The sequence below is a fragment of the Artemia sp. Qi Xiang Cuo genome, chromosome 17, assembly GCF_049724085.1.
Source record: "Artemia sp. Qi Xiang Cuo chromosome 17, ASM4972408v1, whole genome shotgun sequence".
Taxonomy (NCBI): Eukaryota; Metazoa; Arthropoda; class Branchiopoda; order Anostraca; family Artemiidae; genus Artemia; species Artemia sp. Qi Xiang Cuo.
Window position 1 is genome coordinate 38,180,633 of NC_142810.1, and position 72,089 is coordinate 38,252,721.

Genomic DNA, 72,089 nt, shown 5'->3' on the forward strand with positions numbered 1-72,089 from the left:
GGCAAACGGCATTTTAGACAGCACCGAGGTGCAGACAGATATTCTTTCACAGATAAATAATCATATCCAAATTTAACATCATTTTGCATAGCCTTGGCTTTTGACAGGGAGTTATACAACTCAAGCTTAATCGTGCCAGTGTCACCGAGCCGCATAGCTTCCACCACACCTGGATATCCTTGAAAGAATGAGAGGTCTAAGCCCTTTAATATTCCTCTGACTACCCCGAAAAACTACTTAGTGATCACCTTGGATAGAGATTCTGCTAAAATCACTTAAACGGAGTCTTTGCAATCTTCAGCAGCTTAGTTTTTAACATTGATTAGCAATTTATCATCTTCCAAACTCAGCTTGGTAACTGAGTCATGACAGATTCGTTTATTTAGCACTTCTTTGCGTTGTATCGGGTAATTTAGTGTTTGCGGCACTTTAGAGACAACAGCAGGGGTGTGAGAGTCAGTTGACGGCGTCGCACAGGCAGGTAGTAGTGGAAAGTGATTATCATACGAATCGAACTTACTTGAAATAGTCTTTAGGAAGTGTTCCATTCTATTCAATTTCGCGTTCAAACTCGAATAAACCAAAGTAGAGATGAATGGTACATCATTTAAAGAACGAATTACAAACATCGGTAGGTCTATGTTTTCATTGTCACATTTATCAAATATACCTAACATATCTTTCAGATAGCTTTCCAAAGCCTTCGGCCCCTGTCTTCTCGGAAGCTCAGTCCTAGGTACAGCCGCATCGTTGAGGAGTTTTTTTTCTTTAGCTTCGATTACACTCGGCAAGTCCAGAAAAAACTCCTTTCCAAATTTCAGTATATTGGACGGATAAGAATATCTTTTTTTGCAGACAACTGCTTTTTAATCACAGTAAAAAAAAAAAAACAGATTTTCCGTTTTTCCACTAATGTAAAATATGTGCTGCGGTATGGAATATCTTTTGAAATTACCACAGCTGCAACATTCTTGAGGACATAATTTGACTGAAAAAGTCAACTGACAAAATTAATAGAGTTTCTCCCAGATCCAACAAAAAAAAAGTTGCTGCGACAGGCAATTCTTGTCAATTCTGTAAATGATCATTTTAATTGATGCTATTTTGACATAAGATTGTTTCTGGTGCAATTAAAGTATCTAAAGAGGCAACAATGATTAACGCATACATTACACAAGGGAAGAACCATTGGTTTTTACTTAGCTAGAATAGTAATTTTTCTTAATAAATGGAGATCTTTATTACATAACTAATATATACAAAAAAAGCACGAAGCCCAGTATTCTGGGCTTGTATGGCTACTCCTAGAATGCTCTACATTACAAATATGCATAGGGTTACCCAACCTTCCAACTACCAAAATATCAACACAGCATTATAATTATAATTCTACTCGAGAAAAAAAAAAAAAAAAAAAAAAATCAAAACTCATAGTCATACAGGCAATGATGTCTTAACTAGCAACAGAAATTAGTCCTATCTGACTCATTTTTCAACAAAGAAGGCAACCCATTCCACAGCGCTGGAAGAGCATGGCGACTGGAAAATACCGACCTTGTCGACACCCTCAGTGGTCTCCTATACTGGATTACCTGTCTAGTTCCAGAACTGTGAAAATCCGCAGCAGTAGAAAACATATTCCAAAAGCAAACCAGGACAACATGATTAATAATATCAACCATAAACAAAACTTTATAAAACTTACTTAATCCAGAGACCGGCAGTATTTGGAAGCGAAAATAAATGGATCTTATAGAAGTTCGGCTCTTAATCCCATATATCACTCTTATCGCTTGGTTTTGTACTGACCGCAATTGCTTAAGATGGGTCGAAAAGGTATTAGACCATATCGAACAACAATATACATTAAATATGGTTGCATTAGTGAAAAATAAAGCAGCCGTAACACTTTTTGAGGAAACTGGTATTTAGGGTTTCTTAACAATCCTACATTTCTTGCAATCTTCGAGGATATGCACTGAATGTGTTCTGAAAAACACATTGCTTCATCAATCAGAATGCCCAAATATTTCACAATTTTTTTTCGTAATATGACCGATTCACCAATATCATGTTCTTTCAGCCACGGGTAATAGTTTGCAGATCTCCCAAAAACAATAAAGGTAGACTTGTTGTAATTAATTTTGAGCTTGTTAAGTCTCATAAATCTCTCTATGTGGATCAGATGTTCCTTCATTAAGAACAAAAGTTGACTCTCAGTGAGAGCCATAACTGAATGGCTGGTGTCGTCTGCAAAAAGAACAAGGGATTTTCTTGGTTTCGAATTTGCAGTCTCTTCACTCAAATCCGTCACCAACTCAGAGAGTGCGCAATGAAGAACATTTATATAAATCGCGAACAGCAAGGGGCCTTGGGGTACTCCGCAGTAGACAATGAACCGCTGGGAGTCAGGCAACGAAGTCACTCAAATATGACATAATACCCCCAGAGAAGCAACTTTGCAAACGACACTTGTGTTAGAGCTATCTTGTCTAAATATACATGTGTTGCATTATCAACATGTATATGATTGTTCAACTTTTTCGGAAACTGATTTTATTTTAATATTTCAGTTACTATAAGCTAGAAATCGTTCTTTACTATAAATAAATTATAAACTTTAACTGTTAAGCTGACTTGACCAGTTAACCTTTTATATTGGTATTAACGTCATTGCAACTGATCATCATACTGCCATTATAGTTTTGTGATAACGTCACTTATGGTTGTAATCTGCGAGTATTACGACGTTCACCATCTTGTATATATATATATATATATGAAGTATTTTTGTCAGAAAAAGGCTTTAATTTCTTACATTCAATTTTATTAGTTCAAATGGCAATTTCTTTAATATGAGCCCTTAAACTGCTCTCTATAATTTTCCAGTACCCCGCTATATATGGAGAAAAATAAAATGAAAAAAAGAGAACACGAAAGTGCTACCCATTCAAAAAAGTTATTTTCCTTGTTGTTCAAGCCAAGGGACTGTAAGTCTCCTGTATAAAGTTTTCAGCCACGGAGACTCCAATGATTTACTTTTTGTTTCGATCCTATGCCATTTTCAGGGGTTTTAACCTATTTTTTGAAATTCCAATGAATTTGTTTTCAAAATAACATTTTACAATTAAGACTAATCGAGATGATAGTTACCATTCCTGAATCGGCTACAAATGAAAAATTTTCCTTAACAGCCAGTTCTATTAGACTGGCTACAATGGAACATCGTTTGTATTTTACCAGGTGAACCTTGACCTGCGAAACACCCTACTTGATCTTGAGGGCCCAAATGCTGAACACTGGCTGGCAATGATGTCACAGAAAGAACAAGGAGGAAAGTCCTGAGGCCTGAGTTTCGGTCGATTAAGGAGAGAATTGAAAGTCCAAGCTTTTACCTGAGCAGAAAAAGGTCTGAAACCCCGAGGAATACACAATTTCAGCAGAGCAATTCATCCCTAAGCTCTTCAGAGTAAAAAATCACTAGTTTTACTAAAAACTTGTATTTTTGCTTACAACTAATACAAAAAACTAAAGAAAAAGATAAATCCAAACATTGCTGGATATGGAAAAATAAACTAATAAATATTATATTAGTGCCGATACTACAGAGATTTTCACGAATCCAATGTATTGAATTTCATGACAAAAAAAAACCTTCTTTAGCTGAATTAAATCCTTGATTAAAATCGTAATATTAATAACCACATCATAGTGCTTGATAAAACAAAAGGATATCAACTAAAAAAAGACAATATGATTATACATTAATGAATATAAATATGAGAACATAATCGAATAAATGTTGCAAAATGATTTTCTTGCCACTGAATCAGGTAATGGTCTCCAATATAATTTAAGGATAGTTAATACTCTAAATCAATCGGTATTAAACACACTATCAATAAGAAACACAAATCTACCCCATCTGTGGTTTTTTTTTGTTATGAGCTATCCTCATTACAATGAGGATAGCTTTATTTTTGTCTAATTTCCTCATAGAAAAACTTCTGCTCTGGTTTATCATTTAGCCTACTAAACTTTCCTTCCTTTTCATTTTTTTCCATCGAATGAAAATATGGATCTTCAAGCTATTTAAAACACACTTTATATTGTAAACCAAAAGCTGTTAAATATACTGTCTATAAGAGAAGACAGAAAGTGCCACATCTGTATGTTCATTAATGTATGGAGCAATATAGCATTATTTTGGTCTAACTTTCTCATAGAAAAACTTCTGCTCTGGTTTACCATCGACCAAACTTTCCTTCATTTTCTTTCGTACACGGTAAAAATTACTGGCAGCAAACTCGTAGAATTCATTTTCCATTTGCCATATTTTCGATTCTTGTATTTTTTGCAGTGTTTTTGATGAAGGAAGCACTTTTTTATTCGTGCGTCGAAGATGGGTTTTGTTACCTGAAAAAGATTCAGATATAGATTTATAGATTAGATTCAGATAGGTTTTTGCGGAAGGTTTGTAGCAGGCATTCTAAATAAAAAAAAACTTATCATTTTAGTTACTTTAGCATTTTATTTCATAATTTGAAATGAGAATTTATTTTCGAAGGAAACAGCATTTGGTCGAGTACTTTGTCGAAGCTCGAACAAAATTTTTTAACATCCGATGCAGCAACAGTAAAAGTATTGCCACTGATTTTTTCGCGTTGTTACCAAAAGTTAAATTAAGGAATATAATTAAAAAAAAAACATATTTGTTTTCACTTTCTTAAACTTTTTTACGTTTATGGATCCATAAGATGTAGGATTTTTTATGCGGGTTCGTCATTTGACATTGCGCATTTGATATTGACAAATAAAAAATTTGTCATTTTTTTATGCGGGTATAATTGTCATTTGACATCGACGCAGGAATGGCAACTATTACCAATGTTTAGCTTCAAAGTAAAAAATTTAGTAAAAATGGGTTTATAGAAATTTCCGAAAAGAGCTTGAAACCCCTTGAAAATGGTAGCGGAAATAAATAAAGGATTGCTATTACAGCTACCATGGTCAGGGGGTTTTCATTCCTACATCTAAAAAATCGCAAAAAATCTCATTTTAGTTTGGTTAGCACTGATGCATCCCTATCCTGCGTTTTGCCAACACCGTTAGAGGGACACTAAAACTTCGTAGAGCTTTTCAAGAGCTCAGAGTGCCTATATACTAATACCTATATCTATGGACTTCTTATAAATTCGTCTGAATAGAACTAATGTAAAATGCAAAAACGTTAGTTTTACAAAACCAAACTTATGGTGTGATTTACATATTAACCTTCGAAGTATGGCCACAAGTCGAAAATAAATCCCCGAACGGAAATACCGTCGTCAAAAACCGAAACCTGAAGTTTTAAGTCTCCTTCGAATTTAAAATCCTGACAAAATCATATTTTAGCCAGTGCCTAATATGGTACTTAAAAGTTATTTATTCTGTTTCTTTATTTTGACCAAACAAATACCCTGGAGCTATGCAAATTGAAAATCTTTGTGTAACTCTGATTTTAACAGGATGAAAGATCAGCCTAGGATTTGTAATCAACAAAGTGAGTATTTCTTTTTTGCCGTTTTTCATGAAAATCAAACACTATTTGCGAAATACTTGTTTAAACTATTTTAGTTGTGTTTTCTAAATTGAGCTATTAACCTCAAATTTGTAATCAACAAGCTCCAAAACGGTTGTGGACCAGTTTTAATGGAAATAAAACATCTTTTAGGGTGTGTGGCTTAGGACAAGTATATTGGAAAATTATTGCTATTTAATGATTAGCAGTTGACTATTTTCAGAGATTTCCTTACAATCCCATTTTTATCATGAGTTGAAAGTAGAAGAACGTGTTTATGTCTATGACTTTGAAATTATTTTGAGAGGGTATGAGCTACAACACCCAACTCTTGAGAAGAAAAAAAAAATCTTACTTGGACTGAGAACTGTCATACTGCAACTGTGAGAATTTTTTATATTTAAAACTTAATTATGAGAAACCGTTCCCTAAACAAAAACTGGATTATCAACCGTGAAAATGGTACAACAAGGGTGATATGATATGCACGAATTTGGGAGATGGAGAGGTGCTGTTTTAGGGGCATAGGCTCCAGGACTACAATAAATACCCTTAAATAAAACAGGCTGAAAACCTTTGGAATGCATATTTCTAAATAGATATATCCGCCCTTAGGCCTAAGGACCGAATCTCAGGCCCTTTTACCATAAAGATCGAAAACCTATGCCTACTCTGATTTTTCTATAGTGTATCTATAAAGAATTGTTTATTTGCATATTTTGTGGCTCCAGTGAGTGCTTTTTTCAAGTTTCCCTAAAAACGACATTTTTCTACATTCCGACATTTCTCACTAAACCAGATGTGTTGAAATCTACATTAAATACCATTTGAGGCTTTGGGGTCATCTTTGTGACCCCCCTGACTCCGTTTGGGAGTCCATTGCGCAAATAAACTCTAGGCTTTAGAGATTTGGAGAGGTTGCTAACATCATAAAAGAAGATAAAATTACTCAAATTAAATTATTGTCTTTAGCAAAGAACAGATGGAACCAGTCTTAAAGAAGGTATGAGAAAGTTAATATCACAATACTATAATAGAGGGAATTACAATTTCTTTTCGCTTTGCATTTGAGATATGTGCACTTACAGTGTTATGGTTTACGTCACCTATCCAACAAATTAAGACCATTCCCAAAATATTCTCCGAACAATAAAACATCGAAAAAATCTAAAATGTCTATATTTATGAAGCAGGAACAGGAACAAGAGAGGAGGCTTGGGACCTAGATCTCTGCATGCATTAAAACGGATACCTCTGTACAATCCTAATTTTGATAAGTTACAACAACTCTACCGTTCGCTATAATATACGTGTTTGTCATGGTTTGAGTAGTCATTTTCCGTGGGGGTATTTTCCAGGGGGTGGGAGGTAATCGCCGGGGGGGGGGGGGTAAACGACTAGAACCCTTATTTCTATAGAACCCTTATTTCTTTGAACGGTCTTCTCTCATAGTTGAGGAGTCGCTTTGCATTTGAGATATGCGTACTTACTGTGTTTTGATTTACGTCAGCTATCCGACAATTTAAGACCATTCCCAAAACATTCCCCGAACAATAAAACATACAAAAGAAATCTAACATGTCTATACTTATGAAGCAGGAACAGGAACGAGAGAGGAGGCTTGGGACCTAGATCTCTGCAGGCATTAAAACGGATACCTCTGCACAATCGTAATTTTGATAAGTTACAACAACTCTACCGTTCGCTATAATATACATCTTTGTCATGTTTTATTGTAAAAAACGTCGTTGTCATATTTTGAGCAGTCATCCCAAAATCTTTGGACCACTCCTTAAATGATTCCTGAACTACCGGTCAATAGTGTTATGTTTTGACTTGGACAGTCATCCCAAAATCTTTGGACCACTCGTTAAATGATTCCTGCAACCGGTCTATTTAGCTGCAGTGGGAGGTGGAGCAGTCGCAGGCATCGGCACCCATTATTTATGCGGACCAGCACACTTGCATAATCCTATTTTATACAAAATATAATATGTCTACCTACCCTTTAAAGCGAACTTACAGAGCCGTTGTTTCAAATGGGTTAAGAAGCAAATTTTGGGACCTTATTACCATCTTGATTAAATGACTTATTTTTGAATTTTTACCCGATGGCGTGTGGGATTTACAGTGTCAACCGGTAGCAAAAAGGGTGTCGTAAGGGTGATTGGCTACTCACTGATTTGTTTTATCCCTTAAAAAAGATACTAGAATTTTCAACTCACAGCTGAATGAGTGCTTTCCCCGACTTTCTACAATTATTCGTTCTATACGTTGAACAAAGAGCAAAGGAAAAGAAAAGAACAAAGGAAAGCAATTTGATATTAAACTAAACGAAATAAAAACATAACTTACTCGTTCTAAATTTATTTAAAGCACCTTTAAATATATTTGGATATGAAAACTCCAGTATTTCTATGAAGCTTTCCATTTCTTCTGTAATGCCAACAAGGAAATACTTTTCCGCCAAGTTTCGTTTTGCTTCCTCTAAGGCCCAGTCACTTTCTGGCTCCCTTTAATACAAATAAATATTAAGATAGTCAGCAAGAGATAATTATTGAGTTATTTATAACCAATGATAGAATACGTAATTAACTGTAGATACGGAACTAGATAGGAAATCAAGTTAATGCCTAAAACGTACACCAAATAAAAGCAAGAGAGAGACAAAGAAAGAGAGAGAGAGAGAGAGAGAGAGAGAGAGAGAGAGAGAGAGAGAGAGAGAGAGAGAGAGAGAGAGAGAGAGAGAGAGAGAGAGAGAGAGAGAGAGAGAGAGAGAGAGAGAGAGAGAGAGAGAGAGAGAGAGAGAGAGAGAGAGAGAGAGAGAGAGAGACTTTGGGCAAAACTTGGAAATATCTCCTTTCCTATTAACAACCTTTCATGTATGCAGGTATTCTAGAGAATCTAAGGATCCTAGTCAACGCGTAGAGTTAAATCAAATAGGTGACACTAATAAAAAAAACCTATTATCAAAAACTCAATTTCATAGCACCAGCAACAATAGTTATTTCCGAAAAAAAAAAGAAAAAAAAAGCACGACAATCCTAGAAAATATTAGTAGAGTCCTATGTTCCATTTCTATAGCACTATGTTCCTTCCTATGCTATTCTGGGGGTTTATGTTCCTTCCTATGCTATTCTGAGGGTTTATGTTCCTTCCTATGCTATTCTGGGGGTTTATATTCCTTCCTGTGCAATTCTGATGCTTTTTATTCCCTCCCGTGATATTCTGGGGGTTTATGTTCCTTCCCATGCTATTCTGAGAGCTTATGTTCCTTCCTATGCTATTCTAGGAGCTTATGTTCCTTCCTATGCTATTCTAAGGGTTTATGTTCCTTGGCACCTTTGAGAAAAAGGGTTAAAGTGATTAGCAATTACGAGCGGGGATTCCCCGCTGTTTTTTTTTTAAATCGAAAACTAGAGATTGTCAAAGAGATTGTCAAATTGCGTATTTAGGAATTGTTTTGATTGACATTTTTGCAAAAAGGGATAAGGAATTCGCAAATTGGACACTATGAACGATATTAATTAATGTTTTGAATAATAGGAGGGTGATTGATTCTAATTAGTGATTGGATAATTTTTAACAAGAAATGGCTGAAAAGTGTTTTGGGGGAGATGGGATGATTGTGTACTGTATAATACACAAGTGATGTTTGGACAGTGTTGTCAACTGTTGCCTGATTCCGTGTGGTTTTTCTTTACTTAGTGCTCATTAAAAACGAAATTTTTGTGTTAAATAAGTAGTTCTTGTATCTTTTAAAAGAGCTTTAAGGAGTTTGAGAAACTCGGTTGCCTGATTCCGTGTGGTTTTTCTTTACTTGGTGCCTTTTAAAAGAGCTTTACAGGGTTTGAGAGACTAGGTTGCCTGATTCCGTGAGGTTTTTCTTTACTTGGTGCCCATTAAAAACGAAATTTTTGTGTTAAATAAGTAGTTATTGTATATTTTGAAAGAGTTTTAAGGGGTTTGAAATACGCGGTTGCCTGATTCCGTGTGGTTTTTCTTTACTTGGTGCCCATTAAAAACGAAATTTTTGTGTTAAATAAGTAGTTCTTGTATCTTTTAAAAGAGCTTTACGGGGTTTAAGAGACTCGGTTGCCTGATTCCGTGTGGTTTTTCTTTACTTGCTGTCCATTAAAAACAAAAATTTTGTGTTAAATAAGTAGTTCTTGTATCTTTTAAAAGAGCTTTACGGGGTTTGAGAGACTCGGTTGCCTGATTCCCAGTGGTTTTTCTTTACTTGGTGCTCATTAAAAATGAAATTTTTGTGTTAAATAAGTAGTTCTTGGATCTTTTAAAAGAGCTTTACGGTGTTTGAGAGACTCGGTTGCCTGATTCCGTGTGGTTTTTCTTTACTTGGTGCCCATTAAAAACGAAATTTTTGTGTTAAATAAGTAGTTCTTGTATCTTTTAAAAGAGCTTTACGGGGTTATAGAGACTCGGTTGCCTGATTCCGTGTTGTTTTTCTTTACTTGCTGTCCATTAAAAACAAAATTTTTGTGTTAAATAAGTAGTTCTTGTATCTTTTAAAAGAGCTTTAAGGTGTTTGAGAGACTCTGGTGCCTGATTCCGTGTGGTTTTTCTTTACTTGGTACACATTAAAAACGAAATTTTTGTGTTAAATAAGTAGTTCTTGCATCTTTTAAAAGAGCTTTACGGGGTTTGAGAGACTCGGTTGCCTGATTCCGTGTGGTTTTCCATTACTTGGTGCCCATTAAAAACGAAATTTTTGTGTTAAATAAGTAGTTCTTGCATCTTTTAAAAGAGCTTTACGGGGTTTGAGAGACTCTATTGGCTGTTTCCGTGTGGTTTTTCTTTACTTGGTGCCCATTAAAAACGAAATTTTTGTGTTAAATAAGTAGTTCTTGTATCTTTTAAAAGAGTTTTACGGGGTTTGAGAGACTCTGTTGCCTGATTCCGTGTGGTTTTTCTTTTCTTGGTGCCCATTAATAACGAAATTTGTGTGTTAAATAAGTAGTTCTTGTATCTTTTAAAAGAGCTTTACGGGGTTTGAGAGACTCGGTTGCCGATTCCGTGTGGTTTTCTTTACTGAGTTCCCATTAAAAACGAAATTTTTGTGGTAAATTAGTAGTACTTTTACCTGATAAAATAGCTTAACGGGATTAGAGACAGTCTCTTGCCGGAACCTTTGTGGTTTTTCTATACTTGGTACACAATAATTTAGAAATATTTGTCTTAAATAAGTAGCTAATGGGCACCAAGTAAAGAAAAACCACACGGAATCAGGCAACAGAGTCTCTCAAACCCCGTAAAGCTCTTTTAAAAGATACAAGAACTACTTATTTAACAAAAAAATTTCGTTTTTAATGAGCACAAAGTAAATAAAAACCACAAGGAATCATGCAAACTAGTCTCTCAAATACCTTAAAGATATTTTAAAAGATACAATAACTACTTATATAACACAAAAATTTAGTTTTTAATGGGCACCAAGTAAAGAAAAACCACACGGAATCAGGCAACCGAGTCTCTCAAACGCCGTAAAGCTCTTTTAACAGATACAAGAACTACTTAATTAACACAAAAATTTCGTTTTTATTGGGCACCAAGTATAGAAAAACCACACGGAATCAGGCAACAGAGTCTCTCAAACCCCGTAAAGCTCTTTTAAAAGATACAAGAACTACTTATTTAACACAAAAATTTCGTTATTAATGGGCACCAAGTAAAGAAAAACCACACGGAATCAGGCAACAGAATCTCTCAAACCCCGTAAAGCTCTTTTAAAAGATACAAGAACTACTTATTTAACACAAAAATTTCGTTTTTAATGGGCACCAAGTAAAGAAAAACCACACGGAATCAGGCAACAGAGTCTCTCAAACCCCGTAAAGCTCTTTTAAAAGATACAAGAACTTCTTATTTAACACAAAAATTTCGTTTTTAATGGGCACTAAGTAAAGAAAAACCACACGGAATCAGGCAACCGAGTCTCTCAAACCCCTTAAAGCTCTTTTAAAAGATGCAAGCTCTTTTAAAAGATACAAGAACTACTTATTTAACACAAAAATTTCGTTTTTAATGAGCACTAAGTAAAGAAAAACCACACGGAGTCTGGGAACAGTTGACAACACTTTCCAAACATCACTTGTGTATTATACGGAGCACAATTAACCCATTTTCCACAAAATCCTTTTCAGCCGATTTTTTGTTAAAAATTATTCAATCACTAATTAGAATCAATCACCCTCCTATTATTCAAAACATTAATTAATATCGTTCATAGTGTCCAATTTGCGAATTCCTTATCCCTTTTTGCAAAAATGTCAATCAAAACAATTCCTAAATACGCAATTTGACAATCTCTTTGACAATCTCTAGTTTTCGATTTAAAAAAAAACAGCGGGGAATCCCCGCTCGTAATTGCTAATCACTTTAACCCTTTTTCTCAAAGGTGCCAAGGAACATAAACCCTTAGAATAGCATGGGAGGGAACATAAACCCTTAGAATAGCATAGGAAGGAACATAAACCCTCAGAATAGCACGTAAGGGAACATAAACTCCCAGAATAGCACAGTAAGGAACAAAAACCCACAGAATTGCGCAGAAAGGACTATAAACCCCCAGAATAGCATAGGAAGGAACATAAACCCTCAGAATAGCATAGGAAGGAACATAAACCCCCAGAATAGCATAGGAAGGAACATAGTGCTATAGAAATGGAACATAGGACTCTACTAATATTAGCTACAGTCAAGGCCTAACCAAGGATTTTTCCGGGGGGGGGGGGGTTACTCAAAGATTTTTTTTGGGGGGGGGGCTATACAAAAAAACTCAAAAAAAAATTCGGGGGGGGAGTTCAAACCCCCCTAACCCCCCCTCTGGGTACGGTCTTGGCTACAGTTTTATCATATGGAGTCAAATTTATTAAATCGTATCATAGACATGATAATTGGCAGTCACGCAGGATCAAAAGCTTGCACACAAAGATACTTTGCATGCAAAAAACACATAGCACTCGTTTTGTTATTTGACTATTTTGAGAATCTGAAGATAACCTTGCTGACACATTTTCGCTACACACTCATATGAATCTAATTATTTATCGATAAGTATTTCATCAAAGCTTTCCAATGTGAGTGTTTTGACTACGAGATCAAGGGTGTTACGAGCTCAGGGTATTCAGAGAGTCACCAGATTTCTTAGACCCCCCCCCCCTCAACTACCTCGACAAAATGACAATATTCCTGCATTGTATCCAGAAGACGTAAGTCAGGAGAGATTTAAGAATATTTTGCTGCATAAGGGCAAGGAGCTTCATTGATTATGCCCAGGGGTGCCAATTAGGAGGGCAGCATAAGAAGAGGGCAATTGACCCTAGGTTCTAAGAAATACGTCTTCTTTACTACCACTGAACAATACTGTTTTTGGTATTTTAATTGAAAATTAACCCCCCCCCCCTAAAGTTTTGTGAATTGGCACCCCTGATTGTAATCCCAAAAAGCTAGTAGCCAATTCACCCTAAAATGTTGCTTTAAGAAATTTTCCGAACGACTTTTTTTCAGTTTAGAATAATTGTATCCATTAATTGTAATCCATTGTGACCCGAAACATTGTACTCAACTTTAACACCAAAGTCCCTGTGTACAATCATGCACTCAAATGTAACCAAATTTGACAAATTATCCCCCTCCATGGTTGTCTGAATTTCCAAAGATTATAGAGAACTCACCAGCATTGCGCTGCATGTCCGCAAAAAAATGGTATTTGCAACCACAAGTTTACAGGGTCACAATCTTGCAGTGATTGGTTTACACATTCATCAAACGTCTACAAAAGAAAAAAAAATTAAGACAAAGAGATCGAGAAATTACAACTATCGACAGGCAGAATGTGCTACGTATCTAAAAAAATACTCTTAAAGAATTTGATTTTTTTTTCATTTTCCTAAATTTTAATAACTGCGTTGCGACAATATAAGTGAAACTTTTAAGAAGGGAAACAAGTTTGGCTTCATATACAGAAGACTGGGAAAACAGAGGAAGAAGGTAGATTGTTGGTTTTAATCATTTGATAGAAGGGCTTAACAAATCAATACAAATACTTCAAAATGAAAATTTATTGTTGAAATTGACGTTAATACCCAAATTTTAGCCGACAAAAATCCAGGACTTTTTTGTAAATTTCAAAAAATTCTAGTATGGAAATGAGTGAATGGACGGGTGAAAAAGAATTGAAAATTGAATCAGTAGAACGTGTGTGTGTCTTTTTTGTTGTTGTGTTTTTTAGAGGGGGGTATCAATCCTTATTTTGTAAGGAAATTTCACTCTGAACTACAAAGTTAATAGTCAGTATAAAGCTTCAAACACTAAAGCCTTAAAAACCAAAAACTGGAGCGAATCGATTTGGCTCAACTGTGAAAGTCAAAGAGCATGTAAGACAGGTTATGTACATTCACTCAAATCAATAAAATTTGTTTGCCACATAGGTTTAAACCACATTTTAGAATGTACAACCATCCAAAAGAAAAATTAGATTTTTAAGGTTGTGGCATTATAGCTTGGCTCGCCAAGCTATTATTAAGCTTGGCTCGCCAGCCACAGTCGTTAGTAAAGAAGGTGGTCTGATAACTAATAACTGCAATAATAATGCACTAATAACTAATGATGCATAATCATAATACAATCGCAAAGATATAGCCATTAAGAGAAAAACATACAGGTTTTTTGCATTTAAAAAAATAAACAAATATTCGCACACATACACAGTAACTTGCTCACTAAATCGCTTCGTAATGTGTTCTGCCAAAATACTGCTACTATTAAAAACAATTCATTTGAGTACATTAGGCAAACAAGTTCACACAAATTCCTTCAAAGCTTCACTCTCTACACCCTCCCAATATATTCAAATTGCATTTTAAATTGAGGATTTCATCTGTTCTCAAAAACCTGCGTACTTCGACAGCAAGAAGTTAGATGCATAAATTCAGTAAGATTATACTGATGCTTAATGAATCTATTGAGCAATTAAACTCACTAAAGGAGCATTTCCCTGAAATAAATCAACTATAGCCAAGACAAACAAAATAAATGAGAAAAAAAAAAAAAAAAAAAAAAAAAAAAAGACAACTAAATACACGTTCTACTAGCTAAATTAGAATATCAAATCAAGGAAAAAACGCTTAATTTGCAAAGTGAAATTCATAAACAAAATACAGACATCTCTATTATACCATATAATACTTAAATCAGAAGAGAAATCATTATAATTGCAATTCAGATTTAAATTTAGATCCAGCCTAGGACACATATACATTGGATATTCTGATAATACATGTTCTACTGTTTCTTCAACAACACACAAGCAATTTGGAAAATTTAATTTGAAATTTGGAAGAGGAATGAATTTAAGCAACAATGACCAGTAACAAATTGAGGTAAAGGATAAGAGGGTTGATGGTTTGAAGCAGCAATCAGGTTATCAGCAGAGGTGAAAAATTTTAGTGACATAGTTTAACAGTCGTTTTAAAGTACGTTTAAAGTATTCCGTATAGGTACTTTGTCAAAAGTGCTCTAAAAACAAATAGTCAAATGCTATCCGTTGTGAATATATTACAAGTTTATAAATCCCTTGGATATATAGACTGTGTAAACTTCAACGATTTGCAGACGCAGGAGCATTATCATGTAATAAAGGTCAAACACTCCGGACCACAGTAGACAGAATATACAATATTGGCAAAGGCTATACTCTCCATTAATAATATGTGACACATATTTATAACAAGACAAGATTCATACTACGCATTCACGCACGCGCAATGACAGTTGTTTCCGATATACACATCACGATGAGCTTATCGAAACTGAACAAAGGTTATGACGCATATTGCCAGGGACGATACGCGCGGTATCAAATATGTGTCATGTTCGGAAAAAGAAGACGCTACAGTCTACAGTGCTCCGGATGACTGTTTTAAAAGATCTAAACAATTCGATCTCGAGAGCACGTTCAAGACATCCTGAAATTACTGTTGCAGTTTCAGATTTCGCCGAGCGAAAGAATGTTAATACCATTATGGCGAAACTTATTTGTCTAGACTGCAGTGAGTTTATCATGGATTTGTTACCTTAGACGGGCAATCCATACCGGTGCTGCCCAAGAGGTGGTTTTAGGGGACAGAGAGGGCGCTTGCCCTGGCCACAGAACTTTTAGGGACATAGAATTTTCAAATAAATAATCTAACGTGTATAATCATTTTGTAATTTTTGAAATTTTATTTTTATTAAAATAAATTAGAGGGCGCAGTTGGCAGTAAGTATAGGCAAATAGAACCCGGAAATTTTTCATTTTTTCCATATCTTTTTCCATATAGAGTGAGAAAAGCCGGTTTAAATAAATGAACAAATTTTTGTTAATAAATCAAAATTTTGTTAGAATTTGGCCTGAAAATTTTTGGGAGACAAGGGGGTGGGGGGAGGGGTATTTATCAAGATTTTGCTCCGGGCACAAGAGAGGCCAGAACTGCCACTGAGCTGCATGAATTAATGCAGTTTCACTCCCGAGAAAAATAATTTTCTTTTCTAAGACCAGGTTACTGTTTCAACGTGTATGGAATGCATTGGAACAAAGTTCATGGCAAAGTTTACCTTAACCTGGTTCAAGTAGATTGATATAAGAGATAACAAACCATAAGAAAGATAATATCCTGATAACGAACCATAAGAAAGGAGCGACGTGGGCCAAAAGAAACCGAAGTTCCAAAAAAGAGTTTCGATAACAAGAATTGGATTTTTATGCTGACGAAACATATAGATTTCATTATGTTTAAAGTTACTGATCAAAATATATGAATTTATGGGGAATTGCTGGATTTCCCAAAACTGGCCGAAACATCCCCAAAAAACAAGCAGTCTTGATGAGAATCATACCAGCAAATTCAGCATATCATGGAACCCTGTTGTTGAGATTTAAAATCCTATCTACAAAAGTGTGGAATTTGCATTTTCTTTTTCTCAGAAGAAAGATAATGGATGCACGTTTATTTGGTTTGTTATTCTCCCATGTATTATCATATCGAATTAATAGTCCTAGAAATCCGAGACAGCGCTCATTCAAACGGCAATTAAAAATTATAGGGTTCTTTTCAGCCAAAAAGATTGTTCCTCGAGAAAGTGGCATTTGCTGCCATTTTGTGGTACCAACCTATGATTTTGCCCGGAAGAGCGTCAAGTTGCTATCGATTGAAAATCCTGAGATGTAAAATTGATTTAAAGGTATCCAAAACAATATATTGAGCTTCTCAGCTACACTGAACAGCAAATCACAGCAAAGGCAATGGGAGAACACGAAATCAATTGGAGTAAAACTCTCTTAGACTTGGATCGTGATGAGGATTTAAGCATCCTAGATAAAAATGTAAGCAAAATGGATTTTTAGAGGTTTTGTGAGTTCAGGGTGCGAGAATAAATTTGAAAGTTAATTTTAAGAAGACTAAGTCGCTAAGACTAGGAATAAGTGAAGGTGAAGTGGTGATGTTGGGTAACAAGATGATCGATCAAATGGACAGCTTCACTTACCTAGGTAGCATTATTAGTAAATACGGTGGTTGCAGTGAACATGTTAAAAGTAGAATAGCCAATGCCCAGGGTGTCTTTTCACAGTTTAAATTTTTTTAGAAGAATAGGAAGATAAGTCTTCTTGCTAAAATTAGAAAATTAAAAGCTACAGTGATGACAGTGGTCTCATATGGTTCTGAAGCTTGGGCAATCCAAAAAACGGAGAAGGATTTTCTAGAAGTTTTTCAGAGAAATTGCCTACGGATTGTTCTGGGTACCGGGCTGACTGACCGTATCTCGAACAGTAAGCAGTACGAAAAATGTGGGTCAATCTAGATCTAGGGCTATAATGAAAGAAAGGATGAAATGGCTAGGATACGTTCTGCGGATGAATGATGGTAGATTTCCCAAGAACGTCGTTGTGGGGTAACCGTCTACGGCCAAACGAAAAGCAGGTCACCGCCTAATGGGCGGGAAGATGTCATAAGAAAAGATTTAAGGGAAACAGGAACTTCTTGTGAGAGTGTAAAGAGGGAGGCTTTGAATATATTGGGGCGGAGGAGGAGCGTGCGTAGCTGTGTTGACCTCAGGCAGATTGGTACTGGAATGAGTTGTTAGTAGTAGTAGTTCCCCTTAAAAAGTAGTGGTTTAGGAAGCGGTTTAACATATATGAATGGGGACCCAAACCTGGTTGACTCCACTCACAAAAAAATCAGAGGAAGGATAAAAAGGTATATTACCGGTTTTTATTCAGATGTACCAATCTTTTCTTCAGAGTACTCGGTAATTTTTTTTTCTTATTTTTTACTTATATTTTAGTAAGAGAAATATGTTTAAGTTATTTGTGTACAAAATCCCTTGAATTGAATTTTAAACAGTTTTTTTTTGCTGCATTGTCTTTTTTTTGTATTAACAGCTATTTTATACTTTTAATAACGTAGATACGATCTTGGAGTTAATCGAGCGCTTTCATGTTAATGTCATGTTAATTTCAAAACTAAACAGAAGCATATCGTCAAATTGATTTCTGAGCGGTTCATTTGATGACAGAAAACAAACTAGTACCAACCATTTTATCACCTTGTTTTTTTCTCACTAAATGAGGCCTGAAATCATCGCCATATCTGAGAAAATAGAAATATGAAATCAGCCTGTCCAATGGCTTTCTCACCAAATTGAGGTAGATGGGGCTAGTGTTAGATCCAATCCTAAAAAATAAAAATGATATGTGCCATAAATTAATTGTAGAAGAAAAAAAAAACTAATAAAATTTTTGGAACGATAAAATTTCCTTCGATGATCAGCGACTGCTATTCAAAGCTGACTGCAGGATGTAGATTTTAGAAAGTATATTTTTTACTTTAGTATTTAAAATTTTAGTGGATTATGACAAAGAAATTACATTGTGGTCATGCGAAAACAAACAAAAGGTAGCGCTACATAAATTCCGGCTGGGATATCTGATTTCAAAAAACATTTTTTTAAGCCTTTTCATAAAACCTTTCGAAAAAAAGACTTCTTTGAATGCCTACCGTGAAAGATAATGTAATAATTACAATTACCAAGAGAAGCAAATAAGTAGAGCGCTATAAATAAATAAAACAGGCTACAAAGACAAAATGATAGCACTAACGCTACGCTACAATGATAAAACTAAAAAACTAAACAGAAAAAAAACATTATAAAGACAAGGAGCAAAAGAACCAAAAAAAAAGAAAAAAATAGGTCAAAGGGTTACCAGGTAAGCTTCTAAACATCTAAAACATCATCTTCTCCACACGGTTACTCAAAGCCATGGTCAATAATACAATAATTACTAACGAAATATTCATTAAGGGTTCATTGCAAGAAGTATTCACTCCAAACAATGCATAAAAAGGAAGGTTTTATTGTTTGTAAAGCCAATTTTTTCGGCTTGAGAGGCACATTTTTCGAGTCATTCAAAACAGAACCAAACCAAATGTTCGCCCTAAGAAAGAAATTTGTCAATTGAAAAGTGGGCAATTTAAAACCCGGCTGCTGAAGCAAAATTCGACTATAGATGAATTTCAAGCAAAATGAGCACTTATCAGCACAATGTGGCACTAGAATAATTGAAATTATAACGTTGCCTATTATTCTTTTCTTGCATTTTATTATTGCCCGCTCGTAGGAAATAGAAAAGTGGAGTAATAGAACAAAAAGATAAAGAAAGCAAGAACACTTCCGCACTAAAAACATTAAACAACAACTTCATCAAGATTCGGACGCTTAAATTAGGTGTAAAGGTAGAAATAACATAATGTGTAAACGCGCTATTTCAGCACTTCTTTCAGAAAATGGCACAAGGTCGAAAAAGTCCACCATATTTAAGAATCTCAAAACGAAGAAGATTCTTTATTGCAGCAGATATCTATGCAGACCATCGGTATGGGTGTAAATGAAAATGTAAATGTAAATGAGGATGATCCACCGCTGCGTAAACATTTGTAAGAACATTCTTGTTCAGGAGAAACCTGAATGTCAAGCTTGCTGTAAGACGACCGAATACTCTTGATATTTTCCTTGATTATGGGTAAATGAAACCTTCCAATATCTGGTCTGTATGCTATTCCCAAATACGTCATGGATTTTTCCAGAAAAACGTTTGTCCCTTTCAACCGTCACATAAGTATGTACACTGTTTTGCTGCATTGAGTCGTGAACCCATGCTTCCGCATTCAGTAATCAGGATGTCCGTATTTTCTTGTTAGGAAACACTTGTTAGGAAAGATCATATTTTTGTTTGCTAATAGCAAAAAATGGACTCACTTTTTGCAATTAGCAAACAAAAATATGATCTTTTGAATATAATATACATTATTCCAGAATTTAAAAGAGCATTTAATGGAAAGAAATATAATTCAGAACTTCAAAGAAGCTCCAGGAAAATTGTCAGATAACCAAAGTAAAACATTTTTTACTGAATTTTATCATGAACAACTGAACAGAATTGAAATAAAAACCCACCTTTTACATCAGAAGACAAAGTCCTGCTAAAAAAGAAGACAAATTTTGGCTTGCAAAGAGATATTTGATTAGGCTACTATTAGAATCTAGCCTCGATTCTAGTCACTAAGGTTTATCGCCTGGAATCAATTAAATAATAAAGATGATTTAACAGATTCGTTTTTCTTTTGCATAGAGAATCCTTAAAATTAAAAAAGATATGACTGAGCATAGCAACAGACAATTTCAGTACCAAAAGAATAATCTAAGAAAATATAACTCTGATAGAACAATGATGACTACCCAATATAACCTGGATCCCAAATTTAACGAAAAGTGTCCATCAAAAGCTTGCGGCAAAACGGACAGAAAGGGTAGTTCAGTCAAATAAAGTTTCTAGTGATTGAAATTACATCCATAAAGAGATAGGCGGCACTGTGGTGCCAGTCAGGACTAAGTGGGCTTGTGTATAACATACGTCTTAAAATTCAACAGTAGAGAAGAAAGGACACCTATCAAGGGAGTGGCACACTCAAGATAATCTTAAGATGCCTAGTTACCATGAAAACATAAAGAATAAATCTCAAGAAATGGCGAATCGAAATATACAGAAATAGAACTAATGACGAGAACGGTAGAAACCGCAATATTCCGCTCTGATTAGATTCATTGGTGTGCTCTTTGGTCAAAGTTGAAATTGTAAAGAAATCAAACGTCTATCCGTTATCATTTTCAGTTCTTGTTTGGTGTGGGATTAAGGTTGCTTTGTGATGTGAGGCGTAATTAGGATTGATTAAGAACAAAGTGCGTTTTTAATACTCATAGTATTATTATAGAAACTAAGAGAATCAATATTCACGGAAAAGGTATGATTTGAGAATAACAGAAAAGTACTTTTGAGCTTGCTGGTTACAAGTCCGAGACTAGTATTGAAATATATACGTCCAAGATGAAGAAAAAACCGTAAAGTGTTCATTCCAAAAACTTAAAAATACCAGCTAAAAATAAAAGCATAAATTTAGCTAATAGTAGAATCAAGTGACAATGTTGAATTGCTTCATGATATAGTTCAAGATTGTATAGTATAAGTGGAGTTTAAATATCTTATAACTTGTAAATGTTGCTATATCACGTAAGTTATTTAGTTTTAATTTTAATATTGGTTATTTAGTTCCATTTATTTTGATTAGGCACTGAAGATGGTCCGTGATTATAGGTTTAAAATTTTAGAAAATGCTACGGGAATGTTCAATTAAACCAAAACACACTATGTGATAGGCTTAGAGTATTATGCATACTACTACTACTACTTCTACTCCTTCCACTATGGCCAATACTATTACTACTGATACTACTACCACCACTAAGGCTTAGAGTAATAAGTTTCAGACACTCTAGGAGGATTGGGGGGTCGGATGGTATACCCACAAATGTGCATCTAAGCCTAAATATCTTATTATTCCAGAGGGAGTCGTAAAATACGATCTCAACAAGAGAGAATATCCCCCCCCCCCTTCCACCCTACACGGCTTCATTAAACGCTGCTTAGCCAGCATATATTTTCTCGACATATTTTTTTTTTACTCTACGACAGTATGGTAATTCAGAAAATTTTTTAAATAAATACATACAAAAACCTGAAAATTAAGCAACGATACAAAATAATCAACGATTTGAAAAAGATTATTCCAAGAATATACCTTCGGAAATCTAGATATGCAACATGTCCATGGTAAAAAGCAGGTCTTCTTTCAGTCCATTCAGTAATGTTCTTTGCAAATCTTACCTGCAATAATATTGACTACTTTAAAAGTTTTTTGTAATTGGTCATAAATAAAAAAATTAAATATCCGTAATAATTTTTTATTACGAAAGGAAAAGTTTAGAATGTTAAAGAAGAAGAGAAGCTGGTACTTGTATGATATATTCCCTGCAGCTCAAGTTGTTCATGCATTGACGCACTGTAAACCGGTTTCTTTCGATAGTTTCTTTCAATATAGCGTGAGAAAAGACAAGAGAATTGACAGAATAGATGGGAAATATATAATCTGGGTTATATATTTGCATATTAGGGGGGCGGGAGTAAAGTATTTGGACAGTGTGAAGTCAGAAAACAATTCTTACTTCATAATATTAGAATAATTATAGCTAACTCATTTTGCATGCAGACCCACTGTATTTTACCCCCACCCTACCCCCCTAATGTGCAAATATATAGCTGAAGTTTGTTTGCAAATTATGATATTTTTTATCATACTTAGGTATATTTTATTAGGATTAACCTAACTTCACTTCTTGAGCTGCAGGGAGTATATCATACAAGTACCGAGAAGCAAATTGCTTGGTGTAAGACTGTGTGACCTGGTAATTGCACAAAACTGGACGTTAAAATATTGAGCTTTAGTTCAAGGGGTCACAGAAGAGGTATCAGCCGAGAGGTGCAAGGGATGAGAAAATTAGGTTTACATAAAAAATAAAAAAGTTGATACATACTTTACATAACTGTACTAAATTAAAACAATGTCTTTCTTTAAAGGAGTACGTTTCTCTGGGAGTGCCTCCTGAAAAAAGTTATTGTAACATATTTCCCCCTTTTTTATATATATATATCTTGATTCTTTGACGCAAATTTCATGCATGATTGGCTCAAATTCACTGGGCTCTTTTGGTTCTAATCATCAGCAATCAGCGCCAACAAACAAAATACAAGGAGCTATACTAAACTTGTAGCCACCACACTAAAACGTTTATGGTATGTTGACAACTCCCTAGTGCTATGTGCCTAGACCAAAATTGTAAAAAAAACACGCTTTTCCCAGGGGGACAAATATTATCTAGATGGCCAAACAGGAAGAAAATCCTTTATTAGTCATTTTGTCGTACAAATTTCTGTTGCTTATGGAACATATTTCTTAGACCTTAGATGAAATAGCCCCCTTAACTATTCCAAAATGACGTCTGATCCGGTTGGCAGATCAGTTTTGATGAGTTATTCTTAATAAATAAGGCATTGTATGATTCACAGCTGAAAAAAAACATTCCAGAAACCAACAATATTCCTAGGCTGGACAGACAAATGTGGAGAAAGTTGGCTCAGGTATCCGTTTGCTTCTCCAGGGGCAATCGAGTCCTAGATGCCACTCCACCAGCCAATTCACGAGAAGTTTCAGTGAGCAAAGCATGGGGATTCGACTTTCTGTCAGCCTTACAGCTCCCACCATATTCTCCCGATATCACAACAAGCTACTTTTTCTTAAAAACGAAAAAATACTGTTACCGGCCGATTAGTCAATTTGACAATAAAAATAGAATCATTCTTGAGGAAAGTGATTTTAAAACTGTTCTTGGTAGGTCTACTGAACAGTAAGTGGAGGACGACCTTTGTCAACAGAAACCGAGGCTCTGAAATACAGAAGTTTGTGAATAATATATACTTAAAAAGAATTTGTTTTTAATAGTTGCCCCAATTTTATAAACTTTATAAAATGTAAAGCAATCGTTCAAAATTTATTGAAAACGATACATTCATTGCAACAGCAAGAAGAACAAATTATACTCCGTAAACATTTACAGAAAATGTAAAACCGCATTCTTAGAAAAAAATACATTGGTGACTTTCAATTTAGTTTCACTATTTCGAAGGACATTTTCCCCACCTTGTTCTTTTCATTCCCTTTCATTGAAAAACATGGAAAAATGACCCCTAAATAAGACTTTTAAAATGTCAATCGGTGATTTTTAAACCAATCTACGAAGTTTGCTGATGCAACCATTCGAATAGGCAAACCAGTGAATGATTCCTGAATTGATTTTTTATGGATTCGAAAGGAATGGATTTCATGTGGAAGAAAGCACAGATGAAAATTTAGTGCGTAGCAGACTAATGAAACTACAGTGACTGTTTTGAATACTTGTAATTGATAAACAAAAGAAAGAATGAAAGTTTGAGCATGTCCCACTTAAAGGTTAGAATGGGGCCTACTGTGACAAAGTTGTAGGAAATGATAAAGAAACGAATGAAAAATTTGGAAGCGAACTGCAATGAGTCAGAGGCAGTACTAAAAGGATTGATAAATAATAAGGTAGTGGGTGCTTATAGTATGGTAAATGATTTATTAAGCTATGGTAGATGTGCAGTTAGAGATATGACATTGAAGACCATGAATACGATTTTTGAAAAAGAGGAAGTACCTAGTGATTTTAGGAAAACTTAGATTAAACGCCATTATAAAACAGGCGATAAGATTGGGCGTAGTAATTACAGAGACATTAGCTTGGTACTTTTAGGAATTAATTTAAAAAACTTTTTCCACAAAATAAGTTTTTCAGAGAAAAGTAAAGAACTCCATTAAACAAAAAATGAGCAAAAATAAAATCAAATAATCTACCAAGCGTGAAACTACCCCAAATCAGCATTGATAAATAAATGAAACCCAAAACAAACAGAAATAACAATAATTAACCGAGTCAAACTCAAAACGAGCAGAAATTAACATAAGTTGGTCACAAAACCCCTGTGCCTTCCCAAGGCCAGAACAAAATTTGCAAAAAATAAATGTTTTTACTTTTATAACTTAAATAAATCAAATAATGTTAACATTCTGATTCCTAATATCAGTATATCTATATTAAACTGACAATGCACATTCATTTGTATTTTTTCAGTAAAGTGCAAATTTTGTTCTGGCCTTGGGAAGGCATAGGGGTTTTGTGACCAACTTATGTTAATTTCTGCTCGTTTTGAGTTTGACTCGGTTAATTATTGTAATTTCTGATCGTTTTGGGTTTCATTTATTTATCGATGCTGATTTGGGGTAGTTTCACGCTTCGTAGATTATTTGATTTTATTTTTGCTCATTTTTTGTTTAATGGAGTTCTTTACTTTTCTTTGAAAAACTTATTTTGTGGAAAAAATTTTTTTAAATTAATTTCTGTTCGTTTTATATTGACATAGTCTTTTCAGAGAGAAAAAAAAAAATTAATAGTTTGGCCTGCTATTTGTATGCTGGAAAAAAATTTTCCTCAATTTTTAACAACATACACCCTTTTAAAAATCTGGACACAAATAGTACTGTTTAATTTAGTTCCATACCTCCTCTGGTTGACCTGAAATGGAAAACTTGATACCATTCGCAAAAAATTTACTTTCTTTGATAGCTTGGATACCCTTACGCTATTTTGATTTGGTTACATTTTAAGAGCAGAAATGGGAGGGTTGGCGTGGGAGGGTGGGCGTAGGAGGCTGGGAGTGGATGGGGGATTAGTTGCCCTCAAATCACTTTCGACTATTAAAAAGTGCATCAGCCCTTTCTATTTTCAATCGAATGAGCCCTTTTCGAAGTTCCCAGGACAACTTCACGATACGAAGTGCCCTGGTCTAAACAACAACAACAACAAAAATAATACATTATACCCACATCGATCTTTACTATTAAAATGTCAAGCCTTCCAATCACTTTTGACTATTAAAAACGGCACTAGGCCTTTCGATTTCCAATCGAATGAGCCCTTTTGGAAATAACAATGCTTTCTATAAACACCTTATATGCCCCCAGGGCATAAATTACAACCCTTACCCTAAGGTCTGTTAGGGTGGTTGTCATCCTCTAAGACCGAATTTCCAGAACTTTCAACTACGTTAACAACAAGGCTATCTCAAAATTTTGATTGGATGTGTTTGGGGAAATGATGGGCGTGAGAGGGGTGTTAGTCGCCTTCCAATCACTTTCGACTATTAAAAAGGGCACAAGCCACTCCGATTTCCAATTGAATGATCGCATTTCGAAGTTCCTCCGACAACTTCTTCGATACGAAGTGCCCTGCCCTGGAAAAAATTAATAAATAATACATTGTGCCTCCTCTTTACTTAGTCCCCGTTTCTTATCTCGTTCTCGAGTGTCCCCGTTCTTTACTTATGCAGCGCGATCGCGCTGCCTATGATTTATACAACAACTTTCTATATAAACCTTATTTGCCCCCAGGGCATAACTTACAACCCTAGCGCTGAGGTTTCTGAGTGGGTTATCATCCTAAAAAACCTAATTTCCAGAACGTTCAACTACGTTGAACAAAATCGATATCTCAAAATTTTGATTGGATGTGTTTTGGAAAATGGTGGGCGTGAGAGGGGCGTTAGTCGCTATCAAATCACTTTCAACTATTAAAAAAGGAACTAGCCCTTTCAATTTCCAATTGAATGAGCCCTTTTGAAGTTTCTACGACAGCATTTTCAATAAAAACTTTATATACCCCAGGGCATAGCTTACAACCCTTGCCCTGAGGGCTGTGGGGGAGGGGGTCGTCATCCTTAAAGACCTAATTTCCAAAACTTTCAACTTAGCTGAATAAAATGGCTATCTAAAAATTTTGATTGGATGTGTTTTGGGAAAAGGCGCGCGTAAGAGGGGGTTAGTTGCCTTTCAATTACTTTTGACGTTTAAAAATGGTACTAGCCATTAGAATTTCAAATCTTATGAGCCCTTTTTCAAGTTTCTACGACAAAGATTTCAATAAAAATCTTATATGCCCTCAGTGCATAACTTAAAATCCTTGCCCTGAGAGTTGTGGGGGAGTTTCCTCCTCAAAAATATATTTTCTACCTGCATATCAACTACGCTGAACAAAATGATTATCTGAAAATTTTTATTTGATGTGTTTGGGGGAATGATGGGCGTGGGGGGGGGGGGGCTAGTTACCCTCCAATCACTTTCGAATATTAAAAAGGGCACTAGTCCTTTGAATTTCCAATCGAATGAACCTTTTTGAAGTTTCTACGACAACGCTTTCTTTAAAAACCTTATATGGCCCACGGCATAACTTAAAACCCTTGCCCTGAGGGCTAAGGGGGAGTATCCTCCTCAAAAAAATATTTTCTATCTGGAAATCAACTACGCTGAACACAATGGCTATCTCAAAATTTTGATTGGATGTGGTCGGGGGAAGGATGGGCGTGGGGGGGGGGCTAGTTGCCCTCCAATCACTTTCGACTATTAAAAAGGGTACTAGCCCATCAAATTTCCAATAGAATGAGCCTGTTTTGAAGTTTCTACGACAACTCCTTCTATAAAAACCTTATATGCCCCAGGGTATAACTTAAAACCCTAGCCCCGAGGGCTGTGGGGGAGTGTCCTCCTCAAAAACATATTTTCTATCTGGAAATCAACTACGCTGAACAGAATGGCTATCTCAAAATTTTGATTGGATGTGTTTGCAGTATGATGGGCGTGGGGGGGCTAGTTGCCCTCCAATCACTTTTGACTATTAAAAAGGCCACTAGAACTCTCAATTTCCAATTAAATGAGCCCCTTTTGACGTTTCTATGACGACCGCTTCCATATGAAGTGCCCTTCTCTAAAGAAAAAAAAAATTAATATATAGTACATTGTGCCAACATCGTTCTCATACGTCCTCAGGTCATAACTTAAGACCCTTGCCCTGAGGGCTGTTGGGGAGTGTCTTCCTCAAAAACAAATTTTCTATCTGGAAATCAACTACGCTGAACAAAATGGTTATATCAAAATTTTGATTGGATGTGTTTGGGAGAATGATGGGCATTGGGGGGGGGGGGGCTGGCTAGTTTCCCTTCTATCACTTTCGACTATCGAAAAGGGCACTAGCCCTTTGAATTTCCGATTGCATGAGCCCTCTTTGAGTTTCTATGACAACACCTTTTATAAAAAACCTTATATGCCCCCAGGGTATAACTTCAAACCCTTGCCCCGAGGGTTTTGGGTGAGTGTCCTCCTCAAACAGATATTTTATATCTGGACATCAACTACGCTGAGAAAAATGGCTATCTCAAAATTTTTATTGGATGTGTTTGGGACAATGATGGGCATTGGGGGTGGGGGCTAATTGTCCTACGATCAATTTTGACAATTATAAACGGCACTATCCCTTTGAATGCCCAATCGAATGAGTCATTTTTGAAATTTCTATGACAAAACTTTCTATGAAAACCGTATCTGCCCCCAGGGCATAGTCTACAACCATCACACTGAGGGTTGTGGGGGAGGGTCCTTCTGAAAATCATATTATCTGTTTGGAAATCAACTATGCTGAACAAAATGGCGATCTCAAATTTTTGATTGGATGTATATTGGGTATTGATGGGTGTGGGGGGAGTGGCTAGTTGCCCTCCAATCACTTTCGACTATTAAAAAGGGCACTAGCCACTTCAATTTCCAATCGAATGAGCCCTTTTTGAAGTTTCTACGACGACTCCTTCAATACGAAGTGCCTGTCGAAGAAAAAAAAAACACATTGTGGCCATATCGTTCTTTACTTAGGTGTTCTTTGCCGATGAAACAATTACTTAGTATGACGGTACTTTTTAGACTAAGATATGCAGTAGCTAAAGTTTTAAGAGAAGAACAGTGTGGTTTTAAAAAGAGGAGAGGATGCATCACCCCGCTTTTAATTCTTAGTTTTAATAATCAATTACTGGGGAAGGAAGGACTGAGTATTAATTAATCCAATTAATTAATAAAACAATTTAAAAAAACAATAAAATAAAAGTTCAAAATAAAAATAAAATCCTTTTTAATAGATAGTGTATAGAAATTCACAAAATACCAGATATTTCGGTCACATATACAGTGACCTTCATCAGTAGTAAAACTAAACTGAAAAAAATTAAAACAAAAGTTTATATACGAAATCAAATAAAACTACATATTTTTTAATCATCTAATTCTTTTCAAAGCAAAGGCGGAAGCTAGCCTCTTTGACCTTCTTGGATTCGGTTCATTAGCATTCAATGGTATAACACTTGGACAGAGGTCAACTACATTGGGTGAATTGAACTTTACTCTGTCAACCCAATGTAGTTGATCTCTCTCTAAATGTTATATCATTTTTCGATGAGCACAAAGCTGTTTTTACTCGGCCGACTTCGCCTGAAAAAGCCACAATGAAGACCGGGCTATATATATCACCTACTGAATAGCACAAACTATAAGGCTACTGTAACAAAAGAAAGCTGTTTAAGGGTTCATTTAAAAGCTTATATTTATATTTAATCGCTTTTTATAAATTTGACTTGATAGCACATTCCCACAAAGTGCACTTTCGGTTGTTTCCCGAACTTTTTTAAATGAAACAAGTGCCTTTTCCAATAAAAAGGCAAGAGCAAAAACTAAGGGCGCAAGGACGTCCCTTCCCCTCAACTACCGCCATTAGAACTAGCACACAGGCTTTATCACAGAGTAAAGTTTGAGGGTTCAACTCAAAACTGTTTGATCAATCAAGCTTAATTTTTGGTAGATGTTTAGTTGAAAATTTTTTAGTTTTAGTAAATTTGTTTTCGCAATAATCTTTTACTTTTAATATGACTAGGCGATTTATGAAACTTACTAAGAGGGTCTTGAGGGGAGTAATATCTGAGGGGATCGTACGAACATCCAGCTTCGGGCTATCGACCGAAACTATTGCAAAGGTAATGTTGCATGCTTCCAAACTGTTCTACTTAGGAAGTGGTGCCGTAAGTGCCGTTTCCAGTGTTTTATGGCACTTTTGGATGGTAAAATGGATAAAAAGCACGTAGATATGAGTAAAAGACTTAAAATCTGCCTTCCCGGGATATCCCTTAAAAAATGAGTGCATCACGCTTCCAAAAATAGTGGATTATCTCAAAAATAATCATAAGAAGGGACAAACCATGATTGAAAAAAATCCAAGGTGGAATCGAGCGCAAGATAATCTAATTTGAAGTACAGCGCTGTACTGCCAGAACCACGCCTCTAATAATATAATTTAATATATTGATCTTTGTAGGACTTTAATTGTGTAGCTTATTAAGGGGGACCGGAGGAGGAAGTTTCAGGAGGTGTTCTTGCAAACCTCCAGTTAAGGGTTATGGACCATAATTATTACAATGATACCGTTTTATGCTTCCAAGATTTTCCACTTAAGAAGTGGCACCAAAAATGTTGTTTTCAATGCTATATGTCACTTACGAATGGTAGAATTGATAAAAAGCACGTAGATATGAGCAAAGGTTTTCAAATGAGCCACTAAACATCACTCTAAAAAGTTCTGGTAGTCCACTAGCCCTAGCTTTTCCACTTGAGACATGGCACCAAAAATGCCGTTTTTAGTGCTATTTGAAACTTGCAGATGGTGGAATTTATAGGAAGGACATAAACATGAGCAATATTTTTTATATGAGCTATCAAAATTTCATCTAAGATGTTGTGGTAGCCCGCTATCCCTACCCCTCAAGAAACAACGAACAAATTGCCTTTTTCCGTACCATATGGCACTTGCACACGACAAAATTTATATAAACCACGTACTTATGAGAATAGCTTTTGAATGAGCTCTTAAGCATCTCTCTATAATGTTCTAGTAGCCCGCTAGGCCTGGAATCATATGCAGCGCAATAGCGCTGCCTAAGTAAAGAACAATGTTAGCACAATGTATTATTTATTTTTTGGTTTCTTGGTCTTAGACCAAGGCACTTCGTATCAAAGGAGCTGGCGTAAAAACCTTGAAAAGGGCTCATTCGATTGGAAATCGGAGTGGCTTTTGCCCTTTTTAATAGTCGAAAGTGATTGGAAGGCAACTAACACCTCTTCCACGCCCACCATTTTCCCAAAACCATCCAATCAAAGTTTTGAGATAGCCATTTTGTTGAGCGTAGTTGATTTTCAGATAGAAATTATGTTTTTGAGGAGGACACTCCCCGAGAACCCTCAGGGAAAGGGTTGTAAGTTATGCCCTGGGGGCATACAAGGTTTTATTGAAAGCGTTGTCACAGAAATTTAAAAAAAGGATCTTTCGATTGGAAATTCAAAGGGCTAGTGTTTTAATAGTCGAAAGTGATTGGAGGGCAACTAATCCCCCTCTCACGCCCACCTTTTCCACAAACACATCCAATAAAAAATTTGAGATAGGCTAGCCATTTTGTTCAACGTAGTTGAAAGTTCTGGAAATTAGGTCTTTGAGGATGACAACCCCCCACAGCCCTCAGGGCAAGGGTTGTAAGTTATGCCCTGGGGGCATATAAGGTTTTTTTTTATAGAAAGCTTTGTTGTAGGATTTTCAAAAAAGGGCTCATTTGGTTGGAAATTGAAATGGCTAGTGCCCTTTTTAATAGTCAAAAGCGATTGGAAGGCAACTAACACCCCTTCCACGCCCACCTTTTATCCAAACACATCGAATCAAAATTTTGAGATAGTCATTCGGTCCAAATTACTTAAAAGGTCCAGCAATTATATCTAAGAGGATGACACTCCCCCCACAGCCCTCAGGGCAGGAGTGTAAGTTATGCCCTGGGGGCATATAAGGTTTTTGTTGAAAGCTTTGTCGTAAAAACTTGAAAAAAGGCTCTTTCGATTGGAAATTCAAAGGGCTAGTGCCCTTTTGAATAGTCAAAAGTGATTTGACTGCAACTAACTATGGAAAGCGTTGTCACAGAAATTTTAAAAAAGGATCTTTCGATTGGAAATTCAAAGGGCTAGTGTTTTAATAGTCGAAAGTGATTGGAGGGCAACTAATCCCCCTCTCACGCCCAACTTTTCCCCAAACACATCCAATCAAAATTTTGATATAGCCATTTTCTTCAACGTAATTAAAAGTTTTATAAATTATGTCTTTGAGGATGATAATCCCCTCAGAGCCCTCGGGGCAAGGGTTGTAAGTTATGTCCCGAGGGCATATAAGTTTCTTTTATAGATAGTGATGTTGTAGAAACACCAAAAAGGGCTCATTCGATTGGATATTAGAAGGGCTTGTGCCCTTTTTAATAGGGCACGAGCCTGTGCCCTTTTTCAACGTAATTGAAATGTCCGGAAATTATGTCTTTGAGGATGATAATCCCCTCAGAGCCCTACGGTCAAGGGTTGTAAGTTATGCCCTGGGGCATATAAGGTTTTTATATAACGCGTTGTCGTAGAAACTTAAAAAGGGCTCATTCGATTTGAAACTGAAAGGGCTAGTGCCCTTTTTAATAGTCGGAAGTGATTGGAGGACAAGTAACCCCCCTCTCACGCCCGCCATTTCCCCAAACACATCCAATCAAGGTTTTAGGATAGCAATTTTCTTCAACGTAGTTGAAAGTTCTGAAAATTAGGTCTTTGAGGATGACACCTCCCCCCCCCCCCCAGCCCTCAGAGAAAGGGTTGTAAGTTATGCCCTGGGGGCATATAAGGTTTTTATTGAAAGCGTTGTCGTAGATACTTCAAAAGGGCTCATTCGATTGGAAATTGAAAGGGGTAGTGCCTTTTTCAATATTTGAAAGTGATTGGAGAGCAACTAACGCCCCTCTCACGGCCACCATTTCTCCAAACACATCCAATCAAAATTTTGAGATAGCCATTCTGTTTAACGTAGTTGAAAGTTCTATGAATTAGTTCTTTGAGGATGACCACCCCCTCACAGCCCTCAGGGCAAGGGTTGTAATTTATATCCTGGGAGCATATAAGGTATTTATAGAAGGCGTTGTTGTAGAAACTCAAAAAGGGCTTATTCGATTGGAAATTGAAAGGGCTATTGCCCTTTTTAATAGTCGAAAGTGATTAGAAGGCTTGACATTTTTATAGTAAAGATCGATGTGAATACAATGTATTATTATTTTTTCCTTTTTTTTGTTTAGACCAGGGCACTTCGTATCGAAGGAGTTGTCTTAGGAACTTCGAAAAGGGCTTATTAGATTGAAAATAGATAGGGCTAATGCCCTTTTTAATAGTCGAAAGTGACTGGAGGATAACTAGTCCCCCTCCCACACCCACCCTCCCATTTCCCTATTATGTTTAAAAACAAAATGTTGCCTTGAGATTAAATCAAAATGCACTGTGTTAATGCTAATAAGGCATCTCAGCAGCATCCCAAGAACAACTGAGGGCATTATGTTCAAACTTTCGGGCTACTTCTGCTCTTAAGATTTAACCCAATCAAAATGGCGTAAGTGTATCCAAGCTATCAAAGAAAGTTAACAGATTTTTTTGCAAATGGTATCAAGTTCTCCATTTCAAGTAGTTCTAGTGGACAAGATTTGTAAAGAAATTAAAAACCACTTTTTGTTTCCAGTTTTTTAAAAGGCGGTATGTTTTTAAAAGCTTCTGAAAACTTTTCTTCAGCATATAAATAACAGGTTAGAGTGTAAGGTCTTAAAAAAACGAAAAGATTTAAAGAGTTATTTTCTTTTTCCCTGAAAAGACTATGTCAATATAAAACAAAAAGAAATTAATTAAAAAAAACTTTTTCCACAAAATAAGTTTTTCAAAGAAAAGTAAAGAACTCCATTAAACCAAAAATGAGCAAAAATAAAATCAAATAATTTACCAAGCGTGAAACTACCACAAATCAGCATTGATAAATAAATGAAACCCAATACGAAGAGAAATTACAATAAATAACCGAGTCAAACTCAAAACCCCTATGGCTTCCCAAGGCCAGAACATAATTTGCACTTTACTGAAAAAAATATAAATGAATGTGCATTGTCAGTTTAATATACATATGCAAAAAAGTGATTTTCCTTGGTGTTCAAGGTAGAGGACCGTAATTATCCTACAAAAGGTTTTGACTATGCTGATTCCAATGATGCATTTTTATTTGGATCTGACGCCATTTTCAAGGGGTTTCAGGCTCTTTTTCGAAATCACCATAAATGTTTTTTTGCAATAAACTTTTACTTCTAATATTAACCGAAACAATAGTTATCATTCCTGATTCTGTGTCCGATGGCAATTTTTCTCACTAGACAGTTTTTTTAAACACGTTTTTCAACTTTTGATTACTATGAGCTGTGGTTCGCTCTTAACTAGGTTGCAGCTGCACTTGCAACCATGATTATATTAAGGAATTATTAATTAATATACTGAGGAAGTGACCAAAAATGGAGAGTGCTGAGATTCGCTTTAAATTTGGTATGCAAGTCCCTATAACCTTTTTAATTGAAGTAATACAAAGATTTATGATTCACGGAATTCCCAACATTTGGAAATTTGAAGCCTGCCAACACCTTGATCAATGAGCCAGCAGGTCTAAAATTTATTTGGGGAGGTCTTTTTTACTTCGACTATGTTTCCACCGAACTTGAAGAGCATCCCTTATTTTCTCGTGAAAGTATGTGGGGCACTTTTGCAAAAAGCTGGAAAATTGACATTCACCTCTGGAAGTTCTTAGTCTTGAGTCTCATTGACCTATAGTTGAAAAAAAAAAATGTAAATACTTTTATGCTAAAAACCTGGTGGCAGGGGCAGGGTTGACAGGACCATGGATAAAGTTTGTACTGCGGATTATACAGATTGAAGTATCTTCTATGATTACGGTTTAAACAAGGCAATACATGGCTATCTTTCAGTTCTAAAATTGAGGATGGAGGGGAGTGTGTTTCAAAGTGGACACGGGTCCAGTCTGTCCTCTAATCTTACAAATAGGAAATCATAAAATTACAAACATACGGCATGCATACTTTTCTCTTAAAAAGCTGGCGGCAGGGAGGGGAGTTTTGAGCGACTACTTTCCAATTTTGATCTGCCCACCCTAGAGGCTGAAAATCCTTCCGTAGTCCAGTTTGCAAAAAGGAAAATGAGCCTCCTTTTTTAATGGGTAGTTGACAGCGGGGAGGGACACTGGGCTGGGGAGGAGACTGCTATGTGCCTCCGATTATACAAATTGAAAATCGTATCAAGCTCCAAAATTCGAAAAAGTATTACTTGCCTACAGTTCTGCTAAAAATAAACAATTAAATATTTGCAGCAAGTGAGGCCTAGGTGCAGCTTGGACTGTTTTGGGGATTGAGACAGAACTGAAAACATTTTTTTATACCTCATCGAAACTCCAGGGCTTGGGCTCCGACCATTTTTATCCAAAATCAGGGTTTAGCTCCTTTTTGCACCAGTTTAGACTTAGATCGTTTTCGTACCAAATCAGGACTTAGATTGCTTATGCACCAAGTTTATACTCAGCATTTGCTTACATCAAATCAGTACATAGTTCGTATTTACACCAAACACTGACTAGGCTCATTTTAGACAGTCAGTCCAGAGCTTAGGCTTAGTTCATTTTTGCACAAAGTCAAGACTGTGCAAGTTTCTCCCCCAAATCAGGACGTTGGTCATTTCTCCCCCGAGTATGGAATAAGCTCATCTTTTGCATCAAATTAGGACTTGGATAGATTTTATGCCAAGTCGCTCCTTTTCTGCATTGAGTCTAGATTTTTCTTTATTTTCACATGGAGGCAGTGTTTCTCTCGTCTTTGCATCAAAGCAGCCCGCAGGTTGGACAGCATCAAGGCAGCCCGCATAGACTAAGTCATTATTTAACTTGTTTTTGTAACATGTCACAAAAATTCAACAGCTTGAACTAGGATGGTTTTGCACTGAACATCGCCTTGCCTTATTTGTCCCAAATTAGCGAATAACAAAACAAAAACTTTATATTTGTAAACGAAAAAGAGGAGAGTTAATTTGAATACAAAAATTGTCTCCTTCATTTGAACAGAGTTAAATTATCCAAATAAACAGTTATTAAAGTATTCAGAGCAGTCTCATCCTATGATATTGCTTTGATTGCCTAAGTGCATGGAGTTAATGAATAACATTTTCTCACTTTTTGTGACTGGTGACTAGCCAAATATATGCGGAGGGCCTACATACGAGTTTTAGTGGGGAAATCCTTCTTGATAGGCAGGTTTATTTCAAATTTTTCATCATTTGCATAGGTGGCTAATTAGAAAATACCTCTTTCTTGTGATGGTACAGATTCCTAGAGCCGTTAAGATACCAAAGGCAAAGTAATATTTTTGGGAATACAGCCAAAATCATGTAGTATTTTTGGAAGTACAGCCAAAACCAACCTTACAAAATGACATTAATTGAAGAATCAAATTTTACTTACACACCAAGCTATGCTTATAATTTGTCTCTAATAGCAGCTTAAGTAGATTAAAATACAAACCTATGCACATTCTTTATTGTAATCCACCATTTTATTTCTTTTATTAATAAGTTTGTAGTAAACCACCATCTTACTACACATTGACTTCACAAGCACATAGATATCAATCACAGATCCTGGAGAAAATACAGCTTTGTTGCCAAAAAATAGAAACTAGACCAATGCTTTATTAGCAGGATTTGGAAACTCTGATTTTTCTTTTTCAAGACTTTGTAGCAGCTCTTTATTTTCTCCGCATTTTGAGAGCAAACCGATCTAGCTATTTGTTGCTTCCATAACAAAAAGTTTTGTTGTACATAAGTTATACATTGATATAGATAAGTTACCACAAAATAAATAGATAGATAATATACATACATAGATCTACAAAAGCAGATTTTACACTTGCTTCCCCAACTTATGATATGTCTTTAAAACTACCTTCTAGTACTATAGCCTAAGTTTCGAGAAATGAATATTGTTATTTTTTGTTTTTTCAGTTGCCTGAAATTAGCTTCAAATGAATGTGAATAAGTTTCGAACAATTCAATTTCTTTTAAATAAAAAAAAACTAGCTTTAGGTAGTCATGCTAGTAACAAAAAAAAAGGAAAATGCTCTAATAAAATATAGTAAAAGCCTGAACTAATATACAGAATATTTTCTTTTGTTATCATCAATATCATCAATTAATGAAATATGGTGCAAAAAATAGTCAATGATTATAAATATAAACTGAAAAAAGTAGTTACTTGATCAGCTGCAGTAAATGTATGAGAATTCTTTGACAGATTCAAATGCAAAACAAAGAAGTTGTTTTTCTCACATAAATCATAGACAAGACCCATAAAACTTGTTGATCCAGTTTTGGGTATTCTGTTATAGATGAATATAGATTGACTTGATGATGCTTTAAGAGTAGGAGGAAACATTTGTAGTCCTGGAAAAAAAAAATGCAAAATCAGGACCACACAAAAATACTTTTAAAACTTTTCTAATATAATTATTTTGAAAATTTAAACATATATGAGGAATGAGCATGTGAGGTAATCTGTGGTTATCTCAATCATCTCAACAGAAATGGACTGCTAGCATGGAGAGAAGGTACTGATTCCAAAGCTTATAAAACTAAGAATAAAAGGATGCAAAATTATGCATATTTACTAGTTGGCAAACTTCCTATGGAAGAGCAAAGCCAAAATAGAAATAAAAAAGTGTAATAAAAATTCCTAAGACTGGGCTTGTAGGTTAAAAATAACAGTTCCTAGCCTATAGCCTCTAATGCTTAGTAGAGGCTCTAGCCTCTAGCCTCTATTATCATATGCAGAATTAGAATACCAATTCCAATTGTGGTTCCACTTCTAGAAAATTCCTCAATGTTGTCTCCTATAAGGGTGCAAAGAACTCTCTACACATTTGCCTGGATGTCATCAGTTGAGACATGTCTTATCCCTCTCACACAATTTTTATTTAGGAAACAGGTAGACATTGACTGGAGCCAAATCAGGGGAGTAGGAGATGTAGATGGACAGAAATCCTAAATTTGGCCCAAAATTCCAAGACTAAGAGTAAAAAAATGGCAAATATATTTTTATGGTAGAGAAATCAAAATTCACAGAGGACAAACCTTCAACATTGTCTTCATGCTCAATCAGCTCTGTTGCACTTTTTTTTATTGTGGTAAATACTCTACAACTGAGAGGATTTATTCTTTGTTTCTGGGTCATTCCAAAATTCCACATAAACATACTGTTTAAGTTTTTCATCCATGTTGTGCAATTAATTATCAGATAAAATATAATTATAATTGATTCTTATAATTATATCACCGATCTTCTAGACCAGGGGTTCCCAGTCGACATCATACTACTCGATTTGGCAAAGGTGTTTGACAAAGTCTGCCATAAAAGACTTCGAATCAAGCTCCAAGCTATTGGGGTGAGTGATGGTGTGGTTGAGTGGGTGATGCAGTTCTTAACAGATAGGAAATAGACGGTTAAAGTATTTGGCGAGGATGGAAGGAAGTTTTTCTCCGAGGTGGCCACTGTTGGAAGTGGTGTCCACCAGGGCACAGTTTTGGGTCTGACTTTATTTAATATATATATAATTGACGTGCCAAAAATCCTAATCAACAAAGTACGCCTCCGCTCTTATGACTCAAAACTTATTGGTCATGCAGACACAGGAGAGGATATAAAGTTAATCCAACTGGACCTTGATACATTCACTCACTGGACTAATATTTGGAGGCTTGAATTCAACGCATCAAAATACAAGACTCTCCACCTTGGGAAGAAAAAACCACACACTCAGTACCATATGGATTGTAGGGATGGGTCCCGAAATGCCATTTCCAGCAGCCACACGGAGAGAGATCTTGGTGTCCTGGTAGACGACAAATTGAAATTTCATATTCATGCACAAGCGACTATTGCAAAGGCTAATCAGACTCTTGGCTTAATCAAAAGAATGTTCACTAGCAGATCCCCAACTGTTATGACCAAGCTATACAAAAGTCTAGTTTAACCAAGGCTAGAGTTTGGAATGTGTATTGCATGCCCAATCAATAAGACAGACCAAGCAGCTCTAGAATCAGTCCAGAGGAGGGCAACGAAATGTATTAGAGACCTCTATGATGTCCCTTATCCATCCCGTCTCTATAAGCTTAGAATACCATCTCTTACATATCGTTGCAAACGAGGCAATGTGATAACAGCATACAAGATTCTAGATGCTGAGGATACCATTCCTAGCCTTTTTCAACCAGACAATTCAAATAGAACTCGTGATAATTCTCAAAGGCTTTTCCAGAAACAAGCCAATACCAAACTAAGGAACAAGTTCTTCTAAAATAGAGTTGTCAGCTTGTGGAACTCCCTTAGTGAAAAAAAAAGTAACCTCTACCAGCGTGGATGCGTTCAAGTCATCAGTGGATAAGGAGTGGCTCAACAAACCGTGGTGCACCATTTGGGACGCCACAGATGATGATTAACTATCATCACTGAAGCTGGTGGACACAGGATTCGTCCTATCGCTAGCAAGTGCAATTTAAGGTAATTTAAGGTAAAATACACACAAATAAGACATACCTCAATGGGTTTCACCTATTGAGATAATACTTAGAGTATTCATGCCAACAGTAATTATTAGCAAAGTACAGTACTATGGGAGTTAATAAAAAGAAAAAAATAATTTCGATTCAAAACGTATAGAAAAGCAGAGTATTAAAAGCACTATAAAATAAAAGCATAAAGTTTCAAAACAACATAATAATAAACCAAAATGACTTTCAGGGACTAAAGACAGTGGGTCTGTAACCTTATATTTACATAGCATAAACATAAACATACCTCATGTATGCAATGGAAATAGCAAAGAAATTGCAATGGAAATAGCAAAGGAATTTGATAACTTGCAAGATCCACATAGGCTCTTAAACCAATCTGTTCACAAAAACTGATGATATGTACATACTAAGTGACAAGCAGAAACCAAATAACTTGGCAACTTTACAGCCTAATTTTTTTGGTCTTGTAGTTCCATTTTCTACAAAATAGAAAATTAACTGGTACATATAGCATGGTTTTCTGATTATAGCATGCAAATTTCAATTTGAAAGAAACTAAGAACCTTTGTTTCCCACCCAAACCAAGAAAAGTGATAATCATGTGGTTTGGTTACCTGAGAGCAACAAGAAAACCAATACAGAAAAAAAAAAAAACAGCACAAAAGAATGGTACTTTAACTGCTCCAACTTTGCCACAAAAAAGGTTTTGTAACTGCTCCAGCTTTGTCAAAAAAATTCCAACAGAACTCTAATGATTCGAGCAGGACCTTTAAGTCATGCTGGTATTATTCTCAGAATTAAAGATGTACTCATAAGGTAATGTGCCTGTTATCAGGGGCGCAGCTAAGGAGGGAGGGGGAATTCCCCCCAAAATTCCATGGCCTCAGGGTGCTGCGCCAACACCTTGAAATTTAGCTTATGTGTCAACATTTAATGGCACACAGGACAATTTTGTCAGCACCCAAGCTGTGCCCCTGCCTGTTACCAGCAAACTTTTATTTCATTTCATTGGCACTACTTTATCAGCATGTTTTATCACTATTTGCTTAACCAATTTCTGTCTATTATAAGCATTTTGAGTGTTTCTATCCTACAGTTTTTGCAGAATTTAATAAATGAAAATATAGAGTGATAAACAGGTATAATATCTAAACAAGGCAGTGGAATAAACAGAAAAAACAATAAAATATAGCAAAGTTAAATTAAACACAACATATACAAAAAGAAAAAAAATACTAGCATATTTATATATATATATATATATATATATATATATATATATATATATATATATATATATATATATATATATATATATATATATATATATATATATATATATATATATATATATATATATATATATATATATATATATATATATATATATATATATATATATATATATATATATATATATATATATATATATATATGTATATATATATACAAAACTTGCATCTTAATAATTTCTAAACATCACTGCAAATAGCCTGGATAAGCAACACAGAAAGGACAGACAGATTTTCTCTGGTAGAACAGACTGGCTGTTCTTTTTTCCTCTTTTGTTCAACTGCCTTCTTTGAATATTAACCTGTATTTCTCTCTATGTTTTCATTTATTAAATTATGTAAATTAAAAAGGTAGCATGGTCTAAAAATTATTTATAACAATGCATAACAATATATATTTCTTGAATTTTAGTTTACTTTAAGTAAAACAAACTGTTTGAATTTAAAGTCAAAATCATGTTTTTAGGCACTGATAATTGTTACCTTGTCTTACAGGTATACTACAACCTTGAAAATCAGTATAATGCAAAGGTATCTGGCTCAAAACGCTTTTCTTAGGCCTTGTTTAGTCTCTCAATCTATATCTGAAGTTTCATCTTTATAACAAAAAGTTTGCCAAAGTTTATCAATAGTCAATAGTGTTTAGAGAGGAAAGGAAAGGAGGCATATGCTTAAAAATAAATTCCAAAGACACATTTTAGGAGGACTAAATCAAATGAAAGGTTCTACTTATTTCTACTTGCAACAATAAAAGGAAGACAGTGAATTTGAAGGGTCACTTTGGGGCTCAAAAAAGAACTTGGAAAGTATTAGGAAATGCACTGAGTGGTATGCTTTTTTTTCTAGACTAGCTAGTGAATTAATTAGAAAAATTAACCTTTCTTTGTCATTAAAAAAAAAAGAAATCTTAAAGATTTTATGCCTGTTTACCAAACTTATATTTTTTATAAGTTTTTCAATTTTTTTCAATTTTATCCAACCAAACAACTTACAATTTGTCTTATTCAAATTTCATCACCACCAATGAGCTATTATAGCAAACTTTTAACTATTCTAACAATGTAAACTATTAACAACAAAACTACATGAACATTAGGCTATATACAAAACTAAAATAAAACAGAAATGGTAAGCTACCATTAGATTCTTTATTTTATGCTTTTTTTCAACAGAGTCATAGCCCTGACAATACACACCACTTTCCACCCTGATGGACACACATATTTCCCTAATAATATATTTGTTTGTTGTTCTTTCTATTGATTGATCCTTTGTAAAACTGTTTATTCTGTGCAGACTCTAGCCATCCAGTTTAGCCTGAGCGATGAAGTTGAATATTGGATAGCCTAAATAGGGTAAGACACCCAGTAGTTGGACACTTTAATCACTTTGAAAACTTTTTGACATTTAAACTACTCTAATTACTGTATTATACCACCTAGAAACTTAATTTTTGTATCAAAAAATTTCTGAAGAATTTCTGAACAAGTAGGTTACTAATTGAAATAGTTTCACTTGTACAGCGCCTCCTAGGCCTATTTTTGAATTTACTAACAAGTGACAATTCTGCCTAAACTTGGACATACAAACAGCTCATTGTAAATTGGTTATTAAAATAGTATAAAAGATTCTGTCCAAGAATAGGCAGGTGGCCGACTACTGGGTGTCTTACCCTATGTAGCCTAGTGTTCAGCATAATTTAGCTAAGATGGAAGTGACTACATCCCTTGAGGCATTTTTTATGCTCTTTCATAATTCAATAATCACTTCAGGGAGAAATTACATTTTGAGCCTTTAATAGGGCTATAAGCTAACCTAATTTCTAAAAAGAGCCTGAAACCCCTTTAAAATGATTTTTCTCACCAGCCAAGTCTTTAAGGATAATATTTTTTAACTTTTGGTTGCTACAGGCTGCTTCAAGCCCTTTTACCCTCTTTAAGGGCTCAAAATATATTTTCTCATCAAATCAATTTTTGAATTATCAAAGAGCATAGGCTAAAAAGGCATTAAGTGATGTGTTCATTTCCATCCTAATTAAAATATGTTGAAAACTACAAATTTACTACATATTGGATAAAAAATACAGTAGCCTAAAATTGCAGTCTTCAACATAATTTGGTTAGGATGTTTAACTGCTAGCACAGCTAAGCCTATTTAACCGATTTTACCTCGTGGTACTTTTAAAGAATATTTGAGAACTCGTTTTACTGTTCTAATATTCACAGTCACATAGACAGTGAAAAGAAGCATTGAAAAGGCAATAAAAAGTAGCAGTTTGTATTTCCTATAAAATCTCATTTTTAACTTTTAAATTTTTCGCTGTTAAGTTTCAAATCTGTCAATAGATTAATAAAACAGGGTTTCTCGTTTCTAAAATAATGATCTAAAAATGGGGTAATCAATTTCTTCTTCTAAAACTCTTTCTTGAAGGGGCTAAGGGCCCTACAACTATTCCAAACTCTTCTAACAATAAACATAGAGTGATGTCAAGTCAATAAAGCCTGCAGAGAGATGCTTTCAACTACTTATTTTCAGTAAAATGAGAAGCAAGTGATTTAACGGTTAAAATAATTGAAGTGCAAAGTATGGTGGCAATACTATTTAATAACTAGAAAATAAAGAGATAAAAACAGGGACAGGAAGCATAATTAATTTTTGGGAGGGTATATCAGCCAAACTTGGGCGTCCTTGTTAGTGTTTTTCACCCCTCAGCCCCAGCTATTATTACAACTTTTGACTTTCCGGAGGGAGAGCCGTACCCCCAACACCTCCCCCTAGATATATATACACAAGGAATTCGCAACCTATTTACATAGCTTAATGTGTATACTGAATGCTAAACGATATCTTCCTCAGAGTTTTTTTTTATTGCAAGAATATAACTCTAAGGAATAACTTAGATGCTTATCTCAATATCCTTAGCCTTGGTAGTACCTGCTACAAACATAGTAGTTTTAGTGGTAGTACTGTTAGTAGCAGTGATAGTTGTGATAGCAGTAATAGTAGTGGTACTTGTAGCAGTAGTAGTAGTATTAGCGTGCAAATATGGCCTTTTTGGTCAATTGATGATCTCAATTTTCATTTGCTGAAAGTTCCAAATTAATTTACTTAGTCCTTCCTGAGTTACGCCCTTGTGTCAAACCGTATGCAAATAACATTTATTGATTTAGTTTAACGCTCCCCTAAACAGTCTCTGAAAGGCTCACCTGAAGACCTGTCATCTTTTTGGAAAGAAAAGGTCATGCATGCCCATCTTTCTAAATAACCTATACCATATGCAGAAAATGCATGAATTACCTAACCTTTGGGAATTTGAAATCCTAAAAGGAATAATTACTGGAACTTTCAACAGTGTTGAGAAAAATAACTGTTTCAAAATTTTGATTGGATGTGTTTTGGGAAATGGTGAGCGTGTGAGGGGACTGGTTGCCTTCCAATCACTTTCAAGTCTTAAAAAGGGCATTAGAACTTCCGATTTTTTCAATCAAATAGCCCCATCGAAGTTTATACGACCAACCATTCCATGAAAAACCCTATATGCCCAAGAAAATAAATTAAACCCCATACCCTCAGGCTCTAGGGGTTTTGTCAACCCTGGAACCATTGTTATGTGTTGTTTGGACTATTTTTAACAAATCTCAAAATTTCTAGTTTTTTCAAAATAGTTCACAAATCATATAACAGTGCTTTTGGGGTTAAAACAACCCCCCAGAGCCTGGAGGTAAAGATTGTAAGTTATGGCCCAGGGGCATATAATGTTTTTATGGAAGGGGTACAGTGGCGTTATTTTTCAAAAATACTGGAGGGGCGGGGGGGGGGCAATGTCGGATCCGATTTTCCCAAATCAAGTGGAAATTACTGTAAAAACTGAAAAATGAGCCATTTGGTACCATAAAGGTACTATATAGTGCTATAAAAGTACTATAAAGGTGCTTTATAGTACTATAAAGGTAAATCAAACAGTTCGTAGTAACGAACTGTAAGTAAGGAGCGACCCGGCTAAATAGTAATCGAAACTCTAAAAAACAAAATTTTGATGTCAGTAGAAGCATCAAAAGAATCATATGTTAATTTTGACTTCAAATGTTGAAACCCCATCAAGTTTAGTCTTATCCGTCAAAAGCCGCGCGTCTGACAAAAATTGCATTATTTTCGAAAAAAAGGGGGAGAAACCTCCTAATAAGGGTAGTATCTCAATTAAGACCAAAACATCAGATTCAGCGTAATAGCTACGTGGGAGGATCTTTTCATGGAGGAGGTTTCCTTGGGAGAAGGAAAATTTCTATGAAGGGGTGCCGAATTTCCCAGCATTATTTAAATACGATTAGAAATTAAATAAAAAAAACGAGTTTATTCAACTGAAAGTAAGGATCAACATTAAAACTTAAAATTAACAGAAATTATCACGTATATGAGGGGGCTCTCTCCTTAGTCAATACCTCGCTCTTTACCCTAAAGTTTTTTTTAGAACTTTCAAAAGAGCTATCTATTATAATTAAACGGCTTTTGTGATTCAGGGATTTGTGATTCGAACAAAATTCGAACTTTAGTGTAAAGAACGAGGTATTGACTAGGGGATGAACCTCTTAATGTGCGCAACAATTTATTTTCATTTTAAATTTTAATGTTGCTCCTTACTTCAAGTTGAAAAAAACTTGTTTTTTTTATTTAATATAAACTATAGGCAACTGATCCGTCTCTGTTGATGCTTGAATTATACAGTCTTATCTTAGTTTTGACAACATTTCTGAAGAAACTAAATTTCGGTCGGGGGGGAAATTGGGTTCTGGGAGGCAAACCAAGGTCTGGGAGGAGCAGTTGTCACTCCTGCTCCATAGCAAATTACGCCCCTGAAGGGGTGGTTTTATAAAATTTGGAGGAGGCTTATTTAATTGGAAATTGAAAGTTCAAGTGTCCTTATTAAGCGTCAAAAGTGAACGGAGGGAAACTAGCCCCCCCCCCGCCACGCCCTTAATTTTACACAATGCGTCTGATCAAATTTTGAGATTGTCATTTTGTTCAAAATAATACAACGATCAGATAAAAATTACACCTGAGTCGACACAACCCCCCAGAGCCCAAGGGCAAATGTGGCAAGTTATGCCTCGAGGCATATGCGTTTTTTATGGAAGGAGAGGTCGTATAAACTGTCATACTCACAGATGGGCTCCCACACATTCACACTCACTCACTCCACTCACTTACTCACACCCACTCATTCACTTACTCACACTCGCACTTACTCGCTCACTCACTCACTCATATGCACAGTCACACTCACACCCAAGTGAAAAAAGTGGCCGTAGTAACTTCGGAGGGAGCTCATTCGATTGGACAATGAAGTTCTAATGCCCTTTTTAAGATTCCAATTAATCAGGGGGTAACTAACCCCCCACGCCCTCTTTTCCCCAAATGCAACCTTTCCAAATTTTGAGATAGCCATTTTTTTTAAATAATCCAAATATCAGATGACAAAACTTCAGGATCCGCGAAACCCGGGGTAAGGTTGTAACCTATGCCCCAGGGGCAAATACAGTTTTTACGGAAAAGTTGGTATACTTTTCGTATAAACTTTGGAGGGGACTCAAATGATTAAAAATTGAAATTTCTAGTTCCCTTTATAAGAATCAAAACAAATATGATGGCAACTAGCCTCCCCCCCCCCCAATCCCAAGGCCATAAGGCTTCAAAGTTTTTTTTTCTGCAGAGGCACTTCGCATGCAAAGGGTGGTTTTAAAAACTTCGGAGTGGGCTCATTAAATTGGAAATAATAATTTCTAGTGCCCTTTTTAAGAGCACTGTGATTTCTAGTGCCCTTTTTGTGATTGGGGGATATCGAACCCCCCCGTCCACGCCCTCTTTTCCCCCAGCGCATCCAATCAAAACTTTAAGATGGCCATTATGTCAAAAATAGTCAAGAGGTGAAGTAATTAAAATAATATTTCCTCGGGGGTTGACGAAACCTCCCACTGCCCCCAGGGCAAGTACTGTAAGTTTGGCAAGCTGTCCATTGTTCATATATAAGGTTTTTATCGAAAGGATAATAGTATAGACTTCAGAAAAGCCTCATTCGATTTAAATTGAAAGTTCTAGCTCCATTTTTAGAAGTCAAGAGAAATCAGCCGGTAGACAACCCATCCCCCCCCCCTCCCCCTGTGACTTTTTTTCTAAATGTTTTCGACCAAATAATGCGTTAGTCGTTTTGTTCAAAATCGTCCGAATGTCATAATAGCTATGGTTACGGGCCTGAACCCCCCCCCTCCCACCCACCCCCAGCCCTGGGGAAAGGGCTGTAAGTTCTACTAGCAGCCCATCGTTAACATATAAAGCTTCTATGGAAGGCGAGGTCGTGTACACTTTGGAAGAAGTTCATTCGATCGCAAATAAAAATTTATTGGGCCCTTTTTAAGAATCGAAAATGATCAAAAGTAATAAGCCCCCCCCTTGCCCCCCCCCCACAAATGCATCTGATAAAAATTTTGAAATAACCATTTGGTTCAAAATAGTCCTAAATTCAAATTTCTGTAACTTAGAGGTTGGGAAATCCTCCATAGGCCCCAGGGAAAGGATTGTAACTTATGTAAGTTACCCATTATTAGAATACAAGTTTTTGTGGAAATGACGGTCGCATTAACTTTGGAGGGCAATCATTTGATAGGAAATTGAAACTTTTAGTTCTTTTTTAAAAGTCAAAAGTGATTAGTGAGCATGGGCAATAAGCCATGCCCCACTTTCCCAAAGGGCATCTGGTCAAAATTTTGAGATAGCCATTTTATTCAAAAAAATTCAAAGGCCAAATAAATATGTTTCCAGGTTTGAACGCCCCCCCTAGCCCCGGAGAAATGGCTCTGAGATACGACACGGAACTTGCTTATTGTTACTTTGATACTTCGTTTACCTTGATACCTTGTTTACTTAGATGCTTTCTTTACTTTGATTCTTTGGCACTTTGATACTAGTTTTGACACTTTGATGAAAGTTTGATTGTTGAAAAAAAAAGAAAATATGAAATAAGGCAGTTTCTAAAAACTTGAAAGTTTTTGCAATAAAAACGAGCATAAATAGATTTTTAAAAACTTTCTGAAAAAGAAGTTTTTCAAAGAAAAGCAAAGGCCATATTATACGTATTTTCAGCAGATACAAATACCTGTAAAAATTCAAAATAGAAATGACAAGAAATTACTATTAGAGAACAAATAAAACCCAAAAGGAATAGAAATTAAGGAATAATCATAGCAAAAAAAAAACAACAACATATAACAAGCACTAAGATAAATGAATAAATTACAACAAATTACTATTAAACTCATCACTTCAAAATTTAATTCTACTCTAATTTTTATGTTTATTTTCCGTGTTGTAATAAGTACAAATAAAATATTTGTAATAGAATTCTTTTTCAGTAAAGTGCCAATGATGCAGTAGGTTTTAGACTTTTACAGTGAGAGAAGGAGGCAAAACCCAAACTCTTGTTTGTAGTGATTTTTGTTTGATTCAAACTTGATTTGCATATTCAATTGCAGTTTCACTCGTTTTAAGATTTATTTACTCATTTATATTAGTACCTATTGCATCTTTGTTTGCAATAATTGTCTATTTAATTTCTGTTCGTTTTAGTTTTCATTTATTCTTTAATAGTAATTTCTCGTAATTTATTCATTTATATTAATGCTTGTATGCTTTTTTGCTATGATTGTTTATTTAATCTCTATTCGTTTTGGGTTTCATTTATTCTTTAATAGTAATATCTTGTCGTTTTTAGTTTGAATTTTAACAGGTATTTGCATATGCTGATCTTAGGTTTAAAATGGCTTTTACTTTTCTTTGAAAAACTTCTTTTTCCGAAAGTTTTTTTTAAAATTAATTGTTAACAAATAAGATTTTTATGGAAGGGGTGGTTGTATAGACTTTGAAGGAAGCTCATTTGATTTGGAATCCTAACTTATAGTTTTTCAGAGTCAATTGTGATCGAAGGGCAACCAGTCACCCCCCCCTCCCACAACCGGATCTGCACATAATTTTGAGATAGCCATTTTGTTCAAAATAGTTCAAAGTAAAAAAAACTACTTTTCTGGGGTTGACAGCCCCCGGGGCAAGGGCTATAAATTCTGCTAGTTGTCTTTTGTTACCATATTAAGCTTTTACGGAAAGGGGTGATTCTGTTAACTTCTGTTAGCTTATTTAATTGTAAATAGAAAGTTTGAGTTCCCTTTTTGGCAGTCAAAAGGGATTGGAGGGTAACCAGCCCCCTCCCCTCAAGCCCTTCTATCCCTATATGCATTTGATCAAAATTTTGAGAGCGCAATTTTTTTCAAAATAAGCCAAAAGTCATCTAACTCTAACTTAGGGGTTGACAAACACTCATCAGCTTGCCGGGCAAAGGCTGCCACTTATGCAAGTTTCCAATCGATAACATATGAGGATTTCTATTAAGGAAAGAGGGCAGGTTTGATTCTGGATCTCCTGGATCCACTGCTAGTCGTGCACTGAGATTTATGAGGTTAGGGCCACCGCGAGAAGGTTGTGCATGGCCAGAACCGTCCACCCCCAAATATGAAGTAGCAATATGACTCATCTAAATCAAAATAAAGCCTACGATCAAACTGCATAGAGTTGAACTTAATTACATTTTTGCTATTAGAAAACTAAAGTCAAAAATAGTTACAACCATATTCGAAAGAACCAGAGAAAGAGTATTTAAGATGAGTACAGCTAAAGGTACAACAAAACATAATTTTAAATCTGCGCTGTCGTATACACTTTGGGTGGTCATATAAACTTTGGATGGGGTCCATTCTATTGGAAATCGAAAATTCTTATTCCTTTTCTAAAAGCCACAAAGGATCAAAGGGTAACCAGCACATCCTCCCCACCCTCTTTCCCAAATGCATCCGGTCAAAATTTCGAGATACATGTTTTGTTCAAAATAGTCTAAAGGCCAAATAGATAACCTTCGGGGGAAAAAAAATCTCCCCAGCCCTCAGAGAGAGGGCTGCAAGTTGTACAAGTTGGTTTTTGGTAACATATCAGGTTTTTATGGAAGGGATAGTTGTATAAACTTTAATTAAAAATTGAAAACTTTAGTACCCTTGTTAAGGGTCAAAAGTGATCAAATAGCCACTATTCCCTCCCCCGCGTCCTTTTCTTCAAAATGTATTAGATCAAAATTTTGTGACAGCCATTTTGTTAAAATGGTTCAGAGTTCAAAAAACTACACCTCCAGGGTTGACACACCTACCTTTAGCCTCTGGAAAAATCTGTATAAGCTATGGACGAGGTTCATTTGATTGCAAATTGAAATTTCTAGTTCGCTTATTAAGAGTCAAAGGAGGGCAACTAGCCTGCACCCTACGTCCCCCTTTCCCCTAATGCATGAGATCGAAGTTTTGAGATAGCCATGTTGTTAAAAACAGCCCAAAGATCATTTAAAAATGTCTCTAGGATTGACACAACACCCAACACCGAGGGACAAGGGTTGTAGATTATGCCGCGATGTATATATGGTTTTAAGAAGGGAATGGCCGTATAAGCTCTGGAGGAGACTCATTTGATTGGAAATCAAATATCCTCATAGTCTCCAGGGCAAGGACTGTAAATTACACAATTTGCCTCAGGGCCGTATCCAGGATTTTTGTTTGGGGGGGGGTACCCAATTTTTTCCCGTGGACTTTGTCTAGCATCCTCGAGCAACATTACGTTAGCTCGAGACCGTCAGTCTGCCCCTTGCGAAAGAGGACGCGCCCACTAGGCATACTGTCGTATTTTTAAGGGGCATTTTTTTAGTAACGTAAAAACAAGACAAGTATTTACATACATTTAAATACTATAGGCTTATTTTTTTTTTTTTGAGACAGCAAAAACAGTTAACGCAAAAAGAAGCCAAATAGTAGCAGTAGTCTATATATATACATTTTTTTTTTTAGCTTAAAGTAAGGGCAAATATCTATAAATATCTAGTTGGTGCACGATATTGTCCTGCCTTTTCTCCGAGACAGAAATGAAGTTTTCAGCCGATACGATGCAGTTTCTATGAAACTCTGCTTGTTGGTGAGCTGTGAAGCACTCTATCACATCCTTCCAGTTCCTGAATGGTTTGGTGACTAGATTCCCCAAGCGCTGGTGGCAGCCTTTGCCAGCTGTCTCTGACGAGAACAAAACGCAAAATCTGCAAAAAGCAGCGTCCTCAGACGGAGAGTAGGACAACCAACTGAAACGAGCGAGCCAAGTTAACTGAAACTTCAGCTTCCGTTTTTCGGATACTGGAAAAATGTAACAGATATCTGGAGTCCAAGGGCTCTTCAGCAAACGAAGTTTAGAATTTGCACCGAGACTGAATGATTTGTTGACAAAACGACCGATGTAATTTGCAAACAACGACAGAGACTGGGTTGGTCCAGGTGCGTCGTGGTTGGTTCCAGAGTGCGTGATTCAGAAGCTTCAATGATGGCTCCAGTGCCCTTCAGATCCACAGGTGTAGATGGATGCTCCGCAGACGTCCCGCTAACGCCACTGTCAGAAACATCCCTGGTCCGCTTGGGCGCGAAAAACGACGTAATGTCACACTTCCTCTTTATGTTGAAAATCGCTCTTCTCTGATCCAAGTCCAAAATTGAACTGAAATGAACTGACAATCTTGCACTCTCTTATAACATTTACCTTGAGCCCCCATTAATCCCAATTTACAATGCAAGGTCTGACCTTGCATAATAAGGCGAACATGGGGTTACCTAATTGCATATTTTTTTCTGGTAAGGTTTTGTCTTTACAGGTATTTTTTAGACTAATTTTCGACTCGGTCAAAAATTTCGGAGGGGGGCTCAAACCGAGTGCTATGGCAGTGCCATAGCACTGCCTAAGTAGAGAACGATGTTGACACAATGTATTTCTTTTTTTCTTTTAGACCAGAGCCCTTCAAACCGAAGGAGTTGTCGTAGGAACTTCGAAAATGGCTCATTCTATTATAAATTGGAAGGGCTTGTGCCCTTTTTAATAGTCTAAAGTGATTAGAGGGCAACTAACACCCCTTCCACACCCACCATTTCTGCAAACACATCAAATCAAAATTTTGATTAAGCCATTTTGTCCGGAGCAGTTGAAAGGTACAGAAATTATGTCTTTGAGGATGACACTCTCCCCACAGCCCTCAGGGCAAGGGTTGTAAGTTATACCCTGGGGACATATAAGGGATTTCTAAAAAAGTTTATCGCAGAAAATTTAGAAAGGGATTATTCGGTTGAAAATAGAAAGGGCTAGTGCTCTTTACAATAGTTGAAAGTGATTGGAGAGCAACTAACCCCCCTGTCACGCCCACCATTTCCCAAAACACATCTAATAAAAATTTTGAGATTTTGATGAGCCATTTTGTTCAATGTACTTGAAACTTTTGGAAATTAGGTCTTTGAGAATGACAAGCCCCTCAGAGCCCTCAGGGCAAGGGCTATAAGTTACGCCCCGGTGGCATATAACGTGTTTATAGAAAGCGTTGTCATAGAAATTTCAAAAAGGGCTCATTCGTTTGGTAGTTGAAAGTGCTAAGTGCCCTTTTAATAGTCGAAAGTGTTTGAAGGGCAACCAGTCCCCCTCTCATGCCCACCATTCCCTGAACACATCCAATCAAAATTTTTACACAGGCATATTGTTCAACGTAGTTGAAAGGTCCGGAAATTATGTCATTGAGGATGAAACTCCCCCCACAGCCCTCAGGGCAAGGGTTGTAAGTTATACCCTTTGGGCTTATAAAGTTTTTATAGAAAGCGTCGTCGCAGAAACTTCAAAAAGGACTTCTTTGATTGGAAATTGACAGGGCTAGTGCCCTTTTCGATAGTCGAAAGTCATTGGAAGGGCAACTAGCCCCCCTCTCACGCCCACCATTTCCCCGAACCCATCCAATCAAAATTTTGGGACAGCCATTTTGTTCAACGTAGTTGAAAGTTCTGGAAATTAGGCCATTGAGAATGACAAGCCCCGCACACCCCTCAGGGCAAGGGTTGTAAGTTGTGCCCTGGGGGCACATAAGGTTTTTATAGAAAGCGGTTGTCGTAAAAACTTCAAAAAGGGCTCATTTGATTGGAAATTAAAAGGACTAGTGACCTTTTGTAATAGTCGAACGTGATTGGAGGGCAACTAACCCCCCTCTCATACCCATCATTTCCCAAAACACATCCAATCTAAATTTTTAGATAGCCAGTTTGTTCAACGTAGTTGAAAGTTATGGAAATTAGGTCTTTGAGGATGACAACCCCCTCACAGCCCTCAGGGCAAGGGTTATAAGTTATCCTCTGGGGGCATATAAGGTTTTTATAGAAAGCGTTGTCGTAGAAACGTCAAAAATAGCTTATTCGATTGGAAATTGAAACGGCTAGTGCTCTTTTTAATAGTAAAAAGTGGTTCAAGGGCAACTAACCCCCCTCTCACGCCCACTATTTCCCCGAAAATATCCAATCAAAGTTTTGAGATAGCCATTTTGTTCAACGTATTTGAGAATTCCAGAAATTATGTGTTTGAGGATGAACCCCCCCCGCCCCACAGCCCTGAGGGCAGAGGTTGTAAGTTATGACCTGGGGGCATATACAGTTTTTACTCACGCCCATCTTTTCCCCAAACACTTCCAGTCAAAATTGTGAGATAGCCATTTTTATCAACGTATTTGAAAGGTCTGGAAATTATGTCTTTGAGAATAAAAAATCCCTAGCCCTCAGGGCAAGGGTTGTAAGTTATGCCCTTGGGGCATATAAGGTTTTTATAGAAAGCGTGGTCATACAAACTACGGAGGGTGCTCATTGGATATAATCAGGCGCTCTAATACTCTTTTAAAGAGTCAAAGTGATGGGAGGGTAGCTAACCCCCCCCCCCCACACGCACACATACACACCTCATATTGTCCTGAAATGCATCTAATAGAAATTCTGGGATATCCATTCTATTCAAAATAGTCTAAATATCATATAACAAGGCTTTTGGGGTTGAAACAAACCCCAGAGATTAGGGACAATGGTTGTAAGTTATGCCCGAGGGGTGTTTAAGGTTTTTATGGAAGGGATGGTTTCTTAACTGTAGAAGAGGCTCATTTGGTTGAAAATTGGAAGTTGTAGTTCCTTTTTAAGCGTTAAAAGTGATGGACGGAATTTGGTCCCCCCCACTCCGTTCTACAAACTCTCTTTTCACCAAACGCATCAGATTGACATTATTAGACAGCGATTTTTTTTCAAAATAGTCCAAAGAACATATAATAATGTCTTTAGGGAGGACACAATCCCCCAACGCCCTGGGGATAAGCTTGTAAATTTTATGAGGGCATATAAGGTTCTAATGGAATGGGTGGTCGTATAAACATCAGATGGGGCTTACTTAATTTTAAATTGGAAGTTATAGTGTCCTTTTTAAGAGTCAAAGTGATTTGAAAGTAAACAACCTCCCCTCCAAGCTCAGCATTTGCCTTAACACCACCAATCAAAATCTGCAGATAACAATTTTATTCATCGTGGTTGAAGGTTTCGGGAATTATGTCTGTGAGGAAGACAATCTCCCCTCTACAGCTCTCAGGGAAAGGGTTGTAAGTTATGCCCTTGAGGCGTATAAGTTTCTTATAAAAAGGGTGAACGTATAAGCTTGGGAGGGGACTCATTGGATTGGTAATCATAAGTTCTAGTGCCCTTTTTAAGAGTCAAAGTGATGAAACCTCAGCTACCCCCCCCCCCAAATACATACACAAACACGTCGTCTTTACCTGAGATGTATCCAATAGATATTTCGAGACAATTCTTTTATTTAAAATAGTCCAAATATCATATAAAAAGGCTTTTGAGGTTGATACAAACCACCAGAACCTGAGGACGAGGGTTGTAAGTTATGTCCCTGGGACATTTAAGGTTCTTACGGAAGAGATGGTTGCATAGGCTTTAGAGGTGGCTCATTTGGTTGAAAATGGAAGTTCTAGTTCCCTTTTAAGAACCAAAAGTCATGGAGGTCAAGTAGCATCCCCCCCACCGAACTACCCCTCTTTTCCCCAAATGCATCTGATTGAAATTGTGCGAAATTGTGCAGTTTTGTTTAGAATAGTCCAAAGAACATATAAGAATACTTCCAGGGTGGCACAACACCCAGAGCCCTGGGGCGAGGGCTTTAAGTTACGCCCTGGGAAAATATAAGGTTCTTATGGAGGGTGGTCGCATTAAATAAGTAAATTCATTTGAATGTTCTTCAGTAAAGTACAAATTTCAATCTTACTTTTAGAAAGCATAGGGGTTTTGAACCCTACTCATATGAATTCCTGCTTGTTCTGACTCTCACTGTTATTTATTTTAATTTCCGTTCGTTTTGAGTTTCATTTATTAATTGATGCTGGTTTTTGGAACTTATATGTTTTGTACATTCTTTGATTCCGTTTTTGTTCATTTTAGGTTTAATGCAGTTCTTTACTTTTTTTTTGAAAAACTTATTTTGTGAATTTTTTTTTTATAATTAATCATTGAGAAATGGAGAATGTTGGACAATGGGTGCGTCCGAAAAGACTAAGGGTCTTAAGGTGATACTTAATACTAAGAATATTAAGACTAAGGGTAATAAATTTTGAAGGGCATGAAAGTAAGAAAATAAGTTTTATTGCACTAAAAGCCATAGGGCGATGGCAATACAAAACAAAAAGGAAAATTTACTTTTAACTGATCGTCATTTTATAAACATAACATAAACATTACATAACACATACAATGAGAAAAACAAATCACAAAAATCTACTTCTGTGCTCCATTGCCGGCCTGAGAAATCTTCCTAAATTTTAATACTTGGAAAACATTAATCCCTATTTCTATACATTGGGCAAAAGTAAGAACCATCTCGGCATCTCCTCCTCCCTAAATACTTCCTTCTTGCTCCAAGTGTTAGACTATTCCCTTTAATTAAATTGTATACTTTAATTTCTCATTTTTTAAATTCCCCTCAAATATAGCCTCTTCACCCCATATCTCCTTCACCGACGTGTAAAGGCACAGGAATCAAAAAGGCTTCTTCAGTGCTGCCAAACCTGTATCTCTTCATCTCGCATATTATTACCTATTGTCTTTGTAACCTCTTTATCTACCCCTAATCCGTTATTCCACATTTCCCCTACTCAATCTTGTAAAAGCCCATCTTGTACCCATCTTGTAAAATGCTCTTTACCGGGTATAACCATGAACTACAAGATTCATCTCTAATAGCTTCTGAATAAGCAGATTTGAGTAACTGCCCTTGTGGCATCTTCAATATACGCTCCCAAAACCTAACACTATTCACCAGCCTACAATTTCTTAGCGAACAAATCCCTAGATCTCCTCTAACTACTAAACTATCCATATTTCTATTAACACCTAGCTATCTCTTATAATGTCCCAGTTGTATCCTTTCAAACTTATCATTTTTCTAGAATTCCCAAACTTCCGGCTCATAATGCACCACCGATGTCACCTTGTTCTTAAAAACCTCTTTCTGTATCCTAGTATCTTTTATTTCCCTTATCTGGCTCCTTAAAATCAAATTCGAGCACATCCTACCCATTTCCTCACGACATTCTAAATGCCTACTAAATAATTTACCCTATGCCTTAAACGTCACCTCTAAATATTTTCATTCATCCTTAACTTCGAGCTCTCTACATAAAAAAATAAACTTATTTTTCTCACTTAATTGACGACCATTTCTAAACGCTAAAACTACTGTTTTACCAACATTAATTTCAAGTTTCTTATCAGAGGCAATGCTATAGCATTGCCTATAGTAAAGGCCATGCGGCTCCAATGTTTTGTTATTATTATTTTTTTCCCCAAAGGCAATTCATATGGAAGGGGTCGTCGTAAAAACTTCAAAGGGGGCTTATTCGATTGGAAATCGAGAGTTCTAGTGCCCTTTTTAAGGGTCAAAAGTGATTGGAAGACAACGAACACCCCTCCCACTGCTCATCAGTTCCCCAAACACATCCAATCAAAATTTTGAGATAGCCATTTTGTTCTACCTAGTTGATTTCCAGGTAGAAATTATGTTTTTGAGCAGGACACTCCCCCAACAGCCCTCAGGGTAAGGGCTGTAAGTTATGCCTGGGGCCATAGGTTTTTATAGAAAGCTTTGTCGTAGAAACTTCAAAAAAGGCTTATTCGATTGCAACTTCAAATGACTTGTGCTCTTTTTAATAGTCGAAAGTAATTGGAGGGCAACTAATCCCCCTTTCACACCCACCTTTCACCAAAATATATCAAATCAAAATTCTAAGATAGCCATTTTGTTGAAGGTGGTTGAAAACTCTGTAAATTTGGTCTTTGTGGATGACAACCCCCCCCCCCCCCCCCACCAGCCCTCAGGGCAAGGGTTGTAAGTTATGACCTGGGGGCATATAAAGTTTTCATAGAAAACGTTGTCATAAAAAATTCAAAAATGGCTCATTGGATTGCAAATTTAAATGGCTAGTGTCCTTTTTAATAGTCGAAAGTGATTGGAAGGCAACTAACACCCCTTCCACGCCCACCATTTCCCCAAACACATCCAATAAAGATTCTGATAGCCATTTTGTTCTACGTAGTTGACAGAGTTGGAAATTATATCTTTGAGCATGACAGTCCCCCCACCCCAATGGTCTTCAGGGCAAGGGTTATAAGTTATGCCCTGGGGGCATATATGGTTCTTATGGAAGGAATGCTCGTATAAACTTCAGAGAGATACATTTGATTGGAAATTAAAGTTCTAGTTCACTCTTTAAGAGTAAGAAGATATTGGAGAGTAACCAGCATTACCCCCCCCCCCCCGGCCCGTTTTCCCAAATGCATCCGGTGAAAATTTTGAGATATACATTTTTTTAAAAATAGTTCAAAGATCCTATAACAGAAACTCCGTTGTCAACACAGCCCCCCAGGACCCTGGGGCAGGCGTTGTAAGTTATGCCCTGGGGCATAAATTGTTCTTATGGAAGGGATGCTCTTATAAGCTTTAAAGAGGGCTCATTTGATTGGAAATTGAAAGTTCTAGTTCACTTTAAGAGTCAAAAGAGATTGGAGGGCACCTAGGCCCCCTATCCACGTCCTTTTTTCTCAAACCCATCTGATAAGAACATTGAGATAGCCATTTAAAAAAAAAATAGTTCAAAGACCATATAACGAAAACTCCAGGGTCGACATAGCTCCCCAGGACCCAAAGGCAGGCGTTACAAGCTATGCCCTGGGGGATATATGGTTCTTATTGAAGGGGTGCTCGTATAAAATTCAGAGAGGGCTAATTTGATTGGAAATTGAAAGTTATAGTAGAACGTTTGAGAGTCCAAAGATATTGGAGGGCAGCTAGCCCCCCCCCCCACGCACCTTTTTCCCAAATACATCCGATAAAATTTTGAGATAGCCATTAAGTTAAAAATTGTTCAAAAGTCAGGTAACAAAAACTCAGGTGTCGACACAGCCCCCCAGGCCCCGGGGGAGGCGTTGTAGGTTATGCACTGGGGCTTTTATGGTTCTTATGAAAGGGATACTCGTATAAACTTCAGAGAAGGCTCAGTTAATTGGGAATTGAAAGTTCTAGTTCACTTTTTAAGAGTCAAAAGATATCTGAGGGTAACTAGACCCGCCCCCAACACCTTTTTTCCCAAAGCCTATCCGACAAAAATTTTAAAATAGGTATTTCATTAAAAATAATTCAAAGGTCAGACCACCCCCCAGGGCCCGGAGGCAGGCGTTGTAAGTAATGCTCTGGGGGTATATATGGTTTCTATGGAAGGGATGCTCGTATAAACTTCGGAGAGGGTTCATTTGATTGGAAATTGAAAGTTCTCGTTCACTTTTTAAGAGTCAAAAGAGAACAGAGGGCAATTAGCCCCCCCCTCCACGCCCTAAATGCATCAGATAGAAATTTTGAGATCGGTATTTTGTTAGGAATAGTTCAAAGTTCAGATAACAAAAACTCTGGTGTTGACACAGCCCCTCAGGGCCCGAGGGTAGGCATTGTAAGTTATGCCCTGGGGGCATATATGGTTGTTATGGAAGGAATGCTCGTATAAACTTCATAGAGGGCTCATTTGATTGGAAATTGAAAGTTGTAATTCTCTTTTTAAGAGTAAAAAGTAATCGGAGGGCAGATAGCCTCCCCTCCACACTCCATTTATTTTTTTCACAGAGGCACTTCATATAGAAGGGGTCGTTGTATAAACTTCAAAGGGGGCTCATTTCAAAGGGGACAAACTTTTTCACTTTGATATTGTTACTTTGATACCAGTTTTGATACTTTGATGAACATTTGATTTTTTTTGAAAAGTTTGATTTTGAAATAAGGAATTTTTCCAAAACTTGAAACTTTTTGCAATCAAAAATGATCATCAATTAATTAAAAAAAAATTTCCGAAAAATAAGGTTTTCAAAGAAAATTAAAGGCCATTTTAAACTTGAGCTCAGCAGATACAAATACCTGTTACAATTCAAACTCAAAACGACCACAAATTAAATAAACAAGCATAGGAAAAAACGTAAAACAACTAAGAATATAAATGAAAAATAGATCATACAACGAGTAATACTTAGATAGAATATGAAAATCAAGATTAAAACGAAAAAAAACAAAACATTTGGCTATTGAAGTATAAATGAAACTTAAAACGAACAAAAGTTAAATAAACAATCAATGCAAACAAACATACAATAGATATTAATGTAAATAAATAAATCAATCTTAAAACAAGTGAAACTTAAATTGAATATGCAAATCAAGCTTGAAACGAACTAAAATCACTACAAACAAGAGTTTGGGTATCGCCTTCTTCTCTCAATGTAAAAGTCTAAAACCTACTGCGTCATTGGCGCTTTACTGAAAACTATATGCGTCTTGAACAGTCTTGGAAAGTATAAACAAAATCAAAATGAATATTTGATATATAATGATTAGTTGTTGGTTCTTTTGGTTTTTATATACAGTTAAGGAAGGGGGCAATATCCAAACTCTTGTTTGTAGTGAAACTATATTTGTCTTGAAATACTTTAGAAAGAACTAATAAATTAAACTGAATATTTGATGTATAATGATATAAATTGCTTAAAGCTCATTAGCTCAAAATTTTACTATAATTTTAATGTTTAATTTCAATATCAAGTACAAGAGAAAATATTTGTAATATAATTTGTTTCCAGTAAAGCGTCAATGACCCAGTAGGTTTTATATTTTTACAGTGAGAGAAGGAGGCGATACCCAAACTCTTGTTTGTAGTGATTTTTGTTCGTTTCAAGCTTGATTTGCATATTCAATCTAAGTTTCACTCATTTAATGTTTATTTATTCATTTACATTAATATCTATTGTATATTTGTTTGCATTGATTGTTTATTTAATTTCTGTTCGTTTTGGGTTTCGTTTATTCTTTAATAGTAATTTCTGGTCGTTTTGAGTTTGAATTTTAACAGGTGTTTGTATCTGCTGAGCGTAAGTTTAAAAAGGCCTTTACTTTTATTTGAAAAACTTTTTTTTTCGGAAACTTTTTTTTAAATTAATTTAATAAGAAATCCCTTAATAAATTCAATAACTTCTGTAGCTTCTGACCTGAATCTGCACCTAAAACAATATAATCTGCAAAAAGGAGCTTGCAAAACCTTGACGTATCCAATGTCAACATTGGGGCTGCCTTCTCATCAATAAATTTTTCGGGATTATTAGGCAATAGGTTTACTACTGTCTTATATTGTACTATCCAAGACAAAGTTCCTACCAGCCCTAACAAATAATTTCGTTGCCATATGAATTTCTACTAAAAATAGCTACAAAAACAATCGGAAGTAGACTCTTCTCTAGTAGACTCTCTAAAAGTAGCACTCTATCTACATTGTCAAATGCGCCTTTCAAGTCCATAAACGCTGCATACAAACGACCTTTTCTGGGCTTTCTATACTTATTCACTAAAACTTGTAACTTAAAAATAATGTCAACAGTTCCATATCCTACTCTGAAACCTGCTTGAACTATACTAAGCACATTTTGACAACATAACCATCTTTTCAACTTACTATCTGCTACCTTACAAAATAATTTTGTTAAACTATCACTCAGATATATCTCTCTATAATTACCATGGCCACTTTTATCTTCCCTTTTATATAATTAATTAAAAAAAAACTTTCCGAAAAATAACTTTTTCAAAGAAAAGTAAAGGCCATTTTAAACTTAAGCTCAGGAGATACAAATACCTGTTAAAATTCAAACTCAAAACGACCAGAAATGACTATTAAAGAATAAATGAAACCCAAAACGAACAGAAATTAAATAAACAATCATAGGAAAAAACATACAACAAGTAATAACATAAATGAATAAATAGATCTTAAAGCGAGTAACGCTTAGATTGAATATGAAAATCAAACTTAAAACGAAAAAAAAATATTTTGCTATTAAAGCATAAATGAAACTAAATTTAACAGAAATTAAATAACAATCAATGTGAACAAACATACAATATATATTAATGTAGATGAATAAATAAATCTTAAAACGAGTGAAACTTAAATTGAATTTGCAAATCAAGTTTGAATCGAATAAAAATAACTACAAACAAGAGTTTGTGTATCGCCTCACTGCAGAAGCCTAAAACCCACTGCGTCATTGGCACTTTACTAAAAACGAATTATATTACAAATGTTTTCTTTTATACTTAATATTGAAAATAAATATTAAAATTACAGTAAAACTTTGAACTGATGAGCTTTTAGCAATTAATATCATTATGCATCAAATATTCAGTTTAATTTATTAGTTCTTTTCAAGATTAGTCAAGACAAATATAGTTTCACTAGAAACAAAATTTGGATACTGCCCCCTTCTTTAACTGTAAAAACCTAAAGCCTTTTGCGTCATTGGTGCTTCACTGAAAACGAATTACTCGTATATTACAAATTTATTATTTTCCAGTTCTTACAGCATTGAAAATGAAAATAAAATTACAGTGAAAGAGTGTCCTCCTCAAAAATATATTTTCTATCTGAAAATCAACTACGCTGAACAAAATGGCTATCTGAAAATTTTGATTGGATGTGTTTGGGGAAATGATGGGCGTGGGGGGGGGAGGGCGGTAGTTAAACACCAATCACTTTCGACTATTAAAAAGGGCCCAAGCCATTTAATTTCCAATCGAATGAGCCTGTTTTGAAGTTTCTACGACAACACCTTCTATAAAACCTTATATGCCCGCAGGGCATACCTTAAAACCCCTGCCCATAGGGTTGTGGGGGAGTATCCTCCTCAAAAATATATTTTCTATCCGGAAATCAACTACCCTGATTAAAATTGCTATCTGAAAATTTTGATTGGATGCGTTTGGGGGAAGGATGGGCGGGGGGGGGGGGTGCTAGTTACACTCCAATCACTTTCGACTATTAAAAAGGGCACTAGCCCTTTAATGTCCAATCGAATGAGCCTGTTTTGGAGTTTCTGCGATAACACCTTCTATAAAAACCTTATATGCCCACAGGGCATAAATTTAAACCCTTGCCCTGAGGTTTTGGGGGAGTGTCCTCCTCAAAAACATATTTTCTATCTGGAAATCAACTACGCTGAACAAAATTGCTATCTAAAATTTTGATTGGATGTGTTTGGGGAAATGAGGGGCGGGGGGGGAGGGGGGCTAGTTACACTCCGATCATTTTCGACTATTAAAAAGGGCACTAACTCTTTAATTTCCAATCGAATGAGCCTGTTTTGAAGTTTCTACGACAACGCCTTCTATAAAAACCTTATATGCCCCCAGGGCATAACTTAAAACCCTTGCCCTGAGGGTTGTGGGGGAGTAAACTCCTCAAAAATATATTTTCTATCTGGAAATTAACCTTTGAATTTCCAATCGAATGAGCCGTTTTGAAGTTTCTACGACAACGCCTTCTATAAAAACATTATATGCCCCCAGGGCATATCTTAAAACCCTTGCCCTGAAGGTTCTGGGGGAGTGTCCTCCTCAAAAACGTATTTTCTATCTGGAAATCAACTACACTGAACAAAATGGCTATCTCAAAATTTTTATTGGATGTGTTTGGGGAAATGATGGGCGTGGGGGGAGAGGGGGGCTAGTTACACTCCAATCACTTTCGACTATTAAAAAGAGCACTAGCTTTTTGAATTTCCAATCGAATGAGCCCTTTTTGAAGTTTCTACGACAACACCTTCTATAAAAACCTTATATTCCCCCAGGGTATAACTTAAAACCCTTGCGCTGAGGGTTGTGGGGGAGTGTCCTCCTCAAAAATATATTTTCTATTTGGAAATCAACTAAGCTGAACAAAATGGCTATCTAAAAATTTTGATTGGATGTGTTTGGGGGAATGATAGGCGTGGGGAGGCTAGTTGCCCTCCAATCACTTTCCAGTATTAAAAAGGGCACTAGCCCTTTAATTTCCAATCGAATGAGCCTGTTTTGAAGTTTCTACGACAACACATTCTATAAAAACCTTATATTGCCCAGGGCATAACTTAAAACCCTTGCCCTGAGTGTAGTGGGGGAGTTTCCTCCTCAAAAACATATTTTCTATCTGGAAATCAACTAAACTCAACAAAATGGCTATCTCAAAATTTTGTTTGGATGTGTTTGGGGGAATGATGGGCGTGGGGGGTTAGTCGCCCTCCAATCACTTTCGACTATTAAAAAGGGCACTAGCCTTTTGAATTTCCAATTGAATGAGCCTTTTTTGAAGTTTCTACGACAGCGCCTTCTATAAAAACCTTATATGCCCCCAGGGTATTACTTAAAACCCTTGCCCTGAGGGTTGTGGGGGAGTGTCCTTCTAAAAAAAACATATTTTCTATCTGGAAATCAACTACGCTGAACAAAATGGCTATCTCAAAATTTTGATTGGATGTGTTTGGGGGAATGATGGGCGTGCGGGGGGGGGGGGGGCTAGTTGCCCTCCAATCATTTTCAACTATTAAAAATGGCATTAGAACTCTCGATTTCCAATTGAATGAGCACCCTTTGAAGTTTCTACGACGACCCCTTCCGTATGAAGTGCCTCTGGAAAAAAAAAAAATAAAAAAACATTGGAGCCGTATGTCCGGAGCCGTAGTGGAGCCGTAGTCCACTTTTGCGGTCAAATCCTTGACTGTAAATAACGGTGAAAAGTAATGACACGATTTAATGCTCTTCCTTGTTTCCGCACTAATGTTGGTATGCCATTAGGACCAGGTGCTGATTTTCCTTTCATCTCTTTCAATGAAGTCCATATTTCCTTTGGATTCACTGGGTCTATCAAGTTATAATCCTCGTCTTTCAAGGGAAAACAATTTGACTCCTAAGTTGGTCTTAATATTGTTCTAGCTGACTACTCCCCCTCTCCTGATTTTCTAAATACTCTGGCCACTAAGCTGTTGAAGGGGAAAACTCCTCCTGATTTGGTCATATTATCCCCTTAATTCCTCACCAAAACGATTTTTTATCCTTACTTATAAACTGCTTCTTCATTTCTCTGTTACTCTCCTTCTCTTTTTTCACTTTATTTGTCTTCACAAGCTTTTTTATATTCTTTACGAAGTCTATGGTATACTAAAAACCGATCTTCTTTATCTACGCTCTTAAGGCTTATTTAACTCACTACTGAACACAGGGCAAACTTTTTGCTTTACAGGGCAAACTTTAACTATATCACCCAATCATAATTTATAGCTCTATTATATGTTTGTTGAAGGCACAGAAATAAAGTATTAATTTAGAAAACTGAGTTTTTTTACGTGCTAATTTGTTATGAAATAAAAAAGCAGTTTTTTTTCAAATGGGAGCAGATAATGACAGCGGTACAAACACAAGTTATTCCGTATATGAAGGAGACTTCCCCTGTCCCCTTTTAAAGCACGCTCATCCCACTAAACTTTGAATTTTTACCCCCAAGTGCCAAAAACCATTTTTCATAACACATAAAGAACGAAAGGACTTGTTGCTGAATATTTTATTTAAACAAAAAACCTCTATTCGGATGTTTAAAAGACAGTCACTAAATAAAAACTATATCCATTTTTACCCATTAATTACATTTGCTTCATTCATAATTGCTTTCAGTAATGGACTAAATGGATTTAGCAGAAAGATTGTTCAGGGGAGCAGGGGAAGCCCTATCATATTAGAAATATGTTCGTTTAAGTTTAGCATTAGTTAAAAATTGCTGTAAAGAGTGGGACAGTAACAGAAATATTTAGCTTCAAATCCAGCCACCACTATCCGTACAAAAGCAGGCTTTAGAATTTTACAGCTAGGGCGGGGGGTTGGAGCCAAACTCTTGTTTGTAATTTATTTGTTTTAAGCTTGGTTTGCATATTCAACTTGAGTTTTACTCGTTTTGAGATTTATTTGTTCCTTCATATTAGTACCTGTTGTATGTTTGTTTACTATGATTATTTATTTAATTTTGTTCCCTTTTTTTATAGAAAAAATGAACTAGCATAGAAATTTTTTCTCTCATCTTAAGTTTAATATGACCTTTACTTTTCTTTGAAAAAATTCTTTTTCGGAGTATTTTTTTTTTAATTAATTTCTGTTCCTTTTTGATTACCAAAGTTTTGGTTTTGGTTAACACAATAAAAATCTTCCCCACTTTTTCATGTTTCTAGTGTATGAATTAAAATGTCTAATTCTAATTTAATGCTTCTAATTAGTGTCTTTTGATTTATTTCAACGTTCCCTTAACATTTTCTGAAAGTAATAACTAAATGCCATCAGCGGTTTCTGAGAAATTTCAGATACGCCCTTCTGACAACAATAGATGAAAATTGCATCTTTTGATTGAATCTTCTGACTAAAGCCTGACCGATTTCGATTGTTGGTCTCCATAATCGATTTAATACAATAGCAAAGGCCAATAACCGATATAATTAGCCTACTGATAAATTCTGCTCAATAACCTAGTTTTTGAACGTTCATTCAGTCTTGTAAAACCATATTGATCAAAAAGATTTATTTATTAATTTCGAACAAGCTCTTTTTGTAATCCTCATTAACCTTGTTTCTGCAATTTCGTACACTCCTTTAACACCATATTGATCAAAAGGTTTTATTTTATTTATTTCGAACAAGTTCTTTTTTTCTGCTCATTAATTTTGTTTTTACATTTTCGTAGACTCTTTTACATTTTCGTAGACTCTGTCTACGGTCGTAGACCGTAGACATATTGATCAAAAGACTATTTTATTAATTTCTGACAAACTTTTTTCTTTCTACTGCTCATTAGGCATTTTTTTTTACATTTTTGTGCGCTCCTAAAACACCATATTGATCAAAATTGGGTGTTCAGACGTAGGTTTCTTAGCTTTTTGTCACTGTCTAGTGTCTGAAGCTTATTATTCTGATTGTTCAGTTGGCTGTTTGGAGTTTTACACATTTAGGTTTGTGAGCTATTCGTGGGCGTGTGGTTTCTAAAGCTAAAAATTGGAAAAGTTTTTCTTTGGTATTTCTTGGCTTGATTAGCCTGAAATTACAAATTACGATTGTTAGTGACCTCTTTGAGGTCTCTCATACTTATGTTTCTTAGCTTTTCGAGGGTGCGTGGTTTCTGAGGCTTAAGATTTGGAATGCTTACTTTGGTATTTTTTGGTTTGATTAATCTGAAATTACAAATTATGATTGTTAGTGGCCTCTTTGAGGTCTCTCATATTTAGGTTTCTTAGCTTTTCGTGGGTGTGTGGTTTCTGAAGCTTAAAATTTGAATTGTTTACTTTGGTATTTCTTGGTTTGATTAATCTAAAATAACAAATTAGGATTGTTAGTGGCCTCTTTGAGGTCTCTCATACTTGGGTTTCTTAGCTTTTCGTGGGTTTGTGGTTTAAAATTTGAAATGTTTCTTTTGGTATTTCTTGGTTTGTTTAATCTGAAATTACAAATCAGGATTGTTAGTGGCCTCTTTGGGGTCTCTCACCCCCTACTTAGGTTTGTTATCTTTTCGTGGGTGTGTGGTTTCTGAAGCTTAAAATTTGGAATGTTTACTTTGGTATATCTTGGTTTGATTAATCTGAAATAACAAATTTGAATTGTTAGTGGCCTCTTTGAGGTCTGTCATACTTACGTTTCTTAGCTTTTCGTGGGTATGTGGTTTAAAATTTAAAATGTTTACTTTGTTGTTTCTTGGTTTGATTAATCGGAAATTACAAATTTGGATTGTTAGTGGCCTCTTTGAGGCATCTCATACTTAGGTTTCTTAGCTTTTCGTGGGTGTGTGGTTTCTGAAGCTTAAAATTTGAAATGTTTACTTTGGTATTTCTTGGTTTGATTAATCTGAAATTACAAATTTGGATTGTCAGTGGCCTCTTTGAGGTCTCTCATACTTAGGTTTCATAGCTTTTCGTGGGTGTGTGGTTTAAAATTTGAAATATTTACTTTGTTGTTTCTTGGTTTGATTAATCTGAAATTACAAATTAAGATTGTTAGTGGCCTCTTTGGGGTCTCTCATGCTTAGGTTTCGTAGCTTTTCGTGGGCGTGTGGTTTCTGAAGCTTAAAATTTGAAATGTTTACTTTGGTATTTCTTGGCCTCGCTGAGGTCTCTCATACTTAGGTTTCTTAGCTTTTCCTGGATGTGTAGCGTGTGAAGCTTATAACTTGAAATGTTTACTTTAGTTTTCTTCATTTGACCTGTCTGAAATTATGACTTGGTTTCTTCTTAGCCATATTTCACTGCATTTTGTGGAAGTTTTGGGCCTGAAGCTTATTATTTGAGATGTTTACTTTGGTATTTTGTGGTTTAACGTGTCTGAAATTATGAATTAGGATGATTATTTGTCAGTTTGGGGTTTTTCATACTTAGATTTCTTAGGTTTTCCTGGGTGTGTGGTTTCTAAAGCTTAATATTTGAGATGTTTATTTTGGTGTTTCGTGGTTTCTCTTGTCTGAAATTATGAATGAAAATAATTAGTTGTCTATTTGAGGTCTTTCAAACTCATGTTTCTTAGCTTTTCGCGAATGTGTGGTGTTCGAAGCTTTTTATTTTGAGTGTTTAGTTTGCTGTTTGGGTTTTGACGTGTCTGAGATTATGAATCGGGATAGTTAGTTAGCTATTTTGGGTTTTTAAAACATAGATTTCTTTGATTTTCGTAGGTGTGTTGTGTCTGAAGCTTGTTATTTGAGACATTTACTTTAGTCTTCGTGGTTTGACTTTTCTGAAATTATAAATTAGAATGCTTGGTTATCTGTTTGGGGTTTTTCTGACGTTCGTTTCTTAGCTTTTCGTGGGTGTATGGTGTCTGACGCTAATTATTTTGAGTCTTCAGTTGGCTCTCTGGGGGTTTGACTTGTCCGAAATTGCTAATTAGGATGGTTGGTTGGATATTTTTGGTTTTCCAGACTTAGGCTTCTTAACTTTTCCTGGGTGTGTGGTGTCTGAAGTTTTGTATTTGAAATGTTTACTTTAATATTTCTTCGTTTGACCTGTCTGAAATTAAGAATTAGGAAAGTTAGTTGGCTATTTGGGGTTTTTCAGATTTAGGTTTGTTAGCTGTTCGTGGGTGGGTTGTTTCTGAAGCTTAAAATTTGAAATGTTTCCTTTGGTATTTCTTGGTTTGATTAATCTGAAATTACAAATTAGGATTGTTAGTGGCCTCTTTGATGTCTCTAATACTTAGGTTTCTTAGCTTTTCTTGGGTGTGTGGTTTCTGTAGCTTAAAATTTGAGATGTTTTCTTTGGTATTTCTCAGTTTGATTAATCTGAAATTAGAAATTAGGATTGTTAGTGGCCTCTTTGAGGTCTCTCCTTCTTAGGTTTCTTAGATTTTCGTGGGTGTGTAGTTTCTGAAGCTTAAAATTTTAAATGTTTACTTTGGTGTTTCTTGGTTTGATTAATCTGAAATTACAAATTAGGATCATTAGTGGCTTCTGTGAGGTCTCTTATACTTAAGTTTCTTAGTTTCTCGTGGGTTGAAGCTTAAAATTTGAAATATTACTTTGGTATTTCTTGGTTTGATTAATCTGAAATTCAAAATTAGGATTGTTAGTGGCCTCTTTGAGGTCTCTCATTCTTAAGTTTCTTAGATTTTCGTGGGTGTGTGGTTTCTGAAGCTTAAAATTTTAAATGTTTACTTTGGTATTTCTTGGTTTGCTTAATCTTAAATGACAAATTAGGATCGTAAGTGGCTTCTTTGAGGTCTCTTATACTTAAGTTTCTCAGCTTTTCGTGGGTGCGTGGTTTCTGAAGCTTAAAATTTGAAATGTTTACTTTGGTATACTTGGTTTGATTAACCTGAAATATAAATTAGAATCGTTGTGGCTTCTTTGAGGTCTCTTATGCTTAGGTTTCTTAGATTTTCGTGGGTGAGTGGTTTCCGAAGCTTAAAATTTGAAATATTTACTTTGGTATTTCTTGGTTTGATTAATCTGAAATTACAAATTAGGATCGTTAGTGGCCTCTTTGAGATCTCCCATACTTAGGTTTCTTATCTTTTCGTGGGTGAGTGGTTTCTGAAGCTTAAAATTTGAAATGTTTACTTCGTTGATTCTTGATCTGATTAATCTGAAATTATAAATTAGGATTGTTAGTGGCTTCTTTGATGTCTCTTATACTTAGGTTTCTTAGCTTTTCGTGAGTGAGTGGTTTCCGAAGCTTAAAATTTAAAATGTTTACTTTGGTATTTCTTGGTTTGATTAATCTGAAATTAAAAATTAGGATCATTAGTGGCTTCTTTGAGGTCTCTTATACTTAGGTTTCTTAGCTTTTCATGGGTGTGTGGTTTCTGAAGCTTAAAATTTGAAATGTTTACTTTGGTATTTCTTGGTTTGATTAGCCTGAAATTACAAATTAGGATTGTTAGTGACCTCTTTGAGGTCTTTCATACTTAGGTTTCTTAGCTTTTCGAGGGTGTGTGGTTTCTGAGGCTTAAGATTTGAAATGCTTACTTTGGTATTTTTTGGTTTGATTAATCTGAAATTACAAATTATGATTGTTAGTGGCCTCTTTGAGGTCTTTCATACTTATATTTCTTAGCTTTTCGTGGGTGTATGGTATCTAAAGCTTAAAATCTGAAATGTTTACTTTGGTATTTCTTGGTTTGATTAATCTGTAATTACAAATTAGGACTGTTAGTGGCCTCTTTGAGGTCTCTGATACTTAGGTATCTTAGCTTTTTGTTGGTTTGTGGTTTCTGAAGCTTAAAATTTGAATTGTTTACTTTGGTATTTCTTGGTTTGATTAATCTAAAATAACAAATTAGTATTGTTTGTGGCCTCTTTGAGGTCTCTCATACTTAAGTTTCTTAGCTTTTCGTGGGTTTGTGGTTTAAAATTTGAATTGTTTTCTTTGGTATTTCTTGGTTTGTTTAATCTGAAATTACAAATTAGGATTTTTAGTGGCCTCTTTGGGGTCTCTCATCCCCTACTTAGGTTTGTTATCTTTTCGTGGGTGTGTGGTTTCTGAAGCTTAAAATTTGGAATGTTTACTTTGGTATATTTTGGTTTGATTAATCTGAAATAACAAATTTGGATTGTTAGTGGCCTCTTTGAGATCTCTCATACTTAGGTTTCTTAGCTTTTCGTGGGTGTGTGGTTTAAAATTTGAAATGTTTACTTTGTTGTTTCTTGGTTTGATTAAACTGAAATTACAAATTAGGATTGTTAGCTGCCTCTTTGGGGTCTCTCATGCTTAGGTTTGTTATCTTTTCGTGGGTGTGTGGTTTGTGAAGCTTAAAATTTGAAATGTTTACTTTGGTATTTCATGGTATGATTAATCTGAAATTAAAAATTTGGAATGTTAGTGGCTTCTTTGAGGTCTCTCATACTTAGGTTTCTTAGCTTTTCGTGGGTGAGTGGTTTCTGAAGCTTAAAATTTGAAATGTTTACTTTGGTATTTCTTGGTTTTATTAATCTGAAATTACAAATTAGGATCGTTAGTGGCTTCTTTGAGGTCTCTTATACTTAGGTATCTTAGCTTTTTTTGGGTGAGTGGTTTCTGAAGCTTAAAATTTGAAATGTTTACTTTGGTATTTCTTGGTTTGATTAGCCTGAAATTACAAATTAGGATTTTTAGTGACATCTTTGAGGTCTCTCATACATAGGTTTCTTAGCTTTTCGAGGGTGTGTGGTTTCTGAGGCTTAAGATCTGAAATGCTTACTTTAGTATTTTTTGGTTTGATTAATCTAAAATTACAAATTATGATTGTTAGTGGCCTCTTTGAGGTCTCCCATACTTAGGTTTCTTAGCTTTTCGTGGGTGTGTGGTTTCTGAAGCTTAAAATCTGAAATGTTTACAAATTAGGTTGTTTACAAGTTAGGTTGTCAGATTGTTTACAATCTGAAATAATTACAAATTAGGAATGTTAGTGGCCTCTTTGAGGTCTCTGATACTTAGGTATCTTAACTTTTCGATGGTGTGTGGTTTCTAAAGCTTAAATTTTGAATTGTTTACTTTGGTATTTCTTAGTTTAATTAATCTAAAATAAGAAATTAGGATTGTTAGTGGCCTCTTTGAGGTCTCTCATACTTAGGTTTCTTAGCTTTTCGTGGGTTTGTGGTTTAAAATTTGAAATGTTTTCTTTGGTATTTCTTGGTTTGTTTAATCTGAAATTACAAATTAGGATTGTTAGTGTGGCCTCTTTGGTGTCTTTCATCCCCTACTTAGGTTAGCTATCTTTTCGTGGGTATGTCGTTACGGAAGCTTAGAATTTGGAATGTTTACTTTGGTATTTCTTGGTTTGATTAATCGGAATTAAAGGATTGTTAGTCATCTCTTTGAGGTCTCTCATACTTAGGTTTCTTAGCTTTTCGAGGGTGTGTGGTTTCTGAGGCTTAAGATTTGAAATGCTGACTTTGGTATTTTTTGGTTTGATTAATCTGAAATTAAAAATTATGATTGTTAGTGGCCTCTTTGAGGTCTCTCATACTTAGGTTTCTTAGCTTTTCGTGGGTGTGTGGTTTCTGAACCTTAAAATCTGAAATGTTTACTTTGGTATTTCTTGGTTTGATTAATCTGTAATTACAAATTAGGATTGTTAGTGGCCTCTTTGAGTATCCTAGCTTTTCGTTGGTGTGTGGTTTCTGAAGCTTAAAATTTGAATTGTTTACTTTAGTATTTCTTGGTTTGATTAATCTAAAATAACAAATTAGGATTGTTAGTGGCCTCTTTGAGGTCTCTCATACTTAGGTTTCTTAGTTTTTCGTAGGTTTGTGGTTTAAAATTTGAAATGTTTTCTTTGGTATTTCTTTTTTGGTATTTCTTTGGTGTGTGGTTTCTGAAGCTTAAAATTTGAAATGTTTACTTTGGTATAGTTGGTTTGATTAACCTGAAATTACACATTAGGAACGTTAGTGGCTTCTTTGAGGTCTCTTATAATTTAGGTTTCTTAGCTTTTCGGGGGTGTGTGGTTTCTGAAGCTTAAAATTTGAAATGTTTACTTTCGTGTTTGTTGGTTTATTAATCTGAAAGTACAAATTATAATTGTTAGTGGCCTCTTTGAGATCTATCATACTTAGGTTTCTTAGCTTTTCGTGGGTGTGTGGTTTCTGAAGCTTAAAACTTGAAATGTTTACTTTCGTATTTCTTGGTTTGACTAATCTAAAATTACAAATTAGGATTGTTAGTGGCCACTGTGAGGTCTCTCATACTTAGGTTTCTTTGCTTTTCGTGGGTGTGTCGTTTCTAAAGCTTAAAATTTGAAATGTTTACTTTGGTATACTTGGTTTGATTAACCTGAAATTACAAATTGGGATCGTTAGTGGCGCCTTTGAGGTCTCTTATACTTAGGTTTCTTAGCTTTTCGTGGGTCAGTAGTTTTTGAAGCTTAAAATTTGAAATGTTTACTTTGGTATTTCTTGGTTTGATTAATCTGAAATTACAAACTAGGACTGTTAGTGGTCTCTTTGAAGTC

General features: G+C 35.7%; 1 protein-coding gene across 2 annotated transcripts; it reads right to left on the bottom strand.

Annotated features, from left to right (window-relative positions):
- Positions 1–3,470: 3,470 nt before the first annotated feature.
- Hs2st (Heparan sulfate 2-O-sulfotransferase) lies at positions 3,471–42,590 on the bottom strand. 2 transcript variants are annotated; one of them, XM_089103566.1, is made up of 7 exons: positions 42,461–42,590; positions 36,686–36,873; positions 21,751–21,836; positions 18,153–18,291; positions 13,255–13,352; positions 7,916–8,073; positions 3,471–4,416 (listed from the first exon to the last, which is right to left on the bottom strand). In XM_089103566.1, exons 1-7 carry the CDS (start codon positions 42,588–42,590, stop codon positions 4,202–4,204), a joined length of 1,014 nt encoding a protein of 337 aa, XP_088959692.1. In that variant the 3' UTR covers positions 3,471–4,201. The 2 variants fall into 2 exon arrangements, with proteins under 2 accessions (XP_088959692.1, XP_088959693.1); XM_089103567.1 differs by having other exon boundaries at positions 42,501–42,577.
- Positions 42,591–72,089: the final 29,499 nt, after the last annotated feature.

Bases quoted from the DNA above. Each gene is read 5' to 3' on its own strand.
- Hs2st (XM_089103566.1), bottom strand. From the start codon at position 42,590: ATGAGATTTTATAGGAAATACAAACTGCTACTTTTTATTGCCTTTTCA. The intron at 36,874-42,460 runs GTAAAATCGGTT...TTTTTTTTCCAG, and splicing joins TTCTTTAAAAGTACCACGAG to GACTACAAATGTTTCCTCCT. The intron at 18,292-21,750 runs GTATATTCTTGG...TTTATTTTTTAG, and splicing joins GCATATCTAGATTTCCGAAG to GATTGGATCTAACACTAGCC.